Source organism: Phycodurus eques, chromosome 1 (assembly GCF_024500275.1).
Source record: "Phycodurus eques isolate BA_2022a chromosome 1, UOR_Pequ_1.1, whole genome shotgun sequence".
Lineage (NCBI taxonomy): Eukaryota > Metazoa > Chordata > Actinopteri > Syngnathiformes > Syngnathidae > Phycodurus > Phycodurus eques.
This window is the reverse complement of record NC_084525.1, coordinates 51304321-51374831: the sequence shown is the minus strand read 5'-3', so window position 1 is coordinate 51374831 and position 70511 is coordinate 51304321. Positions and strand designations below refer to the sequence as shown.

Here is a 70511-nt window from a genome sequence, read left to right as displayed (position 1 = left end):
CCTGCGACATCAAACTCAATCTCCACCGTGACCTTATTGGCCAGAGCAGAGTCTCTGAGCAGCTGATGGGCCTCCTCCAAAGTGCCATCTTCAGTGGGGATGCCATTGATGGACAAGAGTCTATCTCCAACTTGTATCAAGCCACACCTGCACGCAGAAGCACAACAGCAACATGGCAGCAGCTTGCAAATAAAACAAAGGCTAATTTTAGTAGGAATGGACTTTTATTTCCACTCTCACCCTGTTCATCATACTGAGTGGTGTTTCTAATGTTTTGGTTTCATTATTCAGTTAGACCTCTGAGGAAATTAAGGCAGCAATTCTACAAATTGTGTTCACCACAGTAATAAACATTTGTAAAGGCAGACTGATACCGTTGTATCTCAGAAATCCCTGGCGTACCTATTGTTTTGGTCAATGAGTGGATATTCATCAGCATCTACACTGAGGCCAGATCTATCACCACACTATGTCATCAATTTGGGGTAGCCAGTAGTCTGCTGACAAACTCCCTAAAAAAATTTTTTTTTTTAAATAAATAAATAAAGAGGGGCTGATCCTCCAAAATGACATTAAGTCTGCAAAATGTAGTCCTGTCATCAAATATTAATTTACCAACAACCCTGCAGTAGATTAAGTGTGCATGGATGTTAAGGTGCGAACATCCCAGCGGGACGCCCCCTCCGACTGCACAACGGGTCCCGCAGGTACTTGATTTAAAAAGGTGTCACCCAAGGGTCGTGACCCTGGGCAAACATCATGACCTCACAGAACAAGGCCACTACACACTGGGCCAGGCCTGACGTGTACATTCAGCAGGAGTTGGGCCTGACTAACTCATTTGTGTTGACCTTTTGTTTGAAATTGTTTGAACACTTCTATAAGCAAACACAGCACAGTGGTGCATTGATATAAGAGTTTAATTTGTTCAGTCACCACCACTTAACTCAAAACACTTGAACCTCAAATCATCTTTTCCAATTGAAAGGAACTGAAATGACAGACATCATTATGTGCCAGCCAACTCAAAATTTTTGGTAATGTTTTTGAATAAGAAAAACAGTACTGTATAATGAATGTACTTTAACTAAATGTGCTGCTCTTCTGGCGTGCGTGTCTTGGCCACTTGGGGGCGGTATAATACAGACAGAGACAAGTTTCACAACTGACTCAGTCAGCTACAGTAACCGGTCATTTTTCGTTAAGAATATATGCCTGTTGAGTTGTTATATTGTCTGTGTAAGTATGTTGCTTCACCGTTGGTGTTAAAATAGCCACTGCTTAATGGGTGATAAAACAGCAACGTCGATGCTATGTATTAGCCTGTCCAGGGCTTTTTGCATTGTTTGTTAGCATTAAGCTAAGCGGACTGTCGTAAGGTAAAGTTAGAGGGATTTTTTTCTTTGCTAAATGCCGTAATATCTCATTTTTAATATACATTGTTTTGCTAAAGATTTTCTTAAAATTTAAGGGTGCATATAAGGGTTAGGGTCATGGTTACAAGGAAAATGAAAAGCAGAGAGAAAAAAAAGTCACATTGTATAGCAGTAAAGTCACTGATGGTGTAGTGGTGCACTCGCCTGACTTTGGTGCAGTCAGCGTGGGTTCAGTTCCCACTCAGTGACGGTATGGATGTGAATGGTTGTCTGTGTCTATATGTGCCCTGCGACTGACTGGCGACCAGTTCAGGGTGTAGTCTGCCTTTCGCCCGAAGTCAGCTGGGATAGGATCCCGTGACCCTAACCAGGATAAGCGGTGTTGAAAATGGATGGATGTATAGAAGTATACCAGTACCTAGGGGCTGTGAAAAAGCGTACTTTCATTCCAATATGTAATGTCTAATGTTACAAATATATAAAAAATAATTGTCGTTGGTCACCGAGAATCACTGCAGTGTGGGCTGGCGCTGGCATATCTGTTATCAAATATATTTTCCTATTAATTACCCCTTACAACTTACCCCTTCTTGGATCACTACTTTGCGTCACTACTGAAGCTAGCGCTAACTGTTCACGATCTGTCAAACTGCTGCTTGTTGTGAACCGAATTGAGCTCACTACCACTGTACATTGCTCGCATCTCAAAGTTCTGCTCGTACGTCAAAGGCAAAGAATCTCCCGAACGATGTCTCATTTAAAATAAAAACTGAAATCGGGTCAGTTGTATCTCAAGGCACTGCAATATTATTCTTTCGACTGCATAATTTAGCTTCTGGTTAGAAAGAAATAACCAGTGTAAAACAATGTGACTGTTCACTTTAAAATCTAAGCATAGTCTACATTTTCCTCACTGACCAAACTAAATATTTTTGCTCCTTGATGCATATGAAAAATAGTTTGGAAGAGGAACAAAGTTGAAAAAAAAAAAAGTCTTATTTGTATCATCGTGATGCATCTCGAATTTGTCTGCCTGCAAACTAAATACTCATGTGGCTAAAATTAGCCTGCTGATGTGTCCCTGCCTGGCTGAATGATTAGCACCCCAAGTTCAAGGTGACTCCCTATATGATTTGTTTCCTCTTTTGGTGTCTGTGCATGTTACCTCTCAGCTGAGCTGTCTGGTTCAATGAAGCGGATGATGGGAGGAGCAGAAAGTGTTTCTGTGGCAAAGACACCCCCCTGCAGCTGGATCCCAAAACCTGTGAGCGGATCTCCCCTCAGGATGATCTCGCTCACCTCCACGTGAAAAACCTGACCCCCGGGGCCCACAGAACTGGATGCCAGCGACACTGTGTGAGGGAGGGGACATCAGGAGGGTGACATTAGTTGAAGACATGGCACATAAATGCAATTACAAGGAAGGACAAAATAACAGACATGTACTACCACATACAACAAGGTGACAGAAAATAAATAAGTCATTTTAAATTGTCAAGTCACTTTTTATCTTAAATATGGGACACACGAGCAGGATGAAACCACAATGAAAGCCTTTGGATGCAAACCTTAAAACATTTTTAAAAACAGCCAAACGACCTGAATTGGAATAAAAACACCTGCTCGTAACTACACCTTTTTTATACCCCTTTCAGCATTTTCTATCTGCAGTATCTACCTACAGCCACATCTTTGTACAGTAGGTTTATTTACTAATAGGATCCATGTTTCCATAAGTTCATTGTACTTCACATGCCCTTCAAGACTGTTTAGCACACAAAATTACATCACCGAGATGGTGTGACATGGCATCAATGGCGGGACCAAAGTGAAGTGTTCTGAGGAGTCCACGTGTCAAATTGTTTGTGGAAAAAAATGGAGGTCGTGTCCTCTGGACCAAAGAGGAAAAAGACCGCTTAGATTGTTATCAGTGCAAAGTTCAAAAGTCAGCATCTGTGATGGTATGGGGTTGTGTTAGTGGCCATGGCATGGGTAACTTGCACATCTGTGAAGGCACTGAAAAGTACATACAGCTTTGGGAGCAACATATGATGCCATCCAAGCAACATCTTTTACAGGGACGTCCGTGCTCATTTCAGCAAGACAATGCTAATGCACAACCTGCACTTGTTACAACAGTGTGGCTTCGTAGTAAAAGAGTGCAAGTACTAAATTGACCTGCCATCAGTCCAGACCTGTCTCCCATTGGCAATGTGGTGCATTATGAAGTGCAAAATACCACAAAATAGACCCAGACTGTTGAACAACTAAAGATGTAAATCGAGGAAGAATAGGAAAGAATTCCACCATCAACACTACAACAATTAGTGTCCTCAGTTCACAAACACTTATTGACTGTTTTTAGTAGGAAAGGTGATGTGTAACAGTGGTAAACATCCCCCTGTACCAGTTTTTTTGGGGATGTGTTGCAGGCGTCAAATTCAAAATGAGTAAATATTTGCAACAACAACAACAAAAGGTTTATCAGTTTCTTCATTGAAATTGGGATTTGTAAATGTACATTAAAACGTGCCAAAGACTGACTGTCGTACTCAGATACAACAAACGGTTTTCCACCATTTCAGTTTTCCTGAAAGGCTTGATTTTTCATGACTTTGAAGCCTCATTTTATAATTGGTGATAGTTTTTAATCATCCAAATTTGGCTGTGTGGCTAACAACTAAAATTTACAAGACACTTATTGTGACTTATATAGAGTACAGTTAACTAGATTTATCTGGACTTGTCAGTTATACTCTATCACAACAAACTGTTCATGGAAATTGGTGTGTAGATGTGGCTATATCATCTCTTCATTAACCTATTAGGAAAATTGTGACAGTCAAAATGTCAGTGATTGTTTTTCTTATTTTTAACTAGTTGTTACAAAGGTAATACTTCCCTGCAGTCTTGAATGTAGTTTAAATTAAGCATAAGTAAACTAGACCAATCCTTTACTGAGAGAGGCGGGCAATTTATCATACATGAGCTCTTGTGGTTCTTCTTCCTGTTCCTCCTCTTGCCGGTGGGGGTCCGAGGGCTGGTGGGTGCAGTGGGCACTGTGGGGCAGGGCAGCGTGCTGCTCCCTTGGCTGCTGAAGCCGGAGGTGGCTGTGGAGGAAGGGGAGAAGCCACGACTCACCAGAGCTGCAGACATGAGACATTGCACTCTACTTATCGACAGCCTCAGATAGCTCAGAGCAGTGCTTCCCAACGTTTATTGAACCAAGGCAGATACAGGTACATCTCAATCAATTAGAATAGTAGCAAAAGCTGTAGTTAGTTCAATACAGGAAGTTAAACGGATGTTATAAAGATGCACTACACACACTCTCAGTAAAATATTTAAATATATATTTTTAATATATGCATATTTGTGATAGTTATTGCTTACAGCAAATGAAAACTCCTAACTCACCATCTCTAGAAACTAGAATATACCGTAACAAACAAGAAACAATGGAAATGATTTTTATTGTACGTTGTAGAAACCGCCACCTCCAGCTCTGCTTCCTGTTGTTTCTTCAGTCTCTAATCCGTACATCATGGCTAGCCTCACCACTGTCTTGTAAACTTTGCCCTTCATCCAAGCAGACTCTTCTGTCACATAACACACCTGACACCTTCCTCCACCCGTTCCAACCTGCTTGGACCTGTTTCTTCACTTCCTGACCACACTCACAATTGCTCTGGACGGTTGACCCCAAGTATTTAAAGTCCTCCACCCATGCTCTCTTCTCCCTATAGCCTCACTCATCCCCCACCACCCCTCTCATTCATGCACATATATTCTGTCTTACTTCAGCTAATCATCATTCCTCTGCTTTCCAGTGCATCCCACCACCTTTCTAACTGTTCCTCCACCTGCTCCCTGCTTTCACTGCAGATCACAATGTCATCTGCGAACATCATGGTCCACAGGGACTCCAGTCGAACCTCATGAAACCATATTGTTGCTCGCAAATACTCACCTCTGTCGTGAGTCCAGCCTCCATTACGCTTTCCCACTACTTCATTGTGTGGCACATCAAGTTTACTCCTCTATAGTTCCCACAGCGCCGCACATCACCAGTGTTCTTAAAAAATGCACACCAGCACACTTTTCCTTCATTCCTCAGGCATCTTCTCACGCGCTAGAATTCTGTTGAACAAGTTGGTCAAAAACTCCACAGCCACCTCTCCGAGATGCTTTCATACCTCCACAGGAATGTCATCAGAACCAATTGGCTTTCCATTTTTCATCCTCTTTAGTGCCTTTTTAACTTCTCCCTTGCTAATCATTGCCACTTCCTGGTCCACCACACTTGCTTCTACTCTTCCTTCTCTCTCATTTTCCTCATTCATCAACTCAAATTATTCTTTCCATTTATCTAGTCTTGTCTGGCCGACCTGGATAGATCATTTTTCTCCTCCTTTAGCCTCCAACCTGGCATACATGTCATCATATGCCTCACATCTCCATCTATTCCTCTCTCCTCTCCTCAGTCCTCTCAGTGTCCCACTTCTTAGCTAACCTCTTTCCTTGTATGGTTTCCTGTACTTTGAGGTTCCCCCACCAAGTCTCCTTCCTCCCTTTCCTACCAGAAGATACACCAAGTACACTCCTGCCTGTAATTTACAAAAAATAAATCTGTAAATTAGCCCTCAGTACAACTACCAAGGGGGAAAAAATGCAAATGATTGTGCTCTGAGGAAGCCCTAGAAAGTGCTCCACTTCACAGCGACATCCACCGAGCTCTCACTGGTAGGGCTGCAAGCCTGCCTCCACGGTTTGATATGAAATTGTTCCTTGTGGAGATTAGAAAATGCTCTGCTCAGCAGTACAGGGGGGATATAGTTCTGTTCCTGGTGCGTCTTGAACTTTTTACACCGAATACCACCATAAGAAAATAATTTGGTCTCCAAGTACCACTATAACGACCAACAAAATACAGTAGCTTAGGAGGCCCACGTGTTCAACAAAAACAAGGCAGCAGAGAATTTATTACTAAAAAGTGTATTCAATACAACAATCACACTAGGTTTTAACATCAACAATGTGCTAAAAAAATTATTAAATGAAAATATATTGCACATAAGTTTTTTGTTGACCAAAATGTTTGAAAAACACTTCAAAGATTAAACGCAAATATATTGGACTTAAAACAATGAAAGGTTTACAGGTTAATTATAAATTCTGTGATTTGTTCTGCCTACCATTACATGTCGCTGGCATAGATAGATGAACAAAGATACATGATTTGTAGTAAATGAATAATTTTCAGACCAATTAATGAAAATGGATGATTTCCTGATGCTCTCTCTCTCATGGTACATTAGTGATTGGCAGGCACGTGCACACATTGACCCAAAGTGGTGTCCAAGCACCTGCCCTTTTGTCCTGGATGAAAAATTTGCCTTTTGTTTCCAATTGAGTTATACAGGTTAACTAATAGTGGAAACAATGTATGGATTTATTTATTTTTGCTTGCACAGGCAAATATCTGTGCACGGAATCACTGGATAAGAGCATGCAAAAAGTTCAAAACAAAACACAGTCTTGTTTGCGTTCACACTCAGCTCGTGCAGCACGTGACATGAAAAGGTATGTGGCTGTCGAAGTCGCAAAAGGCTCCTGCGATGGCGTCTTGCCAGCAGCAAAGCTGTCACAAACGACCACTTACGTTTGCTGTGGTCCTGCTGGTTGTGTGGGTGGTTTGGGCTGCTCCATGTCTTGCCGTGGCTGCCATGTGGGGGCAGGCACAAGTTGCTGCTTTGGTCCCAGTGATGATGGCTGCTCTTCTGCACTTTTACTGCAGCGGTAAAGAGGCACTTGTGAGTAAGGCAGGCCCGCTCTGGTGTCATGCATGTTCCTAAATCCTACCCATGAAATCACACTTTCATTCCCCTGTCTAAAATTGTACCAAAACACACATCGCCTGGAGGATTATTCAGAGCAGCGTAATTGATATTTGTTTTTCGTCACGCCGCACCTAATCCTTTGGTTTGATGTGTTCTCCTGAAAATTTTTGGCACACACTGATTGTTAAGTGGTGGAAGTTGAAAATACAGAACCTTACTTTTACGAGCAAACTTCAGAATAACTGCATTGAAATTGGAGATCATGTTTAAGATGTCATTTTCTAAAAAGCCCCAAGGTGCCAAAGGGTTGTGAGCAAGTTGGTCGCTGGCCATGATGGCGCAGGAAACATGCACCTTGATTGGACACAGCTGAAAGCTGGATGTCTAATGAGGTGCACATGTGTCAAACCCGAGGCCCGCGGGCCAGATCCAACCTTCCACGTCACTTTATGTGGCCTTCTTGACTTCTGCTCAAAATTGAATTGAATTGAAATGATGGGTTTCTGACTCACTGGGTAAGGAATAAGAAGCGTAACTGCTTGGTGCTCTGGCCACACGCCACATCCGTAAACAGTGTAGCTCAGCTTCTGGCATGCATTTATACCCCCAAAAAACAGCGTGGTACAAATTAAACTTCATGTGGCTTTAACGCATTGACAAATGCCATTAATTTAATTTGTCTTGCATAATAATTCAGACTCTTCAAACTGTTAGCGTGGCACTTGTCTTAATTTTTGATGATTTTGAAAAGAAAAGATTTAAGCTGTCGATGTTTCATTTTGGCAGTGTGAAAGAGTTGGCACAATTGCCTCAAAATTTTGAGGTTCAGGGTTCGAATCTGGGTTTTGGCCTTTTAGTGTGGACTTTGCATGTTCTCTCCATGCTTGTGTGGGGTTTCTCCAGGTAATCCAGCTTCCTCCCACATTCCAAAAACATGTTTTTTAGGTTAAATTAAGACTAAATCGTTCTTAGCTGTGAATGTGAATCTTTGTTTGTCCAGTGGTGCCTTTAATCAGAATCAGAATCAGAATCATCTTTATTTGCCAAGTATGTCCAAAACACACAAGGAATTTGTCTCCGGTAGTTGGAGCCGCTCTAGTACAACAGACGGTCAATTTACAGAACACTTTGGGGACATAAAGACATTGACAAAAAACAATTGTGCAAAAAGATGCAGAGTCCTCTAGCACTTAGAGCAGTTCGAATTACTAATATTGCAATAGTCCGGTGCAATGACCATTGTGCAAAGGGCGCTGAGACTTCAAGGAGTGTATGCGGTTTAAAGTGACGAGTAGTGCGATCATCTGGGACAATGTTGGTTGTGCAAATGTTACAGATACTCCTCAATCAGTGTGCAAATGGAGCAGATGCTACTCTGGCATGAGTGGCCAGTATATGCAAATAGTGCAGCATGGCGAGACAACTACAGTGAGTGCACGAGTATACATATTTGGCCCCACAGGAATGTGACAACGAACTCAAGTCAAAAAATTTCCAGCTTGTTGTAATGGAATTATAGGTTAGGTGTTTAAGAAGTTGATCGCAAGAGGGAAGAAGCTGTTGGAATGTCTACTAGTTCTAGTTTGCGTTGATCGGTAGCGCCTACCTGAGGGAAGGAGCTGGAAGAGCTGGTGACCGGGGCGCAGACGGTCCGAGAGGATTTTGCACGCCCTTGTCTTAGTTCTGGCAGCGTGCAAGTCCTCAATGGTGGGTAGGGGGGTACCGACAATCCTTTCAGCAGTTTTGATTGTCCGTTGCAGTTGGAGTTTGTCCTTTTTTGTAGCAGCACCAAACCAGACTGTGATGGAAGAACACAGGACTGATTCGATGACCGCTGTGTAGAACTGTCTCAGCAGCTCCGGTGGCAGGCCGTGCTTTCTCAGAAGCCGCAGGAAGTACATCCTCTGCTGGGCCTTTTTGAGGACGGAGTTGATGTTGGTCGCCCACTTCAGGTCCTGAGAGATTGTAATTCCCAGGAACTTGAAGGTCTCGACGGTTGACACAAGGCAGCTGGACAACGTGAGGGGCAGCTGCGGCGAAGGATGCCTCCTGAAGTCCACGATCATCTCTACCGTCTTGAGCGTGTTCAGCTCCAGGTTGTGTCGGCCGCACCACAGCTCCAGCCGCTCCGCTTCCTGTCGATATGCAGACTCGTCACCGTCCTTGATGAGGCAGATGACAGTGGTGTCATCTGCAAACTTCAGGAGCTTGACAGTCGGGTTCGCTGAGGTGCAGTCGTTCGTGTAGAGAGAGAAGAGCAGCGGAGAGAGGACACAACCTTGGGGCGCCCCAGTGCTGATGCTGCGTGTGGATGAGGTGGCCTCCCCCAGCCTGACCTGCTGTGTCCTGCCCGTCAGAAAGCTGTAAATCCACTGGCAGGTGGCAGGTGAGACGCTGAGCTGGAGAAGCTTGGTTGAAAGGAGTTCAGGGATGATGGTGTTGAACGCTGAGCTGAAGTCCACGAACAGGATCCTCACGTAGGTCCCTGCACTGTCGAGGTGTTCTAGGATGAAGTGCAGTCCCATGTTGACTGCATCATCCGCAGATCTGTTCGCTTGGTAGGCAAACTGCAGGGGGTCCAGCAGGGGACCTGTGACACTCTTGAGGTGGTCCAGCACGAGACGTTCAAAGGACTTCATGACCACAGATGTCAAAGCGACAGGCCTGTAGTCATTCAGATCAGAGATTGCAGGTTTCTTGGGGATTGGAATGATGGTGGAGCGTTTGAAACAGGATGGAACTTCGCACATTTCCAAAGATCTGTTGAAGATCTGAGTGAAGACTGGAGCGAGCTGGTCCGCGCAGACTTTGAGGCAGGATGGGGACACATGGTCCGGTCCTGCCGCTTTGTTAATCTTCTGTTGTTTGAAGATGCGTCTCACATCCTGTTCATGGATGGTTAACGCAGAAGTCAGAGGTGTGGTTGTGGTCGCGGGCTCGGCTGGGTGGGTGTGTGGAGTGAAACTGTCCTTTTCAAATCTGCAATAGAAGGTATTCAAGTCGTTGGCTAGTGTGCTATTGTTCTCAGCTTGGGGGGATCGTCGCTTGTAATTAGTCAGCGATTGGAATGCATGCCAGACTGATTTTGAGTCCTTCGCGCTAAACTGTTTTTCCAACTTTGCTGCATAGATCCTCTTTGCAATGTTAATTTCTTTAGTAAACTGGTTTCTAGCTCGATTATACAGGGCCCTGTCCCCGCTCTGATATGCATCTTCCTTAGCTTGGCGAAGCTGCTTAAGTTTAGCAGTGAACCACGGCTTGTTGTTGTTGAATGTCCGAAATGATTTTGTTGGTACACAAACCTCTTCACAGAAACTGATATAGGATGTGACAGTGTCCGTATATTCATCCAGGCTGCCAGCTGAATTTTCAAAGACACTCCAGTCTGTGCAGTCTAAACAGCTTTGAAGTTCCATCTTGGCTTCATTGGTCCACTTTTTGACTGTTTTCACTGTAGGCTTCGCACATTTAAGTTCTTGCTTGTACGTCGATATTAAGTGAATTAAGCAGTGATCAGACGAGCCCAGGGCTGCACGAGGTATAGCACGGTATGCGTTTTTTACCGTAGTGCAGCAGTGGTCTAAAGTATTATTTTCCCTGGTAGGACAGTCGATGTGCTGCTTGTATTTAGGGAGTTCGTGGTTGAGTTTAGCTTTGTTAAAGTCCCCGAGAATAATGAGGGGTGAGTCCGGGTGATTTTTTAAAAATTTCGTTGACTTGTTCGGCGAGCGTTAGCAATGCGGCGTTCGTGTTAGCTTGCGGTGTAATATAGACTCCAGCCAGTATAAACGATGCAAACTCACGTGGCGAGTAGAATGGTTTACAGTTCAAAAACAGCGACTCCAAATGCGGGCTGCAGTGTGTGCTGAGCACCGTGACGTCCGTACACCATTTTTCGTTGATATGGAGGCATATCCCGCCGCCCTTCGTTTTCCCCGATGATTCCATGTCGCGGTCCGCTCGATGAATGTAGAAGCCGGGAAGCATGACGGCGCCATCGGGTACAGCGTCGCAAAGCCAGGTCTCCGTGAAGCACATGGCCGCGGAACGTCCGAAGTCTTTACTGGTCTTTAACAGAAAATGAAGCTCGTCCATTTTGTTGGGTTGGGAGCGTACATTCGCGAGGTGGATCGACGGGAACGCCAATCTGTGTCTTCTCTTGCGGAGTTTCACCTGAATGCCGGCTCGTTTTCCTCTGTGGCGCCGCTTCCGCCTCCATGCGCCGAAAACCGCGGACGCCGCTCCGGTGAGTAACTCGGGGAAAAAACTGAGCGGATTTTCGAAAGTTGGTGACAGAAAGTCCGGAGTAGCCTCCTTGATGGTTAGCAGGTCTCCCCTTGTGTAAGTGAGTCGTGTAAGGTCTCCAAAGACGGACGAAAAACACAAAAACAAAGACAATACTAGAGAGCGCGTTACCGAGGCGACCACACTGGTAGGCGCCATCTTAATATGCTTAATAAATAATAATAATAATAAAATAATAAATAAGAAAAATAGCTCTCCATAATATTGTACTTTATAAAAGCACACAGAAATGTCATCATTGAATAGAATGTAAAGAATTAAACACTTTTTTAGCCATGTTTTGCTTCAGTTCAATGCACATTGCGCTGCTCCTTCTGGTGCGTGCACCTTGGCCACCTGGGGGCAGTATAATACTGACATTGGGACACAAAGTAGCGTTCTACAACGGACTCAGTAAGATACAGCAATATAAGTAATTTTTCACAAAGGATAAAGAATATATCCCTGTGAGCATTGTTTTATTATCTGTCTACATGTGTTGCTCCACCTTTTGTGATGAAATATCCATTGCTGAAAGGTTTATATAACCGTGTGACAGCAGTGACGAGCAGACACGGACTCAAATAGCTGTGAGGCATTCTAATGAAATCAGCTGACCTTGTGTGTGGGAAGCACCTCAATAATTAACTTCCTTTACAGATTCATTAAGACGTGTCGCTGCATGCTAAAAGTGACAGTAATCCTTGCTCTTCCTCAGCAGGAGTCTAATCTGCGCCAACTTGCTCACATGACATGCAAGGCGGATTTGCTGCAACCATGGATGACGACACAAGCGCTTGAGACGTTATAGCCCCAATTGGGGGAACCAGCCGTGTGAAATCGGAATGGAGAACCGCCTCGTATCTGATGGAGCTCTTGGCGGTTTACGCTAAGCTCACCTAGAGAAGGCTCTTTAAGAAATGCTCTCTTCATTCTGAACTGGCTTTAAGAAAAAAAAAAAAAATACTCCTAATCTCATAGTGGCCATATCAATCTCAAAACCCGCCACAGGAGATTAAGCACATCTGCATTTTATAGTCATGTTTCTTGGGGGCAAATGAGCTGTCAAAATGTGGTTTTACTTTTGCAGTATAGAAATGACGAGAGACTGGAGATTTGACTTCAGATGACATGCAAACGACTACTTTCGCGAGGACAGTTAAATGGCCAACAGGAGCTGCTTTGTTGCTCCACGTGGCTTGAAAAACAGCAGAAGGACGGTGAATGGCTGCAGAGTGGACGACATGACCAAGCGATGGGGAGAAACTGTCGAGGGCTGAATTCAGGAAGAAATGACTTCCCTTTTCTTCCATGATGAGCCCCCGCAGCTGCCAACCCACAAGTACACGAGTCTTACTCTGCAGAGCGTGAACACAGGAAGTGTGCCCGTCTGTGTATATGTGTGTGAGTGGTTTGCCGTTTGTATTCATCAGGAGCCCAGTGTGGCACACGGATTGTGTCCTGTGTGTACTACACATACATACATGCACGCATGATTCACAGAAGAAGCAGCTGGGAGGCAGCCACGCTCGTGACTTCAGCTCCGTGTAGAAATAACGCCGAGAGCATGTACATGATGTGAAGACAATGTTCTTCTTTGTCTTTTGAACACCTCATTAGATAGATTTCTACAATGTAATGATACCACTCGCATTGTCTGCAATGAATTCATCCATCCATCCATCCATCTTCTACCGCTTATCTGAGGTCGGGGGCAGGAGCTTCAGCAGGGACGCCCAGACTTCCCTTTCCCCAGCCACTTCATCCAGCTCTTCCGGGGGGATCCCGAGGTGTTCCCAGGCCAGCTGAAGGATGTAGTCTCCCCAGCGTGTCCTGGGTCGTCCCCCGGGTCTCCTGCGGAAGAAACTCATTTCGGCTGCTTGTATCCGGGATCTCGTTCTTTCGGTCACGACCCACAGCTCGTGACCATAGGTGAGGGTAGGAACGTAGATCGACCGGTAAATCGAGAGCTTCGCCTTTCGGCTTAGCTCCTTCTTTACCACAACGGATCGATACAAAGTCTGCATCACCGCAGACACTGCACCGATCCGCCTGTCGATCTCCCGTTCCATTCTTCCTTCGCTCGTGAACAAGACCCCAAGATACTTGAACCCCTCCACTTAGGGCAGGATCTCATCCCCGACCTGGAGAGGGCACGCCACCCTTTTCCGACTGAGGACCATGGTCTCAGATTTGGAGGTGCTGATTCTCATCACAGCCGCTTGCGAACTGCTCCAATGATAGTTGGAGGTCACGGCTTGATGAAGCCAACAGAACCACATCATCTGCAAAAAGCAGAGATGCAATACTGAGGCCACCAAACCGGACCCCCTCTAAGCCTCGGCTGCGCCTAGAAATTCTGTCCATAAAAGTTATGAACAGAATCGGTGATAAAGGGCATCCTCGTCAGAGTCCAACCCTCACCGGAAACGAGTCCGACTTACTGCCGGATATGCGGACCAAACTCTGACTCCGGCCGTACAGTGACAGCCTGTATCAGGGGGTTCGGCACCCCATACTCCCGAAGCACCCCCCAGTGGACCAGCCGAGGGACACGGTCGAACGCCTTCTCCAAGTCCACAAAACTCACGTAGACTGGTTGGGCGAACTCCCATGCACCCTCGAGGACCCTGCCAAGGGTGTAGAGCTGGTCCACTGTTCCACGGCCAGGACGAAGACCACACTGCTCCTCCTGAATCTGGGATTCAACTTCCCGACGGACCCTCCTCTCCAGTACCCCTGAATAGACCTTACCAGGGAGGCTGAGGAGTGTGATCTCCCTGTAGTTGGAACACACCCACTTCTTAAAAAGGGGGACCACCACCCCAGTCTGCCAATCCAGAGGCACTGTCCCTGATGTGCACGCAATGTTGCAGAGGCATGTCAACCAGGACAGCCCTACAACATCCAGAGCCTTGAGGAACTCCGGGCGAATCTCATCCACCCCTGCGGCCTTTCCACCGAGGAGCTTTTTAACCACCTCGGTGACCTCAACCCCAGAGATAGGAGAGCCCGCCTCAGAGAACCCAGACTCTGCTCCCTCATGGGAAGGCGTGACGGTGGAATTGAGGAGGTCTTCGAAGTATTCTCCCCACCGGCTCACAACGTCCCGAGTCGAGGTCAGCAGCGCCCCATCCCCACTGTACACAGTGTTGATGGTGCACTGCTTTCCCCTCCTGAGACGTCGGATGGTGGACCAGAATTTCCTCGAAGTCGTCCGGAAGTCTTTCTCCGTGGCCTCACCGAACTCCTCCCACGCCCGAGTTTTTGCTTCAGCGACCACCAAAGCTACATTCCGCTTGGCCAGCCGGTACCCATCAGCTGCCTCAGGAGTCCCACAGGCCAAAAAGGCCCGATTGGACTCTTTCTTCAGCTTGACGGCATCCGTCACCATTGGTGTCCACCAACGGGTTCGGCATCTTCCCCCACCATCGGAGCCAACTCACCACCAGGTGGTGATCAGTTGACAGCTCCGCCCCTCTCTTTACCAGAGTGTCCCAGACATGCGGCCGCAAGTCCGATGACACGACCACAAAGTCGATCATCGAACTGGGACCTAGGGTGTCCTGGTGCCAAGTGCATGTGTGGACACCCTAATGCTTGAACATGGTGTTCGTTATGGACAATCCGTGACAAGCACAGAAGTCCAATAACAGAACACCGCTCGGGTTCTGATCGGGGGGGGGGGGGGGGCGTTCCTCCCAATCACGCCCTTCCAGGTCTCACTGTCATTGCCCACGTGAGAATTGAAGTCTCCCAGCAGAATGATGGAGTCCCCAGCTCTCCTCAAAGGACTCCAAAAAGGGTGGGTACTCTGAACTGGTGTTTGGTGCATAGGCACAAACAACAGTCAGGACCTGTCCCCCCACCCGAAGGCGGAGGGAGGCTACCCTCTCATCCACCGGGGTGAATCCCAACGTACAGGCACCGAGCCGGGCAGCAATAAGTATACCCACACCTGCTCGGCGCCTCTCACCGTGGGCAACTCCAGAGTGGAAGAGAGTCCAACCCCTCTCGAGAGGACTGGTAACAAGCCCAAGCTGTGCGTGGAGGCTAGTCGGAACTTCTCGACCTCACACACCAGCTCGGGCTCCTTCCCTGCCAGAGAGGTGACATTCCACGTCCCAAGAGCCAGCTTCTGTAGCCGGGGATCGGATCGCCAAGGTCCCCGCCTTCGGCCACCGCCTTTGGCCACCGCCCAGCTCGCACTGCACCCAACCCCTATGGCCCCTCCCACAGGTGGTGAGTCCATGGGAAGGGGGACCCATGTTACCCTTTCGGGCTGTGCCTGGGGCCTGGCCACCAGGCGCTCTCCTTCGAGCCCCAATTCCAGGCCTGGCTCCAGAGGGGGGCCCCGGTGACCCGCGTCCGAGCAAGGGAAACCTGAGTCCATAATTTGTCTTCTTCATAACAGGTCTTTGAGCCGTGCTTTGTCTGGTCCCTCACCTTGGACCTGTTTGTCATGGGTGACCCTGCCAGGGGCATAAAGCCCCAGACAACTTAGCTCCTAGGATCATTGGGACACACAAATAATCCCTCCACCACGATAAGGTGACGGCTCAAGGAGGGGGCAATGAATTCTGCCCTTGTAATGTTCTGTCACTGTGAAGGTCTATCCATACATCATCTATGTTTCCTCACTAGGGTACACACCCTTGACTGATCATCAGCCAATTGCAAAGCACATATAGACAAAGAATCGTTCACACTCACATTCACACATAAGAACAATGTAGAGTCTTCAATGAAGCTAACATGCATGTTTTTGGAATGTGTAAGGAAGCTGAAGCACCCGGAAAAAAGAAGGCCAGAGCCTGGATTCCAACCCCCAACCTCAGAACTGTGAGGCGGATGTGCTAACCACTTGTTCACCAAGTTGCCGCTCTCAGGGAGGTATTCAACAAAGCATTGTTACGCTGCAAACTACAAGTTGTGATGTGAAAGTAATTTTGTATATGTGATTGCATTTGATGATGTTCAGTCATTTGTGGCCCTCTTTTTTTTTTTTTTTTTTTTTCCTTTATGTATTGGTCCACGGCGTATTCTAAAAAAAAATGCTGCCAAATCCCAGCTTTATTAAGGAGCACTGAAAATTAAATAACAGAAAAAAGGTGAGCCTAAAACAATTTAAATGTCATGAGAAAAAGTTGAAATGTTAAAAGTCACCACATGCACAAGCATTTGCCATTTAATTTGTCATTCAACACAAAGCTTAAGAATAGGCAGTTGGTTTTTTGGGGTTTTGTTCAGATATATTTAACCATTTAGCAGATCTTGACATACAGTGGATATAAAAAGACGACACACCCCTCTTCAAACACCAGGACCGTTGCACATTTTCCCACCAGTTTGGAAGATTTTGTTACGGTGAACTTTTTGGCCATAATTCCTACCAGCAACACCAACAGTGAAGTATGGTGGTGGCAGCATCATAAACATCATAAACTTTTCTTCATCATCAGTCACTTTAAATTGTGGCAGGTGTGTGCCGATTCCCATTGAACATGACTTTGAATGTGATTGGTTCATTCTGAACACACCCACATCTCCACTTATAAAAGGGTGTGCACACCTGGGCAACCACATTAATTCAGTCATTTATTTTCATTTCCCCTCTTTTTTCTTTTTTTTTTTTTAAATACATTAAGTTGTACAGGTTACAGGTCACAATAATAGTGGAACATTTTTGAAATAATGTATCTTGGTCAAGGGTGTGTAGACTTTTTACTTGTATATCCACTGTACATTTGAATGGTTTGCGCATGTTTAATAGATAAAAGGCGAAGACTATCAGTATCATATGAAGAATATAAAGTGGCCCCTGCACTCTTCAATTATAGTAATAATAATAATAAGTACTGTATATCTGTATGGAATAGCTTTGGCTGTAACATGAGAACACATACAATCATTTGCTCTTATGTGTTTCTTTCCAAAATCCATCTAATTTGTTTCCTGTTGTGTCAGCAGTGAGAATGTCACATCCAAGTCTTACCTGTGTCTTGTGGCCGGACAGGCAGTCTGCTCTGACTGGATGGTAGAATTTCCAGTTTGACAACATCGCCGGTATTTCCCAGAAGCTGTAAGGCCTCCATCAGCGAGCAATGTTCTGTGCTGGTTCCATCAATAGTCAGCAGGACGTCGCCTGCGTGCAGTGCGCCGCACCTGACAGGATGACATAGGCAATGATGAATCTGGGAATTGGTTTTTTTTCTCTTTCTTTTGCTGAGAATTTGTCAGGGGCTTAGTAAAATAGATGAGCTTGCGTCACCTTTCGGCCACGCTGGCCGCTTTGATCTTGTCAATAATGATGACTTGCTTGTTCCTGTATACCGATGTGGTGAGACTGATGCCCAGACTGGAGGAGGCCCCTTTCACAATCTCCACCAGCAGAGGACCTGAGGCGTGTTGCACTGCCTCTGCAACAAGTAACACACATTTGATTTATTACAATGAGTTGACTGCATGCAGCTACAACCAGGATTATAAGACAAAACATGCAATTTTCTCTGTTAAAATAAAATAAATTATCTAGTCGTACTGAAAGATCATGTTCATATTAAGATCTTAAATGCTATATAAGAATATTCTGGATTGCTTTGGCTGGTTCAGTCATGTCGGCAATGTCCTTGGTGTCCTAACATGTCCAAATGAGGTTGCAATCTATAGGTACATCTCAATAAATTAGAATATGGTAAAAAAGTATATTTATTTCAGTACTCATACAACCCCAATTCCAATGAAGTTGGGACGTTGTGTTAAACATAAATAAAAGCAGAATATAATGACTTGCAAATCATGTTCAATCTATATTTAATTGAATACACGACAAAGACAAGATATTTAATGTTCAAACTGATAGACTTGATTGTTTTTAGCAAATAGTCATGAACTTAGAATTTTATAGCTGCAACAAGTTCCCAAAAAGCTGGGACAGGGTCATGTTTACCACTGTGTTACATAACTTTTTCTTTTAACAACAGTCATTAAATGTTTGGGAAGTGAGGAGACTAATTCTTGAAGCTTTGTTGGTGGAATTCTTTCCCATTCTTGTTTGATGTACAGCTTCAGCTGTTCAACAGTCCGGGGTCTCCGTTGTCGTATTTTACGCTTCATAATGCGCCACACATTTTCAATGGGAGACAGGTCTGGACTGCAGGCAGGCCAGTCTAGTACCCACACTTTTACTACGAAGCCACGCTGTTGTAACACGTGCAGAATTGTGGTTTTGCATTGTCTTGCTGAAATAAGCTAGGGCATACATGAAAAAGACGTTGCTTGGGTGGCAGTATATGTTTCTCCAAAACCTGTATGTACCGTTCAGCATTAATGGTGCGTCACAGATGTGTAAATTACCCATGCAATTGGGACTAACACAGCCCCATACCATCACAGATGCTGGCTTTTGAACTTCGCGTCCATAACAGTCCGGGTGGTTCTTTTCCTCTTTGACCCGGAGGACACGAAGTCCACAATTTCCAAAAACAATTTGAAATGTGGACTCGTCGGACTACAGAACACTTTTCCACTTTGCATCAGTCCATTTTAGATGAGCTCGGGCCCAGAGAAGCCGGCGGCGTCTCTGAGTGTTGTTGATAAATGGCTTTTGCTTTGCATAGTAGTTTCAAGGTTCACTTACAGATGTAGTGCCGAACTGTATTTACTGACATCGGTTTTCTGAAGTGTTCCTGAGCATATATGGTGATATCCTTTACACATTGATGTCGGTTTTTGATACAGTGCCGCCTGAGGGATTGAAGTTCACGGGCATTCAATGTTGGTTTTTCGGCCTTGCCGTTTACATGCAGTGATTTCTCCAGATTCTCTGAACCTTTTGATGATATTATGGACCGTAGATGATGAAATCCCTAAATTCCTTGCAATTGTATGTTGAGGAACATTGTCCTTAAACTGTTAGACTATTTTCTCACACACCTGTTCACAAAGAGGTGAAGCTCGCCTCATCTTTGTTTGTGAATGACTGAGCAATTCAGGGAAGCTCCTTTTATACCCAATCATGGCACCCACCTGTTCCCAATTAGCCTGTTCACCTGTGGGATGTTCCAAACACCTGTTTGATGAGCATTCCTCAACTTTCTCAGTCTTTTTTACCACCTGTCCCAGCTTTTTTGGAACGTGTTGCAGCCATAAAATTCCAAGTTAATGATTATTTGTTAAAAACAATAAAGTTTATCAGTTTGAAGATTAAATACCTTGTCTTTGTCGTGTATTCAATTAAATATAGGTTGAACATGATTTGAGAATCATTGTATTTTTTATTTACGTTTAACACAACGTCCCAACTTCATTGGAATTGGGGTTGTACATTATTATATAGATTCATCAAACACACACAAATTCCTGCCTAATTTCTACATTAACGATGATTTCCATTGTTTCTTGATTGTTCGTTATGTAATAATCTAGTTTCTACAGATGGTGAATTTTGGGTTTTCATTTGCTGTAAGCTATAACCATGAAAATTATACATCTATATGGAAAAAAAATCATGAAATATTTCACTCTGAGTGTGTGTAGTGCATCTCTATAATACAAGTTTCACTTTCTGAATTGAACTACCGAACTAAATTAAGCTTTTGACATGATTCTAATTGATTGAAACGTACCTGTATACATACAATAGTTTTAACGGTGTTGAAAACACAAGTTAATGAACACACATCAATTTTAAGGGAAATGGCAACAATAAAGAATCTTTATCATCCATTTGAACTCTCAACATTGGACAATAGAAACAGTCACAGATACCAACAAATGTAATGAGCCGTCTGGCCAGTTAGACAAAACAGTGGTACCTTGAGATACATTTGTAAAAACATTTTTATTATTATTATTTACAAATTTATAGCACTGCGATCTGAAATCATCGTTCCCTATTGGAATGAGTGGAAATCCGTTACAGCCCCCCCAAAAAAAAAAATATTGGTAATGTGTTTTTAAATAAGGAAAATAGCACTCTATAATATTATAGAAAAAAACAAAATCATAAAAAAACATAGAGTACCTACAGTAATTATTTTAAAAAAGAAAAATTAGTCATTCTTCGTAGAGGATAAAGAATATATGGCTGTGAGTATTGTTGTATTGTCTGTCTAGATAGTCTGTCTTTTGTGTTTGGGGATCATCTGCCATTCCTCCTTGTAGATTCTCTCCAGTTCTGTCAGGTTGGATGGTGAATGTTGGTGGGCAGCCATTTTCAGGTCTTTCCAGAGATGCTCAATTGGGTTTAAGTCAGGGCTCTGGCTGGGCCATTCAAAAACAGTCACGGAGTTGTTCTGAAGCCACTCCTTTGGTATGTTAGCTGTGTGCTTAGGGTCATTTATTTTTTTATGGTGAACATTCGGCCCAGTCTGAGGGTCTGAGCACTCTGGAGAAGGTTTTCGTCCAGGATATCCCTGTACTTGGTCGCATTCATCTTTCCTTCAATTGCAATGAGTCGTCCTGTCCCTGCAGCTGAAAAACACACCCACAGCATGATGCTGCCACCACCATGCTTCACTGTTGGGACTGTATTGGACAGGTGATGAGCAGTGCCCGGTTTTCGCCACACATGCCACTTATAATTAAGGTCAACAATTTCTATCTTGGTCTCATCAGACCAGAGAATCTTATTTCTTACCATCTTGGAGTCCTTCAAGTGTTTTTTTTTTTTGTTTTTTTTTAAGCAAACTCCATGCGGGCTTTCATGTGTCTTGCACTGAGGAGAGGCTTCCGTCGGGCCACTGTGCCATAAAGCCGACTGGTGGAGGGCTGCAGTGATGGTTGACTTTCTAGAACTTTCTCCCATCTCCCGATTGCATCTCTGGAGCTCAGCCACAGTGATCTTTGGGTTCTTCTTTACCTCTCTCACCAAGGCTCTTCTCCCCCAATTGCTTAGTTTGGCTAGACGGCCAGCTCTCGGAAGGGTTCTGATCGTCCCAAACGTCTTCCATTTCAGGATTATGGAGGCCACTGTGTGCTTAGGAACCTTAAGTGCAACGGAAACCTTTTTGTAACCTTGGCGAGATCTGTGCTTTGCCACAATTCTGTCTCTGAGCTCTTCAGGCAGTTCCTTTGACCTCATGATTCTCATTTGCTCTGACATGCACTGTGAGCTGTAAGGTCTTATACAGACAGGTGTGTGGCTTTCCTAATCAAGTCCAATCAGTATAATCAAACACAGCTGGACTCCAATGAAGGTGTAGAACCATCTCAAGGATTATCAGAATAAATGGACAGCACCCGAGTTCAGTATATGAGTGTCACAGCAAAGGGTCTGAATCCTTATGGCTGTCTGATATTTTAGTTTTTCTTTTTTAAGAAATCAGCAACAATTTCAACAATTAAGTTTTTTTCCCTGTCAATATGGGGTGCTGTGTGCACATTAATGAGGAAAAAAAATTGACTTAAATGATTTTAACAAATGGCTGCAATATAACAAAGTGAAACATTTAAGGGGATCTGAAAACCTTCCGTACCCACTGTATGTATATATATATATATATATATATATATATATATATATATATATATATATATACACAGTACATTCTGATATATCTGTTATGAATCAGTCAGCAGCGGGGTGCAGCTTGACATCTTGTCGCCGTAGCTTCACTGGAGCTCGGAGGCACATAATGTTTGTCAGCTGTTCATATCCAGCATTTTTATATAGGTCACGTATGGAAAACGTGCTTGTTAACAAAACAAAGGCTGGCCCGCAGAGGTTGTACAGGAGGAGCCAGAGAGAGAGCCACACATGACGGTAATCCATCCACGCTTTCCCTGTTGCTCGCGGGCCCGAGTGACTCCCCTGGTGGCATCTCCAGCACCGAGACGCACCCTCGTCCACGCAGCCAAACGGCCACATTATTTACCCTCAGAGCAACGCTGCCCTACCATGCCTCCGCATATTCCCTGTGTGTGTGTGCTCACCCATGACAGAGATGTCATACTCAATCAGGAACAAAGCTTCCTGGCTGCTCTGCATCAGCATGGTCAACGCGTCAGCATGCTTCTCTCTGTTTAGAGGCATGCCGTCTACGCTCAATACTCTGTCGCCAGCCTTCACCGTGCCCTCCCTTGAGAAAGAGAAGAGAGGGAAAACATTAGCGCGAAGATGCTCACGCAAGTGTCCCGACACCAGTTACACGAAATCATTAAACGGTTCCACATGAGCGTTCCATCCCATGTGAGATGAGTATAAGTTTGACCATGTGTTTTGGTACAGCTTATTTTCACGAGGAAGAAGTGTGATTTTGAGTTCGCCAGAGGATGAGCAGTGGCCTTACTGCTGTGGAGAAGACACACATGTTGTGTATGCTACTTTCATGCAGGGCTGAGTAAAGACAACTGCACCTGAAGCACGAAAGTCCTGCTTGTCAACCACCACAAACAATATATCCCACCGGACATCCTGCAATTGTTTACTGTATGTCTGTGATTCCCAACCAGTGTGCCGGGGGGCACATTAGTGTGCTCTTTGAGATCGTCAGGCGGGGAATTCTTGAATTCCACCTAATTGGTTACAAAATAATTCTTTAATTATGACAAATAATGCAGCTTTCAATGCCAGCGACATACAGTAGTGACAGGCAAAAGGTAAAATGAAGATGTGTAACCACCTGTTGCCATTCATAAAACAGATTATAAATTGTGCCTTTCTGTTCAATTAAACTGGGCAAGATTTTGTACCGGCGGCACGGTGGCCGACTGGTTAGAGCGTCAGCCTCACAGTTCTGAGGACCCGGGTTCAATCCCCGGCCCCGCCTGTGTGGAGTTTGCATGTTCTCCCCGTGCCTGCGTGGGTTTTTTCCAGGCACTCTGGTTTCCTCCCACATCCCAAAATCATGCATAAATTGGAGACTCTAAATTGCCCGTAGGTGTGACTGTGAGTGCAAATGGTTGTTTGTTTGTATGTGCCCGATGACAGCTGGGATAGGCTCCAGCACGCCCGCGACCCTAGTGAGGACAAGCGGCTCAGAAAATGGATGGATGGAAGATTTTGTACCGAGTAAGAAAATTTGTGGGTAAATTAAGACAAGATCATCGTTATTTCATCAGCTATACTTTTTGTGACCTTTTTGTTTAGAGGTGTGTCATGAGATTCCGTTCATGTAAAATATGTGCCTTGGCTCAAAAAACATGAGGAAAAAAATAAGTTACTAATCAAAGCTATCCGATTCCAATAAGATGGCATTAACAACTTCAATACCTAAAGCATTGTTAAAAAAAACAAAAAACATTTGGATTTCTTTGTTTTAATATAAAAATCACCTAAATAACTACTCAGAGTTGGGGTTTGATATTAAAAAAATGTGAAACTACACTTCCAGTGGCTTCCATGAAATCACCATTTCAAGACAAAATAGTCTCCATAATGTTAGTTAGTTAGTTATAAGCTGTATTCTTAAAAATCTACTCGTTCATTTGCAATAGTCGATTGTCCTCATAAGAAGGAGGCAAAACACATCTTATACATTGTACATTTTGTAAAAGCTATGTTGAAAACGTTTTTCATGACCGATTGTAGCATAAGATGCACTGAAAACAATTCATTTGTGCTCACAGCTTTATTACCGTGGTCCATACCTGTCAGCGGGACCCCCCGGCCTGACGTGGGTCACCACCAGAGGACGAGACCTGCGCCAGTCCTCATGAAACCCCCCTGAGAAGACCGAAACAACAAACGATTAGTAATCGTAAAGAATAACAAAATAAGATTGAACAACATTGAACGTACCTCTCATGACAAAGCCAAAACTGTTGCCCTCTTTGAGCAAACACATCTCTGTGGTTTTACTTATGACTCCTGATGGATTATGGACTGTGAGAGGAAAACAAATGAGACTGAATTAGAACAGGCATTTACAAGGCATAATATACAGTACATACAGAGAATATGAAGAATAAATATCTACACGCAAATCTGAATAAATGCCAGGTTTTTGTGATGTGTTCACTTGTGCAACCACATTACATCAGCGGTTTTCCTTCTTGAAAAGAAAGTTCAGGTTATAGGTTACATTAATGGTGGGAAAAAAAATAAGAAATTATTTATCTTGGTGGAATTTTTTTCTATCACAAAAACCTTGCATTTGAGCAGGGGTGTGTAGACTTGTTATATGCACTGCATGTACATGTGCAGGCAGACTTGACGTACGTAACGGAGGCAGCTCGTACTCCACCTCCAGCACGACTCGCTCCCCGATGTTCTTCAACAGGCTGATAATCTCATCGTGACGAAGCTTGGACAGGTTGATGCCATTCACTGACTTAATGTGGTCTCCTACATTCAGCTGGTCACTCCTGGTGGGAGGTGATAGTATATTTATGCAAGAATGTCTTTTGAAAGAGTACATTAAGTCACAGAAACACATTTCCAGACGTCAGCTCCCGTCTTCATGTCTTCACTTTGCATTTCTTTTTTTGTTTCAAGCAAATTGCCATATCGCAGAGAGAACTTTTGCAGATGAAAGCTCGTCATCATACAAATGGAAACCCCGAGAATGTCCACGTACATGTCACCTCTCATGTGACAGCTCGAGTCATCTTGCTACTCATTGCCGGGCTAATTAATTGAATGCTTCTGACCTCTTTTCCTTTCTCACCTCCAGGCTACTGCCGATGGACGCTAGAGCAGGCGAACAGACATGCTAACAAGCAGAGCCGACTGGCCTGTCATCCGGTCGGCTCTCATCACACAGTGTCACCGCCAGTCTCTCTCCTGTCTGCCCGCATGACTCTCCACTCAGTAAATTAGCTCACACGTTCACCAAGCATGTCACACGCTGCTTAATCATCACGAAACGTGACTTTTTCCACGACCTTTTGCTGTCGTGTGGCTGGCTTCAGGAAAATGGGTGGGATCAAACTCCCAAACATTCATTTAAGGTGAGTGCTTACGAGTAATGATTTAGCTAGAAGGATGAGAAGTTTTATTGAAGCACATCTTTTTCAAGCTTTCACAGGCCACGGTAAAAGGAAGTGGCAGGTCTGATTTGGACTCAGAGCCTCCAGTTTGACACCTGGCTGTGAACAATACAGGTCGTTCATTACACATCCCAGCTGCTAGATGGGAGCAGCAAAACTGTGGCCACGATCAATTCACATTGGTTTCCTTGCAGTGGAATTACAATATCAGTTGGTTAAGCCAGTTTGCCAATCGTCAAGTGACCCCACAGAAGAGAAGAAAAAGAAGGAAGGGCAATACATTAGGTACAGTCGTGTTTTGCACTCACATCACTCGGTGCCGTGAGAGCAAATGCTATCACTGTGTGCTTTCATACAGTACAATTCTGTTGATGACATTTTTTTTTTAAAAACATGTTTAAAAACATAATTTGGGTGTTTTGGGGGTGGACTGGAACCATTGATGCATTCATTAAAAATTTTAAAAAGTAATGAAAACATAATCAAATGTAATTAGTTACATTACTTAGATAAAGTAATTGAAATTACACTAATTAGACTACTATTACATTTTCAAGAGGGTAACTTGTAATTGTAAGCAGCTACATTTCCCAAGTAATCTTCCCAACACTGATTATCTGACAGAAATATGGATATGAATATAAATCTCATTCAGGTTCTCTGCATCATTATAAAAAAAACAAGCAATCGCAGAATGAAATCTCTATTGGCATCGAGCTGACTTAACACAACACCGAATATGCTCCCGGTGAGCTCGTGTAACATTTGCGGCACAAGCATGTTTGTGCAAGCAGATGTAAGCGGTGTGGACAGCGTGGCGTGGCTACACGCTCTCAGCTGCATCACAAAGTGCACGCAGATCTCACCTGGCAGCCAGCCCACCTGGCCGTAGGTTTGACACTCTGGGCTTGCCGTCCTTATCGGAGCCCCCGGAGATGGTGAGGCCGAGGTTGCTGCCTTCCCTTTTCATCAGGTCCACTGTGGTCACTCCTCGGTACTCCTCTGTGGACCCAACATACGGATGGAGCATTAGCCTCGTGGTCCACACAATCAAACCTTCATTTTTCACTTTCTCTGTCATAAGGAGATAGTGCGAACCATTACTTGAATCAATCTTTTTTTTTTTAATGATGCTAGCATGCGAGTGTCTATTTATTGTCATCATCAAGTCTTTAGTAGGAAGTATCGTGTTGCAGTACTTAAGTAGATCTTTCAGGTATTTACTTGAGCATTTATTTTTCTGACGACTTTCTACTTGGACTCTCTCCATTTGAAAAAATAAATCTGCAATTTCTACTCCTAACTTTGTCAAAATAGGCTTGTAACTTTTTGCGACTTCCATGGATGACGACATGACGTTAAAAAAAAATGTAAAAAGACATCCGTCAACCGTGGTTTGTGATTGACAGATAGATGGAGATATTGGGGACGTGAAAGGCTCCTTCGGAGAAGCAAGATATTTATCGAGGGCCTAATTTAGGAGGATTGTTTGTTGTCATCTGCTACAAGAAAGATTCATATACAGTGGGTACAGAAAGTATTCAGACACCCTTATTTCTTTTTCTTTTTTATATTGCAGCCATTTGCTAAAATCATTTAAGTTCATTTTCCCCCACATTAATGTACACACAGCACCCCATCCATCCATCCATTTTCTGAGCCGCTTCTCCTCACTAGGGTTGCGGGCGTGATGGATCCTATCCCAGCTATCATAGGGCAAGAGGCGGGGTACACCCTGAACTGGTTGCCAGCCAATCGCAGGGCACATACAAACAAACAACCATTCGCACTCACATTCACACCTATGGGCAATTTAGAGTCCATAGCACCCCATATTGACAGAAAAACTGAAACATCACACAGCCTTAAATATTCAGATCCTTTGCTCAGTATTTAGTCGAACCACCGTTTTGAGCTAATACAGCCATGAGTCTTTTTGGGAATGATGCAACAGGTTTTTCACACCTGGATTTGTGAATCCTCTGCCATTCCTCCTTGCAGATCCTCCCCAGTTCGGTCAGGTTGGATGGTGAATGTTGGTGGGCAGCCATTTTCAGGTCTTTCCAGAGATGCTCAATTGGGTTTAAGTCAGGGTTCTGGCTGGGCCATTCAAAAACAGTCACGGAGTTGTTCTGAAGTCACTCCTTCGGTATTTTAGCTGTGTGCTTAGGGTCATTGACTTTTTTTAAGGTGAACCTTCGGCCCAGTCTGACGTTCTGAGCACTCTGGAGAAGGTTTTCATCCAGGATATCCCTGTACTTGGCCGCATTCATCTTTTCTATGATTGCAACCAGTCTCTCTGTCCCTGCAGCTGAAAAACACCCCCACAGCATTGATGCTGCCACCACCATGCTTCACTGTTGGGACTGTATTGGACAGGTGATGAGCAGTGCCTGGTTTTCTCCACACATGCCACTTAAAATTAAGGCCAAAAAGTTCTATCTTGGTGTCATCAGACCAGAGAATCTTATTTCTCACCATCTTGGAGTCGTTTTTTTTTTTTTAGCAAACTCCATGCGAGCTTTCATGTGTCTTGCACTGAGAAGAGGCTTCCGTCGGGCCACTCTGCCATAAAGCCCCGACTGGTGGAGGGCTGCAGTTATGGTTGACTTTCTAGAACTTTCTCCCATCTTCCGACTGCATCTCTGGAGCTCAGCCACAGTGATCATTGGGTTCTTCTTTACCTCTCTCACCAAGGCTCTTCTCCCCGATTGCTCAGTTTGGCCGGACAGCCAGCTCTAGGAAAGGTTCTGATCGTCCCAAACGTCATCCATTTCATGATTATGGAGGCCACTGTGCTCTTAGGAACCTTAAGTGCAGCAGAAATATTTTTGTAACCTTGGCCAGATCTGTGCATTGCCACAATTCTGTCTCTGAGTTCTTCAGGCAGTTCCTTTGACCTCATTATTCACATTTGCTCTGACATGCACTCTGAGCTGTGAGGTCTTATATAGACAGGGGTGTGGCTTTCCTAATCAAGTCCAATCAGTATAATCAAACACAGCTGGACTCCAATGAAAGTGCAGAACCATCTCAAGGATGATCAGAAGAAATGGACAGCACCCGAGTTCAATATATGAGTGTCACAGCAAAGGGTCTGAGTACTTATGGCTGTGTGATATTTCAGTTTATCTTTTTTAATAAATCACCAAAAGTTTCAACAATTAATTTTTCCCCCTGTCAATATGAGGTGCTGTGTGTATATTAATGAGGAAAAAAATGAACTTAAATTATTTTAACAAATGGCTGCAATATAACAAAGAGTTAAAATTTTAAGATGGTCTGAAAACTTTCCGTACCCACTGTATACATTGTGTTTTAATCCAATCTGAAGAAAACACATACAGTTGTTATCATTAATTAATTTAGCACTTTTTGTTAGCTCACAATGTTATCAAAGCTGGAGGATTTTTTTTTTCGAAATCTCATCAGCGGTTTAGTATGCAGGTGAGTGCATATGCATGCATCAAGCCACAGACAGAAAACAAAAGTGATGCACAGACAGTCATGTTTGACTAAATTGTACCTGAAAGGCTGCGCCTCTGGGAGAAATGTGATTGGTCAGATGCCCCGGACTGCTTGTTTCCTTTTGCGTATGGTCCCTCATCTGAGGAGACAGCAAGTAGGTATGTTAGGAGGCACTGTGGCTCAATGCGCAGAGAATCTCTGCGGCAGATGGCCAAATGAACAAACCATTATGCACTTCATGACAGATGCTCGCGCTTTTATAACCCTGAACTGCACCTTGGGTAATGTGGGGGCTGGGATTGGGGTTAAACTTGAATAAGTCAGTTGCTCAATTCGTTATGTACTTTCTGTACTAGACCCAACTCAGCCCTCACCTGGGACCACTACACAAGTCAATGAAAAGGTTAGACGTGTCTTCAATGTGCAAAAAAGTCAATTGAAAAGCATTAGTTCATCACGAGAATGTATTTTCAGCATATGCAAGAGGGTTCTTTGCAACTACTTAAGCCTGAGGATACTCCTGATGCAATAACGTGGTTAATGGACTGTTTTGTGCATGGGGAGAAAATCATTATTTTTAAGTCATTTAGTGGAACTTTCACAATGAGTTCAATTTTCTCTGCAAGAAGAAAGTGTTTTGCTGCTTCCACAGCGGGAAGCATTTCGGAAACACACTGTATGTATGTTAGCAGTGGCCCTGTTGGCTGTCTAAAGCCAAACGTAGTTACACAAGCATGTCAGCAGTCACGTCGACCAGGACACATTGTCCGTTCGACACATTGTGTTCACTGCGCATCACCTTTTCGGCAGCCCGGTACAGTGACGGTGACGGAGCACCGTGTCAAGAGTGATGAAGAGCTGCATGTGTCAAGTCCTCATTGGATCGAAACATTCTTTACAAAGTCATCAAAATCAAAACTCTCACTGTTAGGCTCAACCAAGATCTCTACAGTACTGTATATAATCTAATGACATCCAATATGAGATGTGTATCCAAAACAGACTCAAGACCAACCTTTTTAATTTTGCTTTCACTAAATATTTCATTATTATTTCCCTTCATTTATCTTAGCTTATATTTTTACTTCCTTTACCTATCCCAGCTGTCTTTGGGCAAGTGGGTTGTACACCCTAAACTGGTCGCCAGCCAATCGCAGGGCACATATAAACAAACAATCATTTTCAGTCACATTTACACCTATGGGCAATTTAGAGTCTTCAATTAACCTACCAGGCATGTTTTGGGGATGTGGGAGAAAACTGGAGTATCCTGAGATAACCCACACAGGCACGGAGAGAACATGCAAACGCCACACAGGCGAGACCGGATTTGAACCCAGGTTCTCAGAACTGTGAGGAAGATGTGTTAACCAGTCGCCCACCGTGCAGCCCAACAGACACTATGACATAATTAAGTAGAATGTAAACGAAATTAAATAATGTATTCCACAATATTTGCTTCAATGAACATTGTGATGCTCTTTCTGGTGTGCAAGCCTTGGCCACTTGGAGGCAAGCATACGACTATACGTGGAGACGGTCACTCCTCTGTAAGCCACAGTAACAGTAGCTGTTCTTTGCAGAGTATAAAGAATATATACCTGTGAGTATTGGTATATTGTCTGGCTATAGGTGTTGCTTGTTCAAATAGCTGTTGTTTCTTATCATTAGGCTGAATAGACTTCATAAGGCAAAGTTATGTGGTTGTTTAAAATACGTGATGTATAACTCTCTTCGCGGTGGCACGGTGGCTGACTGGTTAGAGCGTCAGCCTCACAGTTCTAAGGACCTGGGTTCAATCCCCGGCCCTGCCTGTGTGGAGTTTGCATGTTCTCCCCGTGCCTGCGTGGCTTTTCTCCGGGCACTCCGGTTTCCTCCCACATCCCAAAAACATGCATGAATTGGAGACTCTAATTTGCCCGTAGGCGTGAGTGTGAGTGCGAATGGTTGTTTGTTCCTATGTGCCCTCCATTTTCTGAGCCGCTTCTCCTCACTAGGGTCGCGGGCGTGCTGGAGCCCATCCCAGCTGTCATCGGGCAGGGGGCACGGGGTACACCCTGAACTGGTTGCCAGCCAATCGCAGGGCACATACAAACAAACAACCATTTGCACTCACAGTCACACCTACGGGCAATTTAGAGTCTCCAATTAATGCATGTTTTTGGGATGTGGGAGGAAACCGGAGTTCCCGGAGAAAACCCACGCAGGCACGGGGAGAACATGCAAACTCCACACAGGTTTTATGGTAATAATCTTTATTTTCAGCTGTAGTATGAATAACCTGTCTTTGACATGAAGTTGAACCCGAAGTGGATTTCAAACTTGTAGCCCTTCCTTTGCATTTGTCAGTACCCAAGAAGAAGCTCTCAGTTCAAAAAGGTTGCTGAGGACATCACTCCCTCTCATGTGATTTTGCTTCACTGTTGTTTATTCCGGTGGCACGGTAGAGGGTTGGTTAGAGCGTCTGCCTCAAAGTTCTGAGGTCCAGGGTTCGATCCCCGGCCCCGCCTGTGTGGAGTTTGCATGTTCTCCCTGTGCCTGCGTGGCACTCCGGTTTCCTCCCACATCCCAAAAACATGCATGGTAGGTTAATTGACGACTCTAAATTGCCCATAGGTGTGAATGTGAGTGTGAGTGGTTGTTTGTTTATATGTGCCCTGCGATTGGCTGGCAACCAGTTCAGGGTGTACCCAGCCTTTTGCCCGATGATAGCTGGGATAGGCTCCAGCACGCCCGCGACCCGAGTGAGGAGAAGCGGCTCAGAAAATGGATGGATGGATGTTGTTTATTCCATTTTGTTTGATCATTAAACAATAATCACTTAATAAAGAGTAATCGTATAAAAAAAAATTCAATAAAGTTAAAATTTGTATAAAAATGTTTTCAATTACAATAAATCGAAAAATCAATAGAATAATTGATTTTACATATATTGGATGGTGACAGCCCTAGTCACATCTCAAATTTTTGTTCCAAGTCAAAGCAAAAACATTGGCTCAACGACAGCTTGTATCTTGAAAAACTCAAAAGTTTCTGTATCTCATAAATATCTCAAGGCAGCACTATCACTGTCACATATTAATATTACAACCCCAATTCCAATGAAGTTGGGACGTTGTGTTAAACATAAATAAAAACAGAATACAATGATTTGCAAATCATGTTAAACCTATATTTAATTGAATACACAACAAAGACAAGATATTTACACTTCTTCTTTTAACAACATTCAATAAACGTTTGGGAACTGAAAGAGGAAGAGCAAAAACAATACAGGGGGGCAGCCCCAGCAGTTGGGGGCTTTGTGCACCTTGCTCAAGGGCTTCTCGGCTCCACTCGGGAAGTGAGCTGGCAACTCTCCAGCACGTTTTGAACCTGCCATCTTCTGGTCACCAAGCCAAGACCTAACAGCCAAAACTGAGCTCCCCACTATACACACAAGAGGACCAATGGAACTGAACTGCTCTGAGGGCATCAAACTCACAGTCTTTTCTCAGTCTCAGCCACAACAAGTGTCCACATCCATCCACTGTGGAGTTGACTGAGAGGCACTGAGGCTCTGTCAAAGCATTTGTGACCTGAAACCTCTGACATGGATACAAAGAATCAAGAAGCAAACTCTTTGGTTTTTCACCAAGCCGCATGAGTCATAGCTAATTCGCAGAAATATATTTTGTTTATTTTACTGTGATGTAAAGAAAAAGATACATTTGCATAACATGGTATTTTATACACCTCACACACACATCCTCGCACAAATAACCAGCGTGCTAGCCCCAAGGTACGAGCACACATACACATAAGTAACACATTACAAACATGATATCTTGGGAAAACGCCTCAAAGGATTTCTCTAATGTTGTGAACATTGGCACTTATTCCATAGTTCTGGACTCTTAAAAAAAATAGATGCAGTTGTAATTTTCTTGATTTCTGATGACATATTTGATTTTCAGACAGATTTTGGCTTGCCCAAATTTAGGTCGAAAACTGCGGGAGCCTGCTGACATCAGCGATGGAAGAAGAGCACATTTCCTTATTAAACTAGTACATGTTCTGCGGTATTGAAAGTCTGGTTGTTTTTTTCCAGACAAAAAAAGAGAAAATAATTAGGTTAGATACATTTGAGTAGACTTGTTTTGTTAAACTCAACTGCTGAAATGCTTCCTTGCAGAAGGAAGTGCTGCAAATTCATGTCCGTCTCTATACACAGGTTTTGTCAGTTTTTTGTTTTTATTTATAGAATCACTTGTGGCTGTATGACCTTTGAAAAAGAGTTTGGGATGTTGACGCAACACAGGCGTTTGCTTTTAAAGGCTTTTTGTATGTTGATGGCGTCATGTGACTGCAGCGGACTGATGGGCACAGCTAGCTGGCGCCATGTTTGTACCATTTTAATCAATGACACCGTAATAAATTTGTGATTATTTTTAGCATATTAAATTAGCGATTGAACATAATGTTGGGGTGCCACTGTGTTGTTGTGAGTGTGCAATGGTGTTCAAGGTGTAATACCAACTTGAACAAAGCGGGATTTGGAAACTCAAGCAAAATGTTTTTGGTTTTTTTTCCTGAAAAGTTGTCATTTTGGAGATGGGGGGATGCCGCTCGAGAGTGACGATATATAAAATATAAGTAAACACTGCCACTTTGTAGTATAGTACATTCCTTTGTCCACATGAGCTATGCAGCGAATTTGCTCTCCAGTTACGTCGCTGATGTCACAACAAGACATGGCGGTGTATCGATTTTGACAATGAAAAGGGGGTGTTCCAAACCAGGGCAATTAGTAATTTACCGACTGCTCCAAAACGGATTGATATTATTGGAAATGACTGCAATGCAGTTTAATTTTCTTGAGCAAAATTTCATAACGAGAACTTGTTAGTGAACTATAAAGCCATCTGGAAGCTATAGGTCTTTTAATACCACACAGATTACTGGGGGCCTTGCCAGTCCAGCAGCTGTCACTGCAGTCAAAAGGCAACATTAGCTGTGGGTTACGCGGACCCAATGTGCTGCACGTGATGGGCCACCACTGGAGCCTTCCTCCTGAAGGCTTAAGAAGCATCACTCACCCTTAGGATTTTACGCTGAAACTGATTAATAAACAGCCCCGATGGTGACTCTGAGTTTGCCGGGAGAGCTGCTTGTCATTACCATTCTAATTGTGGATTATTTTATGAATATACATAAAATGAGTACATTAAATCCTGGTTTAAAATTAGAGCACTTCCTGCCATCACATTAGGATGTAGGTTAAATATGCGACTAGTGGTGTGGCAGAAATGTGGCGATGAAGTCGTGCTGCTATTTTCAGATGTCAAACTTGATTCTCAAACCCAGGCCCGGTTCAAGTCTATATCGGTCCACGTTACACATGGCAGGATGGCGAGAGGCGCCGGCTGGACACGCTTTCTGACACTCACGTTATTATATTTAGTCTCGACATTCACGTTCAACCGCAGCGTTGCTCTCGCCTCAAATCCTCTCCGACGGCACACAAGATGACACCCGTGACCTGGTGAAGATGAAAGAGTGGCGCTCTTACCATTGCTGTTCTTGGAGTCTCTCCTCAGACCACACAGCATGGCTGCAGCTCCCTTTGGGAAGTCACCTTGTTGATATTTAGTCCACCGGAGGAGTAAATTGGTCGACTTGGACGTTTCACCTGCTCAGATACCAGAGGAACCCCATCTTTGGTCCTTTGGGTTCCATACAGCACACACTCTTTAAGACTTGATCTTCCAAGGGTCTTAGTTATTACTTCGATGCCCCCCCCAAAAAAGATTTCTGTTTTTCCATGAAATCCAAAACAAGGAGATAACTGCATCCCTTTCTTGCCATTCTCTCTTTCCAATGGATTAATCATTCCTTTTCTCATGTGCTCACACAGACTCACACATAACCCTCTCTCTCTCTCTCTCTCTCTCTCACTCTCACTCTCCGACACACACATACACACACAGGCTCTCTCTTTGCCAGAGGGGCTCAGTGAGGCGGGAGCACACCACTGTCACTCCCTCCCCCTACACACACACACACACACACACACACACAGTCTTCATCCATTTGCCAACAAATCAAACACCCTTGATTATATGCGCACATCCACCCGCACACGAGAAACTTTCATATCAATTTCCCAGCACATGCACAACAGCAGACAACAGCATATGCGCAATTCCAGAGGGGTAATCATGTGTGATCACGGGGGTTTCAATGTTGAGAAAGACATTTGGTCCGACATCCGAGCCATCTCAACGGAGAACGTAACAGATCTGTTGGCGCAAGCGTGGCCACACCTGTCGAACCATTTGTCACGCATGCGCATCTCGACGCCTGTCACTTCCCTAGCCGAACCGAGACGAGTCGAACCGAGTCGAGCCGAGTCGAATCGGGCCGAGTCTCCCGCACATGCGGCGGCTTTTCTAACAAGAACGCAAGTGAGGTCAGGCCAATTTCAAGAGGTTACAAACAATTCCTCATTTCTGCACCGGGCCTAATTAGTCAGCTGTTCCACTTGTTACAAAATACTTTGCCGAGGATAATTTCCTCTGGGAGCTTTTTTTTTTTTATTATTCCTCTCTAATAGCCTATTAATCACCAGCTGCATGAAGGGAATCAGGAGATGGAATATTGATGCTGTGCTGATTAAAAACAAACCTCTGGGAGTAGATGACAAAAGTAATGAACACAAACGCTAATCTATATTTTTTTCATTTTTGAGGAGAAATTACTCATGCAAAAAATACAAATAAATGAACTGTACAGAGATTGAATAAATTCCCTTTCACACCAAAATGACAGTTAGAAGCACTGATCTCAATTTGATACAGTGGTGCCTTGAGATACGAGTTTAATTTGTTCCATGACCATGCTTGTAAGCCAAAACACTATTTCAAATAATCTTTTCCCCATTGAACTGAATGAAAATTCCATTCATACGTTCCAGCTTCCCCGCAAAACCAAACAAAAAAATCATTTGTAATGTGTTTTGAACAAGGAAAATGGTACTGTATAATATATTATACTTTATGAAAACAGTAATAGCATAAATAAATACAATGTAAAGTATTAAACAGTTTGTCCCTCATGACTTAACGCTTCAATTCATTGTGGCGCTCCTTCTGGTGTGCCCGCCTTCACCACTGGGGGCAGTATAATACAGTTATGCATAGACAAAAGAAGAAGAACAGTTTCAAATTACTGTGAGTCAATAAACTGCTCTAATATTAGTCATTTTTCACAGAGCATAAAGAACATATTCCTGTGAGTATTGTGATATTGTCTGTCCATGTGTTGCTCCACCATTTGTGTTCAAATATCTGTTTGCATTATAATGCCGCGACTATCGATGCAAAGTGTTAGCCCTTTTATAGCGTTTTCTATTTTGTGTTAGCAATAAGATAGCGGTGGCAGTCTTAAGGCAAAGTTGTTTGTTTGGTTGTTTTAAATCAGTGATTCTCAACCAGTGTGCCGTGAGCGTTCTTCGGGTGTGCCGTGGGAAATTATAAAACTTTACGTAATTGATCAAAAAAATTATGAAAAATCAATGATGTATCTTTGTTCATCTATTTATGCCAGTGAGGCATAGTGACAGACAGAACAAATAAATTATATTTTATTAGACGGCAGGAAGTACATACAGTAATTAATATATCCACTTTTTGTGACATTTTTGTTTGTTGATGTGCCGTGAGATTTTTCAATTGTAAAATATGTGCCTTGGCTCCATCAAGGTTGAAAGTCAATGTTTTAAATACACAACATTTAATTCTCTGTTTTTTTTGTTTGACAGTAAACTTGAACTGGGAGTGGCATTAAACAGCTTAAAGCCTTTTTTTGAAGAAGAAGAAGAATTGTACACTGACTGCCAAACTACTGCTTGCTCTGGAATCAGTTGGGTTGCTGCTATCATAGAGCGCTCGTATCTCAAATTTGCACTCGCAACTAAACGCAAAAAATCAGCTGAATGACTGCTTGTATCTTGACAAAGCCGTACGTCGGGTTACTCGTACCTCAAGGCACCATTTTTTTTCCATTGAAATTGCTCTTCGCTTTACTGTTTTCACTACTTGTGGATGTTAAGATTTTTTTTTTTTTTTGGGTCCAATCTGCTGGTAGCTTCGATGTGCTGACGTGCCAATCTAATCAGCCCAAGGCCTTCACAATCACTAGTGCTGGCAAGTCCATCCATCCATCCATTTTCTTTACCGCTTATCCTCACTAGGGTTGCGGGCTGCTGCAGCCTATCCCAGCTATCTTTAGGCGGGAGGCGGGGTACACCCTTAACTGGTCACCAGCCAATCGCAGTGCTGGCAAGTGCAACTTGGAGAAACACAAAACAAAAACAAAAAAAACCCACTTTTGTCATATATCAGTATGGCCTGACACTAGTATATGAGTAAAATGATCTGTGGGGAAAAAAAAAAAACCCTGTCCCCATCTTGTGCCTTTGATTTGCAAAAAATAAATAAACTATCAGAGTCAGAAGGTGTGCCTCACCTGAAGTATCACCACAACCTCGCGCTGACCTGTTACCTTAGGCTTCAGGATCTTTGCTAAAACCAAGGCGGAATATCCCCCCCAAAATTTTTTAAAAAGAAAATGCCCATCCCTCCTTTTCTCATACAACTGGGCATAAGATTAGCAACAACATAGGTTTGAGTGGTGAACACAGGAGTTGCCTTTCCAAGATGAGGATTGAGAAGCGACACAGAATTAGTAACACTTCTTCCCGACAGGTAAATTTATCACCTCTTTTGGATTTTTACTTTAATGTACATTCCGAATAAAACTTCAAATGGCAAAACTAACCAAAACCGGTCTTTCACCCAAAAACGTCCTTGAAAGACAAAAGGGCATGACTCACTAAGCGTCATTCAAACTGACCAGACTGCCATCTTATGGTAGTCAGGTGCAAGTGCAATACAAAATACTAAAACAAAGGCGACGTCACCCAGCAGATGACGATGTCAAATAAAATAACACACGCAACACAATTGTACATCTGTAATATCCGCAAAAAAATAAGCTTCTGTCTCCCATACATACAATTCCAAATAATCCATGCACATAATACAGAAACATAGCAAATACCTCTGGAACACTTACTGAAATGGCTTTTCCTCTTCATCATGTCCAACATACAATTAGATAAAATACGTTTTAAATCAGCTTTCTGGGGGTATTTTGTCTTCTCTGTAATAGTAATTACGTGCTCACTGTAACCCACAAAATGCACGCAACCTTTATCTTATTTAATGTCCCAAAAGGTGTGGTGTTGATGGTTGAGCTGGACGAATCATATTTTCCTGAAAACATGGAAAAAAGTGTTGTTTTTGTTCTTGGTGCCTGAATCGCACCTTCATAAGTTATATGTGGTAGTAATTGTGCCATTCCATTGTGCAAGTGTACTTAATGCTGTCTGTTGTGTTCAGGTTTGTACCTTTTGTCCTCCCTCGGACGATGCCTAGTCGACATCTGAGAGAAAATGAGAACATCCTCCGCTTTCCTCCTGCAGCGTGGACGCTTCGCCTACCAAGTTCAGGCCGAGAGAAGCCAAGTGAGACTTGCTTGGGTGCGACGTGGCCCTTTCCAAACACTAACCTCGCCGACATGTTCATTGTGTTATCCTGTGACGAGATGAATGGCTTCTTCCCTGGCTCGTGCCACTTTCAAAAACTAGTCTTTACTTGACATCCTCATCCCCTCTCTGGATAGGTTTTTTGCTTTCTCAAGCTGCATCCACAGACAGGTGTAGCATGAATACTTCAAAAAATATATATTTTTCTTATTTTCTCCACCAGTCACTTAGCAGCTACAAGGTGACTGGCAAAAGGATATCTGTTTGCATCCCTGGCACTTTTGGGGTGACAGATGGCATACGGGTGAGCACTGAGGGGCACGGCCTGGCTGCCATATCGTAATGGAAACTTTCTCAGCAGGAAGCCACCCCAACACACACAAAAAACACAATCTGGACAGTTATGGAAGGAAACCACTATAAGCTATAAAAATAGGAGCGGAGGATTTGTGGAAGCATTGACGTGATGGAATCCCTGGAAGCCTTTTATCTACAAAAATGTCTGCAATTTTCAACAATCTGTTTCCATTGACTGCTGACACTTTTTTACTCATTTGACACGACGCAAACGTGTATTTGGGTGCTAAACCATATGCAGGCTTATGACCATTTCAAATGTCAAAGAAGAACAACTTGTCCATTAACCTGAACACAAAAAATAAAGAAACATGCACAAGATTCTATTTTAACATATTTATTCTGGACTGACATGTTATTCATTCTCTTCGCTCCTGAGCCTGGCATTGGGGTTGGTGATCTTGATGGCCAGCTGGGCTGCCCTCTCCACGATCACCTTCCTGTTCTTTGAGGAGACGTTGTGGGCGATCTCCGCACAGTGAGTCCTAGAGAGATATCAAAGGATGCAAGGAGAAAAACAGTGTTTACTGGGATTTAAACTGTTACATAATTCAAAGCAAATCATGCAATGTAATAAAAAATTCGGGAAAAGCTCATTCTAAGTAAAAATATATATTTTTTACATTTATAGTGATTTTAGCTAACTCAAGCACTTTTCTTTCCTTTTAATGGACAGTTAATAAAATTTGGTCTGCATTTTGAGTGTGATGGCACAAGGTTGTAAAGATACACTTTACCTGTAGCCACTGTTCAATTCCATCCATCCATCCATTTTCTGAGCCGCTTCTCCTCACTAGGGTTGCGGGCGTGCTGGAGCCTATCCCAGCTATCATCGGGCAGGAGGCGGGGTACACCCTGAACTGGTTGCCAGCCAATCGCAGGGCACATACAAACAACCATTCGCCCTCACATTCACACCTACGGGCAATTTAGAGTTTTCAATTAATGTGCATGTTTTTGGGATGTGGGAGGAAACCAGAGCCAAACCCGGCGATTGAACCCGGGTCCTCAGAACTGTGAGGCTGACGCTCTAACCAGTCAACCACCGTGCCGGCCTGTTCAATTCCATCGCCTGTAAATTTCCTTTACCTTCTTCACACAATTATTGCTTTTAAATCTTAAATCAAATTAAATTTTAAATCAGAGTTCTATCATATTTAGCTTTGCCTTCCATTTACAGTAATGCCCCACTATTCACTGGATAACTACAGACTGAGCCGTGCCATGATTAGCAAAAAAACTTGAAATTTATAGTTGCCTAACATTCATTTATCCTGTAAATATACTATACTCTGAACCCAACAACAGTTTCAGAACATTTCAAAGTCCCTTTTGAACAACAAAATGGCTTACAGATAATTTGATTTAGACAAAATGCACTTAAAGGTGTGCATGTACATTGCTGCAAAGACCACCCCTAACTTCCATTAATAACGCAGGCTATAGTTGGCTCCTCCCCAACACACAAAGCTCATCTGTCATAGACAAGCATCAATTCAACACATTTCCTTAACATCAATTACTACTTTCTTACTAGCCTTGGCTTTTTTGCCTTCCTAGAGCATTTCAAAAAGTGAACAAAATAGTGAATACAGTATCTTCTACCACTTCACGGACAATATTAGCTGCAGTGAAACAACATGAATGTTGCATGTGCATGAGTAACCTACTTGTTGCTCATCATCAGAACTTCCAGCTCCCTAACGTTGTGCACCAGGAACTTCTTGAAGCCAGTTGGCAGCATGAACTTTGTCTTTTTGTTGCTACCATAACCGATGTTGGGCATCAGCATCTGCCCCTTGAACCGCCTGCGGACCCTGTTGTCGATACCTCTGGGTTTACGCCAGTTTTTCTGTTAGGATGCATGAAATGGGATATTTACACCATTTAGTTGTGTACATCCTCAAGAGTAGGTTGACCACATACACAATATATTTGGTTGTACTCCAACCAAGATCATAATTTACCCTAATCTTCACATATCTGTCCGATTGATGGCGGATGAACTTCTTGGTTCTCTTCTTGACAATTTTGGGCTTTGTGAGGGGTCGGAGGGCTGCCATTGTGACTGAGGAAAACAAGACAAGAGTTTTAACCTTAATGCTAAATATTTTAATGCCATTGGAGGATTCGACTGCAGTCAATGACTAATCCAAAGTGATGGCTGTAATTACGATTACCTAACCTGGTTAGAAACCCGAAATGCGGATACTACAAGTACTTCTAATGACACTGCGCTTCCAAGCACGTTGGCTGGCCTACCAAGCTAGTGATTTAACGCTCAGGTCGACGTGGAGCTAACTAGTCGCGGGGCCTTTCACGCCAATTAGTTTCAATTTAGTTTCAAGAGAAATTTCAAAACACAGCTGCTTTAGCGCTACTAGTACTTGTCAGAAGCTTTTCAAACAGCAAGCCTCTGTTGAATATTGATGGGAAATGCGCCTAGCAGCCGGTCACTAGCTTTGGCAGAAGCGCCTCGCGATACAAAACATAAGTGATATCATTTCGTAGAGGTGAATTTCATCCGATAGACGCAGACCAAACATAAATAATCAATTACAAGCATCCAAACGGTGAATTAATGGCACACATTGTGTTGATTGTCACGGATTTCATCCACCTACCCGTCGATGTAAATCCAAAAGGGATTTCACCAACACCGGAAGAAAAGAAAAGGACTTCCGACTGTGTTGCAAAGGCTCATGGGAACTGTAGTCCACAACAACCACCTTCGTTTGACAGCGTCTACTTGCGCCTGGAACGTTAGATTATAACATCGATCTGAAACCAATCCCTGCCAAATATTGTACAACATAATACAATAGTACTTTTTTTTAATTAATAAAACATTTCCCGTGACCTCGGGCACTTCTGCACACCCCCTCTTTGGACGTCGACGTCAAATATAATGGTTAAAATCTTGTTCCTGGTGAAAAAAACAAACAAAACAAAAAACAACAACACTTTTTACATTTCTGTTAATCATTTTTAATTAGAAATTAAATTAAATACAAACTTTTTCAGTTGAATCTTATTATCTTATTTACTATCCCCGTATTGAATTGGACTGTGAGAGCAAACGAGAAGTAACAGCAAACAGCAGCGGACTAATGTTAACTTGTCCACTCCTCGCACCCAAGTTTCACTTCTGTCTTTTAACGTGGGCTGATTTTTCATTTAAAAAAGAAGAAAAACAAAGTCAGCAAATGACTACCTACTGTTAGCTTTTTCCCCCTCTCCTCTTTATTGTTTCACTTCTGGCAGCCGTTTGTGTACTATGTACATACTGTGTACATAACTACGAATGAGTCAGTTGGAATGAACCATTTATTATTATTAAATGTATTCATTCTTCTCTCGTGACTTTATGTGTAGTTTGATTTCATGTGACTTGATGCAACATTATCTTGGAGAGACTGGACGCCATTAAAAGTTACAATCATGATCAGGCCAGCAAAGTTATCACATATGCACGCACTTTACCTTCTAACTGCTCATAAAGCAGATGTGCTCTCACTTCCGGAACAACCACCCCCAGTTTTTTTTGTGTGTGTGGAGGGGCTTGGGAAATCGGATTTCGACAACACATCGTGGATGGCGACCTCTGGAATTGGCACATTAATCTGACTGTTTGGGCGTGACGGGAAATTTTAACTGAGATTGTGTTTTCTGACGTGTGATAAAAAGGTAAATGATTAGTTTCAATTTTTTTTGGGTCACATGATTATGTCGGCGATGCAGCGCCAGTAAAACGCCAGTATTTGCATTGTTTGTTTCCAGCTCACATCTAACGCGTCAACATGGACTACAAGCCTATCATAAAGTGAGTCTTTGGAAGTTTTGTGTTTTGTAAAAGTGAACATCTGGTGACCGATCGTCCCGTTATGAACTCGATCTTCGTGGTAACTTTCGTTTTCCGCTCCAAGCAGCGACGGCAGATCAAGTTACGGCGTGGCCAATCCGGGTTATCTCAGAGCGGCCGACGGCCCTCCCGGTATGTGTGACGATGAAGTGTTTTCTTCAAGCGTTGCCTAACTCGCACTGTGTCCGTTTAAGAAGCTCTGTAATCGCACACTTCCGTGGAACACATCGATTGACGTCACGCAATGTCTTCACATCGTAGGTTTTTTTTCTTTTTTGGCGTCCTTTCAAAACAGCGGGGTGTTTTTTTCAAGTGTTGCCTTTTGAGAGCTTACCCCCTATTTAGTGTTCACAAACATCTCTAATGGATTACAATGGTGCAGAAGGTCAAGGTAAGTCGCAATTCACACACGCGTCTACATCGTCGTGGGAGATGAAAATTTGAACTCGTCTTCAAATTAGTCCGGGATACGCAACAAGACGGAACTGTTTTGTAGGTTCTTCGTTTGCGTTTCACATGGAAACTTCGTAGACGGTGGAACACTTGAATAGGGATATGATATGTTTTCCTGAACTGGTTCCTCTGGTTTGTTTCAGCAATGTTTACCCCACCCGCGCCTGACTCGCGTGGGCCGAGCGCTCCGCCAGCCAGCATGTTCGACAACATGCCCGGCTATGAAGGCACTGTGGCGGGCGGAGGAGGTATGGTATGGAGCTGGGGTCACAGTTACTGACTAAAGGCATTATTATCCACCCATCCATCCATCCATCCATCCATCCATCCATCCACAGGCGTGTTGGAGCCTATGCCAGCTATCTCTGGGCGAGAGGCGGGGTACACCCTGAACTGGTCGCCAGCCAATCGCAAACAACCATTCACACCTACGGGCAATTTAGAGTTTTTGGGATGTGGGAGGAAACCGGAGTACCCGGAGAAAACCCACGCAGGCACGTGGAGAGCATGCAAACCCCACACAGGCGAGGGATTTGACCCCAGCCCCTCAGAACTGTGAGGCAGATGTGCTAACCAGCCGGGTACCATGCAGCCGGGCATTAACACATAACTTATGACAAGGCTGGACACAATGGGACAATCTTTGGTTTACGCTGCCATTACCAACATGTGCTCCAAATGTCTCAACAATTTGGATGTTTGAGTGTCACAAAAAGTTATATTTTCTTGAATATGAACATTTAAAACATTCATAGAATTATTTAAAACATTCATAGAATTATGCATGTAAAGTCTATATACAACCCCAATTCCAATGAAGTTGGGACGTTGTGTTAAACATAAATAAAAACAGAATACAATGATTTGCAAATCACATTCAACCTACATTTACTTGAATACACTACAAAGACAAGATATTTAATGTTCAAACTGATAAACTTTGTTTTTAGCAAATAATCATTAACTTAGAATTTTATGGCTGCAAAACATTCCAAAAAAGCTGGGACAGGTGGCAAAAAAGACTGAGAAAGTTGAGGAATGCACATCAAACATCTGTTTGAAACATCCCACAGGTGAGCAGGCTAATTGGGAACAGGTGGGTGCCATGATTGGGTATAAAAGGAGCTTCCCTAAATTGCTCGTTCATTCACAAGCAAAGATGGGGTGATGTTCACCTCTTTGGGAACAAGTGCATGAGGAAATAGTTGAATAGTTTAAGGACAATGTTCCTCAATGTACAATTGCAAGGAATTGCAATGCCAAACCAGGTCACTGATGGTGTAGTGGTACACTCGCCTGACTTTGGTTCAGGCAGCATGGGTTCAGTTCCCACTCAGTGACGGTATGAATGTGAGTGTGAATGGTTGTCGGTGTCTATATGTGCCCTGCGACTGACTGGCGACCAGTTCAGGGTGTAGTCTGCCTTACGCCCGAAGTCAGCTGGGATAGGCTCCAGCACCCCGTGACCCTAACCAGGATAAGCAGTGTTGAAAATGGGTGGATGAAATGCAAAACCACATTCTGCATGTGTTACAACAGCGTGGCTTTGTAGCAAAAGTGTGCGGGTAATAGACTGGCCTGCCTGCAGTCCAGACCTGTCTCCCATTAAAAATGTGTTGCGCATTATGAAGCGTAAAATACGACAACGGAGACCCCAGACTGTTGAACAGCTGAAGCTGTACATCAAGCAAGAATGGGAAATAATTTCACCTACAAAGCTTTGACAATTGGTGTCCTCAATTCCCAAACGTTTATTGAATGTTGTTAAAAGAAAAGGTGATGTAACAGTGGTAAACATGACCCTGTCCCAGCTTTTTTGGAACGTGTTGCAGTCATAAAATTATAAGTTAATGATTATTTGCTAAAAACAATAAAGTTGATCAGTTTGAACATTAAATATCTTGTCTTTGTAATGTATGCAATTAAATATAGGTTGAACATGATTTGCAAATCATTGCATTCTATTTTTATTTATGTTTAACACAACATCCCAACTTCATTGGAATCGGGGTTGTACATGCATCTTGAGAGCTATATCATTCAAGGCTGCAAATAATTTAATAATCTATTAGTCTGTGAATTAGTTTTTTTTTAATTAATTGGTGAATTGAATAAACATTTTTAAACTTTCCATCCCTTTATTAAAAACCAGGACATATTTTAAAATTGACAATGCAGAAAATCCACAAACTTAATAATATATGTTAAGATCAGAGACACTGATTTTGAGTCCCGCTCTCAGTATGATGCAGTGCAACTACAATAAACGCACAGTATCAATACCTCTATGATTAAAAATGGATATGATTTTTGAAGGCAGGAATTTTTTTATATCGCTTTTATATAGGACCCTATTAGATTGCGCAATATTCATAATGGTTTAGGTATGTTTATATTATTATTTTTTTTTTTTTGTCGGTTCACCAACACCAGTATTCTGTGATGCAGCACAAAACAGTTAAACAGAATATCCAGTTTGCTTTTTTAATAAATCAACAAAAATTTCAACAATTCAGTTTTTTTCTGTCAATATGGGGTACTGTGTGTACATTAATGAGGAAAAAAATGAACTTAAATGATTTTAACAAATGGCTGCAATATAAAAAAGAGTGAAACATTTAAGGGGGTCGGAAAACTTTCCCTACCCACTGATATGCCTCGCAATGGGAATGGTCAATGGTCATGTAATTAATCTGTTTTGCTGACTCTGTCTCGTAATACAGCCACGTCTGAAAAATAACTTGAGTGCAGGATCTAACTTCCTGTCTCGGCTCTAGGTGGATTTCTGCCCCCTCCGATGCCGACGCAACCGTCTCCTCAGCCAAAACCCGGACCGGAACAACCGCAATGGAAGTAATGCTCAAACTTCTTTTTACTTTGATTAATGCAAACCCAGGGTGTGCGCAGCTAAGACAATTAAGACATACCTCGAAGCATACATCTCATGCCTCTGCTGCTTGCAGTATTCCTTCAATAAGTGAGACTACAGCGCGGGAGGCATTTGCCCTGTGGGCCAAGAGCAAGTGTTGTTACAGTTCAGCACCAGCAAAAGATGGAGTGATCACCAACATGGAGGCTTTCAATACCTATAGGGTAAAAGCAAGACAAAATAAGCAAAACTTAAAAATTAAAGTGTCAATTAAAGTGTCTCATCTCATCTTGACTACTTTTATTTAGTACCGACTGGAAACATTCATTGAGTCGAGATTGACTGAGTGGAGTCATGAGCCATATAATGGTATGTCACTCTTGTCTTGTGCATGTACTACTTTGCAACTGTCAACTGTTATGATTTTAATGGTTTCCGTTTATATTCTCTTGTGCATAGAATTTGGCTAATGTGATAGAATGTCAGACAGGAATGACATAATCACTCGATGTTAAGACACAGCAGATTTAATTTAAATGGAGAATTAGATCTTAAAAGTGGTTAATATTCACTTATCAAACTTAACAGTTGATTGATTATTGCAAATGTTGCTGATATGTCTAGCTCTAACTCTCTATCAGCTATTTAAGGTAGAATTTCCATTGGGATCAATAAGGTTATCTCCCCACTGCAATGCTACTTTCTTTGGATCAGGCCAGCCAGTGGACGCGTATGCCCAACACCCTCCAGGGCCCTGGGATATCCCTGCGACAGCCCCCAGTTATTTTACAGATGGCAAACAGATCATCAAAGTTCCCTACACTTCATCTATGAAGGTTCAAAATTACCTACTGCCATTCTAACCATGTTCAGACAAGAGAACGTGTGCATATTTTCTTAACGAGAATCATTTCATCAACAGAGCTGTCATGTTTGCATTGGAATGGGGCGGGCACCTTGCAAAGACTGTGCCGGCGCGGGCAATGTAAGTTGTAATCGCAAGCCGCATTGGCAGACGGGACCTACAGTAATATTGTCCAACTGTTGGCTTTCTTTGGTTTTTGGTAGAAAGTTTGTTGGGTGTGCAATGGAGCTGGTTTTCGCCATGGAAATGACCGATGCAGTCATTGCTTTGGCAGAGGGAGGGAAAAGTAAGTCAAACTTTCCTTATAACACATTTTTTTCTAAAGTATGTATTACAATCCCTTCAATTTACAGAGTATCATCCCTCCACTATTGTGTTACAGCTGCCACAGCTGCCAGGGGCAAGGATCCAAGCAATGCCCCACATGTCAAGGAAAACAGCAGCTTTTGGTCTATATCAACCTCATTATAAAATGGTGCCGTTTCCTTCATTTTCAGACAATCTGGCTGGCTGCGCTGGTAATAAGATGTTAAAGTAACAGGGATCAAGCAAAATGAAATTATATATTACAGGACCAACAACTCTGACGACTACGTTGTGGAACAGTCCAGTGGACTTCAGCTGGATAACCTCAGCAAAGTGTCTGGCAAGGAGGTTTTCAGGGACTCTCAATACTTGGTAAGAGTTTTTGTCCATGTTCATTCAGGTGCTTACTATAATGTACGCTATATCGACAAAGGTATTGTGAAACCTGACCATTATATCAGCAGGAAGTGAAAAGAAGGAAATGTTAGCCAATGAGACCTTTTACAACTTCCCACTCTGCAAAATGTAGAAGCTATGTGTGGAATTTTTTTCACCCATGCCTGAAGCATTTTTGAGGTTTTGAGGTCACTTTCCTCGTTAATCCCAAAGGTGTTTGATCAGGTTAAGGTCGTGGCTCATGTTTCTCATCAGATTCATCCAGCCATGCCTTTTTGACTCTTGCTTTTTCTACGCCGACAGAAAATGAGCTTATCCAAACTGTTCTTACATGGAATTGTCAAAGATGTATATCTCAGATAGTCTATTATGTTTTGCATGATCTGGAGTAAAGGAAACCCTGTCAAGCCTTTAATATTGAAATACTCGAAGCATACTCAATTTTATTTAAAGAGCATAAAAAAAACTCAGCTAAAATAATTTGCTGTATTAATACTGTACAAATTGAATATAAAACACAAGACAATTGAACATAACAATTTAAAAACAAATTAAAAAAACAATAGGAGTTATGTGCGGTGGTAAGGCGAGCAGCAGCATTTTGAACCAGCTAGAGACCCACTTACAAACTGACTAACCCTAGAAATATACCATTATACATCTTTCTATCTGTATATATGTATTTTTCTTCTTTAAATATAAAGAAAAATCCATTATTTCCCCCGTAAATATGCTCATTTTACTCTCTAACCTTGTGCCATAATAATGGCTTTTGTGCTTTCAGAAGACTAACACTGATCCGGTCAAGTCCCTAATTGCGCTACATTTCCTATGACCTTTTTCAGTTATACCCAGTGATGGGATTCCCGGACCCTGCTGTGGTAAACGCTGCACAGCGTTTAATCAACGAACACCAGGGCAAGTTCTCCCAGACCTCTCGCATTCTTCAACAGGTAATTGTTCACCAGCTAAATTTGTATCTGAATATAATTTAGTAAAACATCATTTCACCATGAGTGCAGTAATGAATGTCTGATATATTTGGTAACATTGCTATTCTTCATTGTGTCCAGCGTCAAACTATCGAGCTGATCCCTGTCACCAAGGTGACCTACTCATGGAAAGGGAAAATGCACATTTACTTTGTTTATGGAAATGAATTTAAAGTCGATGCTGACAACTACCCTGCCCAGTGTTGCTGCACGGTGATGTAACTGCAGAAGCTGATAGATCCATATTGTCCTCTCTAAGCAACAGTGAATTTACAAATGATTATATGAGTTATGAATGAAATATATGCCAGTATTACGTGTCTTTCTGAATGTCATGAATATCCTTTCTTATTCCTGGAGCTGGAGAGAAACTTCATACTGCCCACAAAATAATATCACGGAAAACGTTAAAATATAATCATTTTTTCATCATAATTTCCAGTAAATTGAACTTTATATTACTTTTGTATTTTTCTAAATCACTTCATTGTATGATTTCTGTATCAATAAGTTTCCAACTGAATGTATTTTATATCATGATATCATCGTTTTTTTATAAACAATACTGCTTATGCAATTGCATTAAAAAATACTCGTACAACCTGTATTCAATTCAGCGAGAAATTCGAATAAATTGTGTTTCGTAATGTTTTGGTTCGTGTGCTTTCGTCATAATAAGTGGACTGTCGCAGCTGCGATGACGTTGAGAACGTGTTCGCCATAATGACAGTAAACCATCAACAAAAAAGCCACATTAAACATATAAACCTTGAGCTGTGAAATTCGACCGATACCGCCGTCATTTGTTTTGGAGCAGTCGGGTCAGGATCCGGATCACCATATTTTTAAGTCTTGGAGAAATCTGGCAAAACTGAAGAACTGAACAGAGCAGCGAGGTAAAGTTAGCACGTTAGCCAGCTAACTAAGCAGGTTAACCTGCGAAGCCGCTAGCTCATGGCGAATGCCAGCAACTGGCTTTCGTGTACCGACCGGTCGCCTGGTTTGGAAGTTGGTTTATTATAACACGGTACGATGTACACGTCAAAATTAAACTCCGCACTGGGTTTTAAGTGAGCACGTTTATAACGTCACGAGTAGTCCGATTCCAGTTAGCCTTGTTTAGCTACGGCGCACTCAAAGCACGCAGCTTATTTACATCATTTAAATGCGAGGAAATGCAAAACGTTTTGCTTCAATCAGAATGACTGCTTTCGTGTACTTGGTTGCTGTTGTCTTGCTTTTGAACGGTCCTATATTTTTTTGACAGTTTTAGTCCCTGGAGATTGCTGCACCTGCAAAACAGCCAATCTGTCTCGTGTATTACTAAATATAACATTACTATGTTCCGGTCGATTGAGTTTAAGTACTGCTTCCCTGTAATGTAAAAGTTTGGCTCAGTGTGCTTTGATTGTAAGTCACAACTTAATGGCTCATATGACACGGTGGGTGAGGTTACAGAGCGTGGTTGGGAATGGGATGTGAATTTTACTGTGGGTCTTCATAGGAGTTATGGCGTCGGCATCTGCCACTGTGGACTCTAAGGCAGAGCTGACTGCTCTATTGGAACAATGGGAAAGGGAACAACAAGGCAGCACTCAGGAGCTAGTTAACATCCTCACCAAGTAAGTGGTTCTGACTCATCACATTAGACATTCCCTTCTGTCTGATTTTGGGGGGTAATCATGTCCAAACTTTCAGAATCTCTGAGCTCGTCGAGAAGGAGACTGAGGAGTACCACAAAGCAGACCCAGACCCTTTTGATGACCGTCATCCTGGTATGATAAAGAAAAGCAGATATTGTGGGCGGTTTAGTACATTTACTCATGTTCTTGTCTTTTTTTTTTGCCACCAGGCAGAGCTGATCCACAATGTGTCTTAGGGCATTTGCTCAAGATCCTGTTTAAGAATGATGACTTCATGAACACAGTAAGGCTGGTTAGAATAGGTATATTTGACATACAAGAAACATTAACGTGAAGTGCTTCATAATGTTTTATCTCCCACATAGTTGGTGAATAGTTATGTGATGGCCAGCAGAGAATTTGCCCTCAACGCAGAAGCTTGTCGCTTACTTCAGAACATCATGCCTGGCCTGGAGACAGCAGTGGTCTTTCAGGAGAAGGTACGTTATTGCCGCCGTTGACCGTGTCATAACAATATTTTGATTAATTTCTGGTCTTATTCAACCATAACATTCAACATTCAAACTATTTACGTTACTTTACATTATAATATATATTGTTTCGTACGTTTCCAAGAACAACAACAATAAGGGGAAGCAATATTCCCATTTTAACTTTTGACTCTCATTCAATTACTCCTGCCAGTCATTAGACAACTAAAATTGGTGCTGTACAGGGAGACGCACCTGAATACTACAAGTGTAGTTTACAGTTTGAGGGGGGTCTTGAAGAAGTTTGTCACACCATAGCGTAGGTCTGTGTGATATAACGATATATATCGAGAGATGATATAAAACTATATATATCTAGAGAGAGAGAGAGAGAGAGATAATCCTCTGTTGTTTATATCATTAGATTTACCTTGCTGTTACTGAGGGAATCCTTGAATTACTTTTCTTCCACCAAGTAATATTTTTGCAGGATAAATCATTGGCATACTTGAAAGTTACTTGAAACACTATTGTATTTATTGTAATTCTTAGCCTTTTACTGCATTCCTTAAAACGTAGTTATACTACCAGATATTTTGAATGGTATTTATTTGGCCATTTGTTTTATTTTATTAATCTTTTATTCATTAAATTTTGTGGTTTATATACAATATGCATTTTATCAATTAATGAATAAAATATAATAGTAGATTGGCATTAATTTATTGTAATTTTACTGAAAAATTTTATCGGATATATGTCATCAGGATATAAAATTTTGTCCATATCGCACAGCTCTATCAAAGGGTCAATACTCTGCACCAATCAGCTGGTTTCTCACAAATATTGTTTTGTTTGTCGAGTCAGAGTCCAGCCTTCCAGCAGGTTCCACTTCCAGACTGTTTTTCTTCATTTAGTGTTTCATTCTCTGCCCGATCTCATTAAAATAATGAAAAGATGACTTAAGATAGACGTGATCTGAGACACATGAGACGGTGTGTGTGTGCATAATTGCACTGATTTTATTGTAATTTTCTAATTTCCTTGTTTGGGTCTCTTCAGGAGGGAATAGTTGAAAGGTTGTTCAAGTGGGCTCAGGAGGCCGAGCAGCCCCTCAGAATCTATGCCACAGGCCTGTTGGCAGGCGCCATGGAGAACCAGGACATTGCAGCCAACTACAGAGAAGAGAACTCTGTTTTGGTCAGTAGGGGGTGCTATTGGCCCTGCCGCGCCTCCTTATTAATTAGTTACAGTACACAGTGATAGACGATGTGTTCTGTTCATATTAAAATGAGGATTCTTCTTAAGTCATCAAATATCCCATCCCTGTCAATCAGCATGTTTGAAATTCTCTCCATTAACAGGTGCCATTGATGCTGCATCGTTTACGTGAGCTTCAAGATAAAGACGCAGAGACGAAAAGAGAAATCAAACGTCCTAGTCCCAGAAAAACTCTGAGTGGACCTTTGCTACCTTTGGACGAGGAGACGGTTGATGGAGGCTTTGAGAAGCCCTTCTCACTCGGCCAAAATGGGGCTGAAACGGAAGCATCGGAACCAGAGGATGGTGAAATGAATCTTTCCGCCTTGGAGCCTGCAAATGAGCTCCCGTTTCATCCCAGCGCTCCTCACAAGACCAACAATTGTGCCACTTCGGCCGTTAAAACCATGATGAAGCCCATGTCGGCCTCAGGGTCACTCCTGCACCTAGGTGCCTCTGATGGTAGTAGTTACCTAAAAAGAAAAGTAGAGAAGGAGAGTAGCAGGTCCGCAAAGCACAAGTTGAATTTCTCCCTGCCAGAACCGGAGAGGAGTTTAAGCGAGCTTTCCAACAGCAGCTGGTCTGAGATGAGTCCATGGGTGATTGGCAACAACTACCGCTTATATCCTCTGACCCCTGAGATTGAACAGAGACTCATTCTGCAGTATCTCACTCCTCTGGGAGAATATCAGGAGGTTGGTTTGTTTTTTCAGCACTGAAATTTTTTTAATTAAGGTCACATGACACTTTGACAATGTTTGAAATCATCACCTTTTGAATGTTTTGATGTAATGAAAGCAATATATTATTTTAAGGACTCAGCTAAATATTATGAGATTGTTGTGGAAATTTTTAAAATTTTTTGTTTTTAATTTTTGTCCTATCTTCAGTTGTTGGCAGTGTTCATGCAAATGGGAGCCCGTGAGCTGCTCATGCATTATATGGATCTAAAGCAGACCAACGATGTGCAGCTCACATTTGAGGCTCTCAAGGTGAAGTCGTACAGTCAATGTGATCCACCCCAAAAACACCATGGAGAGTAATTTTTTTTTCCTTTTATTTGTCTCTCACAGTACTTAGCATCTCTGCTGCTTCACAAGAAGTTCGCTGCAGAGTTTGTGGCACACGGAGGAGTTCAGAAGTTGCTGGAAATCCCGAGGCCCTCTATGGCTGCTACTGGAGTGTCCCTGTGCCTCTACTATCTTGCCTATAACCAGGATGCCATGGAAAGGGTAAAAAAAAAAAAAGAGATTATGTTCATACACAAAAAAACAATGTAGATATTTTTGCAGTCTAGCATTACATTTTACATTCGTGTGTGTACAGTGACTATAAAAAGTGTACATACTCCTGTTCGAATGCCAGGGGAAATCATTTCAAAACTTTTTTCCCCCTAACAAAATTACCATGGGAAAACATGATGATTATACCAGGGTTGAACCTTTTGACCATAATTCCAAAAGGTATGTTTGGCGCGAACAGAAGACTGCTCATCACCAAAAGAACACTGTCTTGACATTGAAGCATGAGTTGCAACTGGGGCCTTAGACAACGTGGAAAGAATTTTGAAAAGTTTGAAGTAGCAGGGAGTGTTTGCACAAAACCTAAAGACTTCTGCTGGAAAGCAAAACAAATGTCAGGAAAAGCCTACTAGAACATCTGAACCTCACTTGGGGTAATCAGAGGCACTTAAAATGGTGGGAGGTGTGTGGTGACTCCCATTTATCACGAGTTTGAATGTGATTGGTCAATCCCAAAGACAGCTGAATTCTAGATATGACACACACTTGCAACCACATTGCTTTAGTTCAGAAAACCTGACATTTGAACAGGTGTGTGTAGAATTTTTATATCGTGCGTGCATGTACACACAATTACTATACGTATGTACATACTAGAGGCTGACATTTCCTACCGGGTCCCATGGGATTCCTGCTGGATGGGAGTAAACTTGACTTCCCTCGTAATGATTGGACAGGAGCGGGAGCAAAGGTCATCCAATGCAGGAGGGAGTATGAATTGTGATAACAGTCACCGGGAATTTATGGGAGTGGGAACCATGAGACGGGAGTGGAAACTGACGAGAGTGGAAAAACATGATGCAGTTATATTTTAACTTCAATCAAATCGATATCTGGATGTTTCCCCTGAGCATCGTGCTAAATGTTGCTCACTCGGGATTGGGATCAATCTCTGTCGGAGTGAGCGGGATTCGGTGGGATCTTTTATTTTTAAATGCGCAGGATTTTTTAAAACTACGTGGGATTGGTGGGAATTTTTTTAAATATGGGATTGGGAGGGAGCGGCGCGCTCTCTGTGGGAGTGAGAGGAAGTTGGATTTTCTTTTTTAAACAGTCACTCAGGCTTTGGGAGGGTGTGGGATCAACGTCTGTGGGAGTGGGAGTCAACTTCCACTATGGTGTCAGCCTCTAATACATACATACATGGATGCGTACAAATCTCTCAACTGTCAGTCATTTCACTATTGGTCTTGAAATGGCGCCATTTTAACAGTGACCATTCATTTATCTTTACTAAAGTAAGGCACAAATCAAATTAGTTGATTTAGAAGATTGGCTCGGATAGAACACGCAACAAATTGTCAGCAAAAGCCGTCATCTTTTCAACCTCAGCATTTTTATGGAGAGAAAAAACAGATTTAAAAAAAATTGTTTTTATGATTATTTGATTTATTTATTTACATTTTTTTTTTTTTTTTTATATACCAAACCTCAAATTTGGTAAAGAACCTATTTTCAAAAATTTACAGTCATTCAACCATTTGTTTTGAGAAGAGTCAAGTCCAAACATGTCCCAAAAATGTCCAGACTTAGGATTTCCCCCAGCTTTTGAAATTCACAAACCAAATATTTATAAAGTAACTCTTCAAATTTCAATTTATTGTTTAGGATTGTTAATTGAATAATTTCTGAGCTATGTTGTTGTTTCCATTTTGACTCACTTATTTAAATGAGTTATGTCACAGCTATATCTAGAATCCAAGAGTCTCACGCTATTGCAAATATCCTTTGAAAACCTGTATTTTGTTGAAACCAGTAGGATCCTATTGGTATTCATTGGTGTGACTTCTCCTTCCAAGGTATGTATGCTGCCCCACTCCGTCCTGTCAGATGTGGTTGGCTACACACTGTGGCTGCTGGAATGCTCGCATGCATCTGGCTGCTGCCACGCCACCATGTTCTTCTCCATTTCCTTCTCTTTCCGCGCTGTGCTGGAGCTCTTTGACAAGCAGGACGGGCTGCGACGCCTCGTCAATCTGGTAGGGCACACCAGCAGCTCGCCTCACGGGAGCTCCACTTTAGCCATGTAAATGTAACCATCTGTGTTGCTGACTGAAAATCTCCGTTACAGACTGCAATGCTGAATTTTCCGTGACGCTACATAGCACATGTTGATTGCATACTGATGTATCATATTACATCTTCCAGATTAGCACATTGGAGATCTTGAACCCTGACGACCAGGGAGCGCTGCTGAGTGATGACGAGATTTTCTCCAGCAGGCAGACAGCCAAGCATACTTGCATGGCGCTGCGCAGGTACTTTGAGGCTCATCTGGCCATCAAGGTGGAGCAGGTGAAGCAGTCCCTGCAGCGCACAGAGGGAGGGGCTCCTATTCACTCACAGCCCTACTACAAGGTATTTGTTGATGAATGAAAGGTGTGATTAGATGAATTAAAGACAGGGCTGGGTGATTAATTAAAATGTAATCGTGATTTCGATTTTGGCTTTTCACAATCATAAAAATGTAATTGAAGAAAAATTATTAGTTTGCCGAACGGCTATGTGTGTTTGTGCAAGTTCCTTTATTTTTAAAGCACCCTGAATGCACCGTTGCTTGCAATAGCAAGCGTATGACGTAGTTGGAGTTTAGTTAAACTAAACGCACAACAAAAATAATTATGCAGATTTTATATTTAGATATAACATTTGAATTATAAAAATCGTTTTAGGTTTGTTCTGGACATTCGCCGAAAAAGCCTATTGACTGACTAAAAAAAATTAGCATTAGACATTCTGACAGAGATTTACCATTCAAATAATGAATATTCACACAGAAACGTAGTAGGAACATATAGACGGGCAATATCAAAATACTCACAGGCATATATTACTAATCTGGGAAAAACTAGTTATTTTAATAAAGTTCAATCGCGACTTTCTTCTGCTTTTTTAATCTTAATGTAAAGGTCTATTTCCATGCGTGCACCACACTGCCCCTAAGAGTCCAAGGCGCACACAGTAGCAAAAGCTTTTATTTTTATTTATTGGTAACTTTTGAATATTATTTTATTTATTGCTAATTTATTTTCTGGTTCATTTAAGTTATATTTAAAGGTGTGTTCTGGTAGCTCAATAAATACATAGTTTTGAAATCAATGAATGATTGTATTTAACACATTCACTGCCATTGACTGTTTTAGAAGTCAAATATCCATGTTAACTGGGAAGGCTGGCAGTGAATAATTTAGTTAATAATCGTGATTTCAATATCAATCAAAATAATCGTGGTTGTTAGTTTTTCCGTAATCGCCCGGCCCTAATTGAAGACTTTTTGTAGTGCTCATTTGGCTTCTTTCCTTGGTCACAGGCGGTCAGTTACAGCCGCGAACAGGTAGTTGAAATGATGGAGTTTCTCATCGAGCATGGTCCTCTTCGTTTATATTGGGAACCAGCAGAGGTCTTCCACAAACTCTCTTGTATCCAACTTCTACTGCAACTCATTTCTATCGCATGCGACTGGAGGACCTATTATGGCAGGTGTGTAGGATGTGGTATTAAATGTCTTTTATAGTATGATTGTGGTTTGTGTGTGTTTTGTCAGCTACGTTTGTTTATTTTCATGCAGGAGTGACACTGTGCGCTATGCCCTTGACATCCTCAGTATCCTCACGGTCGTACCAAAGACTCAGATGCTGTTATCTGAGACTGTTGCTGTTGTCGATGAGGGCGGGTCTACTATTTCTAGCGCTGGTATGTATGCAGAGTCATGATATTTTAGCTAATAACCAAAAACGAAATTATTTGTTGTCAGTTTTCAAATGAATATTGTAATAGTTGTTAACAACACTGGCTCCATTTATTCTGTTGCAGAGCATTTATGTGTAGTGGTATTTCTTGAAAAGAGAAATAATTTCTTAGAGTTTTTTGAGCCAGTGTGACCTTGTTCCAGTTTCCGTGGACACAAATGTACAGGCATTGATGTTGTCTATGGGTGCTATGTGTGCTGTTCATGCAAGACCAAGCAATCCTTCAAGGCACCTGGGTATGTGGGCCTGTGAGTCTCCAATCAGGAACACAGGGCAGTTACGTGTCTGAATAAATGGCGAACCTTGAGGTTGTAACAACAAAAAAGGAATAAATAAAGTGATGAATATGGTAATACAGTATAACAAATAATATAATTCCCATTGCAGCATTTATACTCATCGGCCTTAATATTAGGAGTTCCTGTTGTTTTAACCTGTCATATTGTTTGTATCCCTTTGTGAGACTGAATTTATTTTTCCTTGCAGGAATGAACATTGTCCTGGCAGTGGCAGAGGGAGAAGTGTTTGTGAACGATGCTGAGATCCAGAAGTCTGCCCTGCAGGTTGTCATTAACTGTGTCTGTGCTCCCGACAAACGCATGTCCAGCATTGGCAAGTTCATTGCGGGCACGCCCCGTCGTCGCCTTCCTCAGATGACCAAAGCCAGCGAGAATGTGCTCACCAAGATGTGGAATGTGGTGCAGTCCAACAATGGCATTAAGGTAGTATGTTCCAGATTAGATTTATTCATTTTTTTAACTTAAGTGAACTGGCAAAATGTGACACAAACCTTAGCTAAAGAGTAAGCTGCAACGATTTTTTGATTAATTGACAACTAATCAAGTATCAAATTAATTGATGATGACTTTTGTTAGCTGATTAATCGTTGAGGCCTTGTTTAACTTTTCTGTCTAAATCCTCTGAATTTCAGCCTCTCAACAGTAAATATTAATAATTGTATTTATAACAATAAAACAGTAACTATTGATACTTATTTATTATCATAAAGCAGACTACCTTTGCGTTTTATCAAAATAAGACTTTGTAAACATTTTTTACTTTAGAAAAAATAATTTCTGACATGTTATGGACCAAACCAGTAACTGATGCATGGAAATTCAAAAAAGTTTATTTTTTTAAATGTTTTTATTTTTTAAAATCTGATTAATCAATTAATCGACAAGAGATAATCAATTATTAAAATAATTGTTGGTTGCAACCCTACCAAATTGCACCAGTGGACAAATGGATACAGACCAGTATTAAATGCAATGGATGGACCTCACCCACAACTACTTCCATCTAAACTAGAAAATGGTTCTACCATAAATTGTCTTTACAAAGTTTTGTCTATATTTTCTTACTCAAGTTTGAGATATCAAGCAATTTTAAGCACACAAAACTGTTGAATGCTCAGCTCATAAAAGATTTGCTGCACAAACTACTACAAATGCAAACATTCATGTTTTGCCTGACAATTGTTTAAGGGGTATTAATGCATCATTTCTGGAGGCACAGAGAAGCATTGGGAGGCATTTCCCCAAATTTCTATCACCAATTTTGACAACAAAAGCCCGTTTGATTTGAACTCCCAACTCAACGCAACCACCAAAGCCTGCTTTTGTGACCCCCTTTTTAAAAATTATTATTATTATTATTTTTTTTTAAACTATCCTCTAGGTACTGCTGTCCCTGCTGACAGTGAAGATGCCCATTACAGATGCAGATCAGATCCGAGCTCTGGCCTGTAAGGCTCTGGTTGGTCTGTCTCGGTCCACTTCTGTCAGGCAGATTATCAGCAAGTTGCCTTTGTTCAGCAGCGGACATATCCAGCAACTCATGAAGGAGCCTGTGCTCCAGGACAAACGCAGCGAGCATGTCAAGTTCTGCAAGTTTGCGGCTGAGCTCATGGAAAGAATATCCGGCAAACCCTTACTGATCGGTACTGATGTATCCCTGGCCTGGCTGCAGAGAGCAAGTGTGGTCGCTCAGTCGAGGATCACCTTTCCAGAGAAAGAGCTTCTGCTACTTATTAGGAACCACCTTGTAGCCAAAGGCCTTCACGACACGGCCACCGCCCTCACCAAGGAGGCAGATCTCCCGATGGCGTGTGTATCTCATTCATCACTCTCTGCTTCTCCTTTCGTCGCTGTCACTCCCCCTACCGCCACGATCACCACCTTGCCTCGCACCCCACGGCTGGCCAACGGTGTCGGGTCAAGACTTGGCAATCTCCCCTCACATTCATCCAATCCATCGCCCGGCCATTTACAAGCGCGCCCCTCGATGTCGCAACCCCCTGTGCCCTTGACGACCGCTTTCCCCCCGACATCTGTGCCTCACTGCAACAACGGCTCGCCTCTGATCGGCCGAATCGTTTTCACCCGTGAACGGCACACGTGGTGCAGTGCGATGAGCTGCAAGAAACCTCGAGTGCTGAGGCAGAAGTCAGACCACGGCGCCTTTAGCCAGACACCAGCGATGAAGAAGCAGTTCGACAGACACATGCCCTCCCCTCCTGCATTAGACAGTATCATCACAGAGTATCTGCGGGAACAGCACGCACGCTGTAAAAACCCAGTGGCAACCTGCCCGCCTTTCTCCCTCTTCACCCCTCATCAGTGCCCTGAATCCAAACAGAGACGCCAAGCACCTATTAACTTCACGTCCCGACACACGAGGAGGGTCATATATCCTAAATATGGTGGAGTCGACGGAGGTTGCTTTGACAGACACCTCATCTTTAGCAGGTTGACATCCAAACGCTCTGTGCACTTTATTTTGGTATGCATGTTTTGGATAATTACTTTTCACTGTTCTTTGCTTTTGCCAGGTTCCGTCCAATCTCTGTATTCAGGAAAGCTGAGGAAGATGAGAGTGGATTCATGTGTTGTGCCTTCTCAGCTCGCGAGCGGTTCCTAATGCTTGGGACCTGCACTGGCCAACTGAAACTCTACAATGTGTTCACAGGCCAGGAGGAGGCCAGCTATAGCTGTCACAATTCAGCCATCACTCACCTGGAGCCCTCTCGGGTTGGCAAATGAGACTCTTACTGTGTACAACCATGTTTGTTGCTTCAAGTTTAGCTGTCCTAAATATCTCATTTTGTGTTTTTAGGATGGCTCCCTGATTTTAACATCAGCCTCCTGGAATTACCCAACGTCTGCGCTGTGGGGGATGAAGTCTGTGTTTATCATGAAGTAAGTCATCTATCTCAAAAGCTCATTGGATGAAATGGTTGTTGTCTTTTCATTTCAAAAAGCTTAGTTTGGATTTAATCTCACAGAGAAGTTTAATTGTTCTTGGCCATTTTTCATCTCTGTTTTTCCTCATAATAAATATTCCTACTTAGACTGCTCTGATGTCAGCCCAATGTTGCTGACAGCCCCATTGGTTCTTATTTGCATAGCACTGTATCTGGGGTATTGCTATTAGGGGTATCCCAAACTGATCTTTGAGATTGGAAATTGGCCGGATGTCAGCAACAAAATTAGTATCTGATCACATCGGACTGGATCTAAAATCTCCGGTTTTAACACTCGTATTCACGCAGTCCATTCCATGCTCCGCTCCAGCATTTTCATCCAGCAATGCCCTGATGGCATGCAGAACCCACGTGATCACAACGACAGGTTGCTAAGGTGCTACCATAGTAGCGAGCAGTAAAGAGAATGTTGTTTGCTTAATCGTTTATTGGCACTCCAATTGAAGTTCACCGTAAAACTAAACAAGAATGACATTACATTACATACAATTAAATGTTTAAATACATCAGACTTTGATGATTAATTTTTGTTCACAAAAATTGCTTGCTCGAAGTTTACACAACATGAATGAAAAACATCACTGACGAGCTAATGAAGATTAGCATCGACCACGCGGCACTTACAAATAAATAATAAATAAATAAATAATGAATATTGGTACACAAACACGTTCTAAACACACACAAACAGACAATATAACAATACTCTCAGGCATATTCTTAAAATCTGTGAAAAACGAGTTTTATTGCCGATATTTGATCGTGACTTCTACTTTCTTTGTTACTGGATGTGTATCTCGTATGCACCACACTGCCCCTCCGAGGTCAAGACGTGCACAGCAGTTTATGTAACCCATTGGTTAATAATAAACGGGTCAGTTTTTCTCATACTTACTGTTTGTTGCTGATGATTGTTCTCTGAGTAATATAAATGGATTAAGCCCTTTCTAACATTCCATATTATAAAATAAAGTATGTATGATTATTGCTGAAATCTGATCGAACCCATATCGGTATCGGCCATAACGCAATGCTGCAATGTCGGATCGGAAGTGAAAAAGTTTTGTTATTGTCACAGTACTAAAAGAAATGTAAACAAACAAAAAAAGCAGACGCTCTCAGAAACATTGCAGAGGATTTTAATTCGAATGCAAGAAATATAAAATCGGCATTCTTGTAAACATTTTCATATTTGAACTTGTCTAAGGCAACAACCAATTTTCACACATGCATCACCCTCATGAAATGTATGGCACGTGAAATGCACAAAGCAAAGCACACTACATGCTATCAACTATAATAAATTTTTGAAATGGTAATGCTTAGCATTTGAAATTTGATCACGGTTTATCGGTAAACCGTAAATCGTTTCGTCCCTAGTTGAAGTCAGTATGTTTGTAGAATATCCTGTTTCAAATCAAAATAAACAATTGTATTGACATAATTTACTCCGTCAACTGTTGCTCGTTTGCTCTCAAACAAGATTTAAAGTGCGCTTTTAAAATAAAAAAAAATAAAAAAGTTTAGTGAAATGATCTTAAAATGTACGCTACCTACAGTACAAACCAAACATTTGTGCTTTTTTCATCTCTCTGCTTCCACCTTGTTGGTATTTTCTGCCCATTGTTACAGCAGCTTCATGCTGTCAAAACAAAGCTCGTTCAAAAGATGTGCTGTTTAATTATGCACGCCAGCAGCCCGAGGCTTGCAGGCTTCACTTCACTGCACACCGAGTATTTGACTTCGCTCATCCATATAGTGCAACCTTGGCAACTCTCTGCTGATTGATCCTGAGCTCAGCAACAAGCTGTGACAAGCTTTATATTCCTTTATTCTCCCACTGATATATTTGAAATATGTTGCACCCCTCTTGTCTGCAGGCATTCCTTTCTGGGTGACCATTATGTGGAGTTCAGCAAACTGTCACAAGATCGCGTCATTGGGACGAAGGAGCAACTAGCACATGTATGTATGTTAGTCTTTAAACCTGACAACATGGAATATTTAATGCAGAGAAAATCCTGACCTTCACAAATGACAGCTCCCGTAAAGCTCTGCTCTTTTTAGATTTATGACATTCAGACGGGCCAGGTGACACTGACTCTAAATAACCCAGACCTGGCTAATAACTACAAGAGAAACTGTGCCACTTTCAACCCCACGGATGACCTGGTACTGAACGATGGCGTCCTGTGGGATGTGCGCTCAGCTCAGGCCATCCACAAGTTTGACAAGTTCAACATGAACATCAGTGGTGTGTTCCACCCCAACGGCCTGGAGGTCATCATTAACACGGAAATTGTATCCTTGAAACTTAAGTACTCTGAGCCTTCATTTAACAAATGTTTTTAGCATATCTTATGGAGCACTTGGATTTGTTGGATAAATAGATGGCTGTGGTTATAGTGAGGGCTGGGCGATGAATTTTGGTTTCTCACGATCATAAAAACATGATTGAAGAAAAAGGATTAATGTGCCACACGGCCCAGGGTGTATGCAAGTTCCTGTGTTGTAAAAGCACCCTAAATTCACCTGTTGCTTGCAGTAGCAAGCGTGTAACGTATATTATTCTGTATGTTATTCCCAGTTGAAGTTTACTGGAAAACTAACAATACAACAAAACAATTACACTCAATGTATGTTTAAATACAACACATACTCTGTCATAGCTTTCTTCCCGAAAATTGGCAGTTTAATGCTGACACACAATGTAAAATCCTATTGAAGGGCTAACAATAATTATCGTTAGAAGATATCATGGGAGTGATTGACCTTCAAATAACAAATATTCACACACAAGTGCTTTAGGAACACATGAAGACAGGTAATATAACCATTACTCACAGGAATATATTCTTTCTAATGTGTGAAAAACGAGTTACTTTCTTCTTGTGCTCTTATCTAAATGTGCATCTTCATGCATGCACCACACTGCAAGAACAGTCTGTATTTATTTTTATTTGTTTTTTGATATTATTTTAATATTATTTTACTTGTTGCCATTTTATTTTCTGGTTGTTTTAAGTTAAAGTTGAGTTTTGGTAGTTGAATCAATACTATGTTTTAAAATCAATTAATAATCGGGTTAATTAAGGCTGATTTCAATAATCAAAATAATTGTGATTTTATTTTAGTTTTTTGTATTTTTTTTTCCCTCCATAATCGGCCGGTCGTAGTTAAAGATAGTTTCTGGTCAAACACAATGTAGTCTTCCTTAAACTGAGTTCTTAGTGGGATCTGCGAACCTTCCACCTCCTTCACACGGTTCCTGCTCTGGACCAGTGCAGGACAGTCTTCAACAACAACGGCACGGTCATTTACGGAGGTGAATAAACACCTAGTGTTGGGATGTGGGGTTGGTCTCTCTCTGCAATCAGTTGTGAGAAAAACAGAGCCTTTCGAGATGAGATGTGCTTGTACTCGGGTTTAGATACCACAACTCCAGAAGGCTTCAAGTTGGATTGGGTTATTGTTGCTGGATGTGCTGTGATGGTGCCTGGAGTTACTTTTTTACCAGCTCACTCTGAGCCCCTTGTGTGTCTGCAGCAATTTTGCAGGCTGATGATGAAGACGACATGATGGAGATGCAGATGAAAAGTCCATTTGGTTCATCGTTCCGGACTTTCAATGCCACAGACTACAAACCCATTGGTATGGCAGTTGACTGTCCTCATGCCTCAACCTTGAATACTATATGCTGTATTAGTATAGTTCAGTCACATTTAAATATATATGATCTTTGGTTACTTAACTGACATGTTTCTGTGATTGTTTCAGTCACCATTGATGTCAAGAAGAATATTTTTGATCTGTGCACAGACTCGAAAGACTGCTACCTTGCAGTGATTGAGGTAAGTTGTGTGTGTACTTTTGTTTTCATGTTTAATAGTTTAGGATTTCTTGATAAACAGTTCATGCTTTTATTCCATAGAACCAAGACTCCATTAACACAGACACTGTCTGCCGCCTTTATGAAGTTGGTCGACAAAGACTGGCGGAGGAAGAAGAGGAGGATGAGGAGGATCAGGTATGTATTGTATTAATATTTTCATTCCTGATTATTTCTTATAATGATGACATCGATTGATTAATGGCCTAAGATGCCGCAAGATGATGCCAAAGCCCTTGTTAATAGGACTGTACAGTGGTATCATGATTTACGAGTGCCCCAACGTGAGTTTGTGGAGTTGCAAGATGGTTTTTGATTTTATTTTTTGCACTGTGTTGTGATACAGAATCTGAGCTAAGACCATCCTTCAGATATGCCGCTGTTCAAGTGAAGTGGGGGGGGGGAAAAAACTCGCCAATGCACTTTCAGCCATTTATTGAACAGGAAACTAATGGAGCAGCCACTGACACAAAATGTATAAATTTAAAATGATAGTGTTTTGGGATTATAGTTTGTGGTATAATTACTAGTGAAACTATTAATATAGGCACTTATATATATTTTGTATTCACATATTTTCTCACTATTCGTTAGGACTTTGTCCTTATCCCCTTTGAATATCAGGTATTTAAGGCAAATACGTAGAGCTTATTATGGTGATAAGTATATTAACATCATATTTGTTGTCATTTGTGCCCCAGGAGGATGACGATCAGGAGGAGGAGGACGATGACGACGACTCTGATGACGACGTCGATACAGATCCTCTTATTGCTGAACTTGAGAACGAGAACGGTGGAGATGACGACGATGATGGAAATGACGAGTTCTCTCCCTCTGATGAGGAGGTGGCTCGCCTTCTCGAGGAGGACCTAGAAGGAGGGGACGACGAAGATGACGACGACAACGATGATGACTCAGACAATGATGACGCGGAACTGGATGGGGACAATGGTAGGTGCTACTTTAACCTTAAGTCTTTAATGTTGCTACCCCCTAGTGCAAATTGTCACATAATGTGTACCCATGGCAGGATTTTTGACCAACTTTTATAACTAGGAGCATCCCCCTTTAATACTTCCCAAAAACCAAAAGCTGGTTACATTATCCTCCCAAACTCTTTCGCAAAGGTCTTAGAGCTGTGAGTGATGCAATAAATAAAACGATGAGCTGACTAAGCCGTTTAAGAAGGAAATGAATCTGCATGCTCTTTCTTACCTTTGTGGCTGACACAGTTCAGTGTACCGAAGAATTACAGTGATCCATTTTTAACAAAACAGGTTTACTGAAATTAACTTAACCCAACTATTTTTACTTATTAAAGTAATGTAGTAGGCAAGGGGCAATAGACAATGTTTGTCCTTATGGTGGTAAATGGAGTTTTCTTTTTAGGTGGTTCCTGGTGTAAAAAGTTTGAGAACCACTGGTGTAGTAAATACAGGGAAATGTATTTCAGTGGAGTTTAAGAAAAACTTTCGGTGTCTTATCCATACTGTAGAAAATGGCACAGAAACCCAGAGAAATCTGCTGATGCTGCTTTTGTTTTTGTCATTTTGGCAGTTTTACTCACACCCACTGACAGATGCCTTAGTAAGTAGCTGTTTCTTTTCCCATTTCGCCCTCAAACAGACAGCTCTGACAACTCTGACCTTGAGGATGACATAATTCTGTCCCTGAATGCGTGAAGGACGTTTGGCAGCTGGGACTGAGTAAATGGACCACAAGTCAAGACCTTGGCATCGTCGACGTGAGCTGCAGAGGAAGAGGCAAGAACAAGAAAGTGGGGGATCAGCAGATGCAGTGGGAGTTAATTGGAGCTCTGCCCATTTGAACGTGTTAGCGTCTGTGTACAAATGGATGGCATGATTGGACCAAGGAGGAATCTCATCGATAAATAAATAGTTTTATAGGAAGGCTTGATGTGGCAGGAAATGGCTGGTGTGTGGGTGCTTTGAAAAGTTGCATATTTTATTCATAAACCTTTTAATAAGTATCTCCGTTTGATATAAAGCCCCACATACGCAGCAACTTCGTGAGAAATTACTAGGGAAAAGGTGCTACATTTTAGGGGTGCAGTCGTGTTTCTAAGAATGTAACGCATCCATAAGCGTAGACTTAACCATAGACTGGAATTGTCATCAAAGGTGTAATTAGGTTTTGGATTTAGGCTGCAAAATTGATGCAAAGACATCAGAAGCAATGCTATTCTTGCACTTGTTTTAGGTTGGATCAGTTGAATCGACTCGGTGCTCCTGACTTGTTGACCCAAACCAATAGAATGCTCAACATGACAAAACTGCCAATGCCTCCTGCGCGATCCCCACACACACACTCAAACTTTGACAGCTGTCCTACATGCTGCACCCACTAAGGTTTAGCCTCCAGTAAATGAATGCCAACCTTTAGTGCTTTTGATAACAAAAATTGACCTTGCCAAGTCTTGGACAAAAAAAAAAAAAAAAAAACTTATATAAAAATTGGGGGTGAAAATAAGTTGATATAAAAATTTATTTTGATTCAGTTCGTTTCTCGGCCTATTCAAACATTGAGGGGTAAAAATCTCTGGCTCAATTTTATATAGCCGTGAAAAGGTTGTTGTTTTTTGTAAACGATTACGCCTTGCATCTTCGTTTTATTGGCTTTCTTTTTCACAGGAAGTTATGTTGATGTTTCTGTGACATTTAATGTACAGCTTGTATGTACCTAAAGTATTTTTCCTATAAATAAAACTCCAGAATTAGATTTGCGTGCCACTTTATTGATGAATGTTTTCCATCTCTGTGTCTGGGGGCATTAACAAGGTTCTCCATCACATGCGCAGACATGAAAGCAAGCGTGCACTCTATAATGAAAGGAATCTGAGCAAGCAAGGAGGCCCTGCACAAATGGACACAATGAATGTAGTATAACTTGACCCTTGTTTTTTTACTTACTATGTCAATTTTATCGGGCCTCTTTGAGATGCTAGTGTTGCTGTAAAACTGACTGACGCTCCTAATATTTTGCCCCTTCTGATAACCTCATAAATCAGGATGTGTATGTTAGTGGTGGTATTACGTGTATATTGCACCAAATGACCATCTTATGTACACACCCCTTTGAGTGTATGTGCTTCCGATTTCCCATGATATGACATAACTCCGCTCTATTTACTGCTAAATTGTGCATGAAGGGATTTATTTCCTTTGGACTCCATACAGTTATTAATAGAACACATTAAAATAGTCATCAGAACCATTAGAAGAGATCAAATACTTTATATAAATTGTGGGATTGCCCACAGAGGCACATGTATACCTGTGTGACATCTTATTTTTTATTTTGACATATACAGTGAATTTAAAAAGTCTTCACACCCCTGTTCAAGTGCCGGTTGCTTTGTGACTAAAAACTCAAACCAAAATAAATCATTTCAAAACTGTTTTCCACAATTAATGTGACCTATGTGACCTAATGTGACCCTGTACAACTCAATTGAAAAACATTATAATTAAACCAGGGAAGTAAAAACAAAACTGAGATTTGGTTGCACAAGTGTGCACACCCTCATAACTGAGGGTATGGCTGTGTTCTTAATTAACCAATCACATTCAAACTTGTTAAATGGGAGTCAGCAGTACATACCTGCCACCATTTAAAGTGCCTCCGATTAATTAGGCTTTTCCTGGCATTTCTTTCTAGCAGAAGCCTTTGTGCTAACCCTGATATTTGGAACTGTTCATAATCATAAACAACACGTGTTTTGCAAGATTTTGAAACTATGGTTGAATCTTTGGCCATAATTCCCGAAGGTTTGTTTGGCGCTAACACAACACTGCTTATCAACTAAAAGAATAATGTACCTACGGGAAAGCATTTCTTTGGCAGCTTTTGGGCTGTTTTTCTTCAGCTGGAACTGGCACCTTAGTCAAGGTGGAGGGAAATATGAACAATTCGAAATAGCAGTCTAGTGTTAGCACAAAACCTGCTTTTGTTAGAAAGGAAAAATATTACATTTAAAAGGAAACTTCTACTAGAACTACTGAACTTTATTTGTGGTTAATTAGAGGCATTTTAAATGGTGGCACGTGTGCTTATATTTAAAATGAGTTTGAATGTCAAGGATTCTTTTTTTTTTCAGGTTAAAGGTCAGATCAGTAGTGGAAATAAGTTTTTAAATGATTTGTTTTGGTGTTAATTTTTTACATCACAAAAACCTCGTATTTGAACAGTGGTGTATAGACTTTCTTACATCCACTGTATATAGTTGTGTATTTTTAATTTGTATTTTTTTTAACAAGAAAGCGAGATTCGGCAGTAGTATTGCGCTGCTGAGCTTAAAGACAGTTTGCGGGCAGGTGATAGATGAGCTCCTCTTATTAGCTCCTCTGTTTTCACTGAGTGTGTCAAAACAGCAGAACTCACTGCAACAGGCTGTTTGCAGAGCACCTCATTGTCAGTTCTACTGCACCCAGGCCAGTGTCACAGCTCTGTACACACAATTCTGAGAAACGTTATTTGGTAACTTCCCCCCTCCAAAAAAAGGGGGAAAAAATTCCCCTAGGAAACAAGCTTAATTATTCCATACCCTGCAAAAAATATTTCTAAGTGCAAAAGACATCATGCAGAGATCTAAAGAAATTCAAGAACAAATGAGAAAGTAATTGATGTCTACCATTGTGGAAAAGGTTATAAAGCAATTTCTAAAGCTTTGGTACTCCAGCGAACCACAGTGAGAGCCATTGTCCACAAACGGCGAAAACATAAAACAGTGGTGAAACTGCCCAGGAGTGGCCGGCCGACCAACATTACTCCAAGAGTGCAGCGATGACTCATCCAAGAGGTCTCAAAAGACCCCCCCCCCCACACACACACAAAAGACATCCAAAGAACTGCAGGCCTCACTTGCCTCAGTTAAGGTCAGTGTTCATGACTCCTGCATAAGAAAGAGACTGGGCAAAAATGGCCTGCATGGCAGAGTTCCGAGACAAAAACTACTGCTGAGCAAAAAGAACATTAAGGCTTATCTCAGTTTTGCTTAACTTCTTGACGATCCCAAAGACTTTTGAGAAAATACTCTGTGGTCTGACGAGACAAAAGTTGAACTTTTTTCAAGGTGTCACATTATACCGCATTTCAGAAAAAGAACATCATACCAATAGTAAAATTTGGTGGTGGTAGTGTGATGGTCTGGGGCTGTTTAGCTGGTTCAATACCTGCAAGACTTGCTATGATAAATGGAACCACAAATTCTGCTGTTTACCCCAAAAATAAATAAACATAAATAAAAATTTCCAGCCATCTGTTTGTGACCTCAAACTGAAACGAACTTGTGTTCTACAGCAGGACAATAGTCGAAAACACACCAGCAAGTCCATCTCTGAATGGCTGAAGAAAAACAAAATGAAGACTTTGGGTGTGGCCTAAGTCAAAGTCCTGACTCATTGCAAGTTATCGCAAATGCTCGATTGCAGTTGTTGCTGCTAAGGGTGGCCCAACAAGCTATTAGGTTTAGGGGGGAATCACTTTTTCACACAGGGCCATGTAGATTTGGATTTTTTTGCTGATTATTATCTATATTAATGTGTGCACAATGCTGTGGATGTGCTTTGCGTGTTCAAGTTGGCTGTAACAAGTTTTGCCCTGTCCAACCAACCAGAGGACAGAAAATTGCTGATGTCCTCGAGGGCTAGTCCCATTGCTAATATAGCTTAAGTTGCATTGGTCAGCACTACCGATTCTGAAGGCCCTGGGCAGATTAGGCTGATTTGGCAACACATTTTAGTGACCACTGGCCACTTGCTTGTATCAGAAATTTTAAGAAAGAAAAATTTAAACCTTTTTTTATAACAATAAAAGACAAAGAACTTTGTGGATCATGACTTTTTCTATAACATGTCCCCGAGTGGTATCCATTCTATAACAGCTATCCCAAATCATAATAAGGCTCGAAATTATTTTGATAAAATGTTACAGATAAACATGGACCCTGTAAGTAATTAAGAATAAAGAACAGAAATAACCCCTTTCTCATCTGAATCTGACGCAATGTTGCATAATAGGGACATTCCCTGGAACAAAGATGTCAGACAGAGTGGTGATTGGCAATATTTTCATCATCTCTGAAATACCGTAAGTGCCTCATTGAACTCCGTAAAGCTAAATCATCTTGCTATGTTATGTCTTTATCAGACTGCTGTGGTAATCCATCAACCTTCTGGAGGAGAATCAAAAATCTCTCAAATAGCCTGTGCAGATCTCCCAAGACTTTCTCAGTTCCTAATAAAAATGAACTGAGACATTCTTAACAAACACTTTGTTACCGCAACTTGTATCTTTCAGAACCCAGACCAGAATTTACTCATC

At 42.1% G+C, this 70511-nt stretch overlaps 4 protein-coding genes across 15 annotated transcripts in view; 2 read left to right on the top strand and 2 right to left on the bottom strand.

The window, feature by feature from the left end:
- Positions 1–34829, bottom strand: part of LOC133413775 (glutamate receptor-interacting protein 2-like) — a 42168-nt gene extending 7339 nt beyond the window's left edge. For 2 of the 3 annotated variants that reach the window (XM_061698556.1, XM_061698575.1), the window contains exons 1-13: positions 34452–34829; positions 28959–29039; positions 26299–26434; positions 24663–24808; positions 24243–24326; positions 24092–24167; positions 22436–22581; positions 17772–17919; positions 17496–17665; positions 7039–7167; positions 4361–4522; positions 2542–2728; positions 2–147 (exon numbers count right to left, since the gene is read on the bottom strand). In XM_061698556.1, the coding sequence (XP_061554540.1) occupies positions 2–147; positions 2542–2728; positions 4361–4522; positions 7039–7167; positions 17496–17665; positions 17772–17919; positions 22436–22581; positions 24092–24167; positions 24243–24326; positions 24663–24808; positions 26299–26434; positions 28959–29039; positions 34452–34491 (1651 nt within the window). In that variant the 5' untranslated portion in view covers positions 34492–34829. The remainder of the gene's footprint in view (position 1; positions 148–2541; positions 2729–4360; positions 4523–7038; positions 7168–17495; positions 17666–17771; positions 17920–22435; positions 22582–24091; positions 24168–24242; positions 24327–24662; positions 24809–26298; positions 26435–28958; positions 29040–34451) is intronic. The other variant, XM_061698565.1, reaches the window with a different exon arrangement.
- Positions 34830–39167: 4338 nt separating this feature from the next.
- Positions 39168–41568, bottom strand: rpl32 (ribosomal protein L32). Its single transcript, XM_061670355.1, has 4 exons — positions 41471–41568; positions 40814–40914; positions 40517–40698; positions 39168–39331 (listed from the first exon to the last, which is right to left on the bottom strand). Exons 2-4 carry the CDS (start codon positions 40907–40909, stop codon positions 39202–39204), a joined length of 408 nt encoding a protein of 135 aa, XP_061526339.1. The 5' UTR covers positions 40910–40914; positions 41471–41568; the 3' UTR covers positions 39168–39201.
- Positions 41569–42379: 811 nt separating this feature from the next.
- ssuh2rs1 (ssu-2 homolog, related sequence 1) lies at positions 42380–49236 on the top strand. Of its 8 annotated transcripts, none has more exons than XM_061698488.1 (14): positions 42380–42533; positions 42627–42669; positions 42776–42840; positions 43305–43409; positions 45939–46014; positions 46125–46254; positions 46339–46399; positions 46745–46866; positions 46953–47015; positions 47099–47181; positions 47278–47370; positions 47468–47573; positions 48443–48550; positions 48671–49236. In XM_061698488.1, the coding sequence occupies exons 2-14, from the start codon at positions 42647–42649 to the stop codon at positions 48809–48811; spliced, it is 1176 nt and encodes a 391-aa protein (XP_061554472.1). In that variant the 5' UTR covers positions 42380–42533; positions 42627–42646; the 3' UTR covers positions 48812–49236. The 8 variants fall into 8 exon arrangements, with proteins under 8 accessions (XP_061554472.1, XP_061554464.1, XP_061554526.1 ...); XM_061698480.1 differs by having other exon boundaries at positions 42773–42840; XM_061698542.1 differs by lacking the exon at positions 43305–43409.
- Positions 49237–49273: 37 nt separating this feature from the next.
- On the top strand, positions 49274–66906 carry LOC133413726 (DDB1- and CUL4-associated factor 1-like). Of its 3 annotated transcripts, none has more exons than XM_061698449.1 (25): positions 49274–49485; positions 50094–50211; positions 50288–50364; positions 50442–50515; positions 50598–50711; positions 51765–51902; positions 52067–52657; positions 52853–52954; positions 53036–53194; positions 55063–55242; positions 55412–55621; positions 56574–56743; positions 56832–56956; positions 57499–57734; positions 58693–59762; positions 59846–60044; positions 60130–60212; positions 62158–62242; positions 62345–62578; positions 63509–63602; positions 63824–63928; positions 64055–64128; positions 64209–64304; positions 64868–65120; positions 65796–66906. In XM_061698449.1, exons 2-25 carry the CDS (start codon positions 50099–50101, stop codon positions 65849–65851), a joined length of 4638 nt encoding a protein of 1545 aa, XP_061554433.1. In that variant the 5' UTR covers positions 49274–49485; positions 50094–50098; the 3' UTR covers positions 65852–66906. The 3 variants fall into 3 exon arrangements, with proteins under 3 accessions (XP_061554433.1, XP_061554443.1, XP_061554452.1); XM_061698459.1 differs by lacking the exon at positions 49274–49485 and adding an exon at positions 49512–49616; XM_061698468.1 differs by lacking the exons at positions 49274–49485; positions 50094–50211 and having other exon boundaries at positions 50305–50364; positions 50446–50515.
- The last annotated feature ends 3605 nt before the right edge of the window (positions 66907–70511 follow it).

What these genes read in the sequence shown, in the direction of transcription:
- ssuh2rs1 (XM_061698480.1), top strand. Translation starts at nt 42,647, where the DNA reads ATGGACTACAAGCCTATCATAAA. An exon ending in TCAGGGACTCTCAATACTTG is followed by an intron (nt 47,574 to 48,442) that starts GTAAGAGTTTTT and finishes GACCTTTTTCAG; the next exon opens with TTATACCCAGTGATGGGATT. An exon ending in CCTCTCGCATTCTTCAACAG is followed by an intron (nt 48,551 to 48,670) that starts GTAATTGTTCAC and finishes CATTGTGTCCAG; the next exon opens with CGTCAAACTATCGAGCTGAT.
- rpl32 (XM_061670355.1), bottom strand. Translation starts at nt 40,909, where the DNA reads ATGGCAGCCCTCCGACCCCTCACAAAGCCCAAAATTGTCAAGAAGAGA. An exon ending in ACAGATATGTGAAGATTAGG is followed by an intron (nt 40,699 to 40,813) that starts GTAAATTATGAT and finishes GCATCCTAACAG; the next exon opens with AAAAACTGGCGTAAACCCAG. An exon ending in GTTCTGATGATGAGCAACAA is followed by an intron (nt 39,332 to 40,516) that starts GTAGGTTACTCA and finishes ATATCTCTCTAG; the next exon opens with GACTCACTGTGCGGAGATCG.
- LOC133413726 (XM_061698449.1), top strand. Translation starts at nt 50,099, where the DNA reads ATGGCGTCGGCATCTGCCACTGTGGACTCTAAGGCAGAGCTGACTGCT. An exon ending in ACTCACAGCCCTACTACAAG is followed by an intron (nt 55,622 to 56,573) that starts GTATTTGTTGAT and finishes CCTTGGTCACAG; the next exon opens with GCGGTCAGTTACAGCCGCGA. An exon ending in CGAAGGAGCAACTAGCACAT is followed by an intron (nt 62,243 to 62,344) that starts GTATGTATGTTA and finishes TGCTCTTTTTAG; the next exon opens with ATTTATGACATTCAGACGGG.